At 49.2% G+C, this 68472-nt stretch overlaps 3 protein-coding genes across 4 annotated transcripts; 2 read left to right on the forward strand and 1 right to left on the reverse strand.

The window, feature by feature from the left end:
* The first annotated feature begins 3141 nt into the window (after window positions 1-3141).
* SNRNP200 (small nuclear ribonucleoprotein U5 subunit 200) lies at window positions 3142-36485 on the forward strand. Its single transcript, XM_049856741.1, has 45 exons — window positions 3142-3310; window positions 3799-3962; window positions 5649-5820; window positions 6565-6757; window positions 7229-7284; window positions 9112-9210; window positions 9564-9716; window positions 9849-9948; window positions 10070-10206; window positions 10778-10861; window positions 11079-11252; window positions 11692-11829; window positions 12032-12187; window positions 12825-12995; window positions 15524-15717; window positions 15929-16052; window positions 17254-17403; window positions 17659-17769; window positions 18283-18414; window positions 18674-18862; window positions 19200-19397; window positions 19766-19918; window positions 20031-20111; window positions 20370-20453; window positions 21179-21285; window positions 21571-21689; window positions 21940-22094; window positions 22202-22391; window positions 23029-23202; window positions 24702-24862; window positions 25145-25372; window positions 26112-26303; window positions 26396-26574; window positions 26848-26999; window positions 27880-27988; window positions 29093-29201; window positions 29643-29832; window positions 29928-30092; window positions 30291-30412; window positions 30629-30772; window positions 30870-31046; window positions 31349-31509; window positions 31618-31699; window positions 35855-35947; window positions 36046-36485. The coding sequence occupies exons 1-45, from the start codon at window positions 3266-3268 to the stop codon at window positions 36187-36189; spliced, it is 6411 nt and encodes a 2136-aa protein (XP_049712698.1). The 5' UTR covers window positions 3142-3265; the 3' UTR covers window positions 36190-36485.
* Window positions 36486-38858: 2373 nt separating this feature from the next.
* Window positions 38859-44529, reverse strand: CIAO1 (cytosolic iron-sulfur assembly component 1). Of its 2 annotated transcripts, none has more exons than XM_049857315.1 (7): window positions 44250-44529; window positions 43525-43673; window positions 43262-43373; window positions 43070-43158; window positions 42634-42835; window positions 41881-41968; window positions 38859-40727 (listed from the first exon to the last, which is right to left on the reverse strand). In XM_049857315.1, the coding sequence occupies exons 1-7, from the start codon at window positions 44386-44388 to the stop codon at window positions 40487-40489; spliced, it is 1020 nt and encodes a 339-aa protein (XP_049713272.1). In that variant the 5' UTR covers window positions 44389-44529; the 3' UTR covers window positions 38859-40486. The 2 variants fall into 2 exon arrangements, with proteins under 2 accessions (XP_049713272.1, XP_049713273.1); XM_049857316.1 differs by having other exon boundaries at window positions 43525-43886; window positions 44250-44336.
* A 196-nt stretch (window positions 44530-44725) lies between these two features.
* Window positions 44726-57413, forward strand: TMEM127 (transmembrane protein 127). Its single transcript, XM_049857294.1, has 4 exons — window positions 44726-44872; window positions 45544-45833; window positions 53884-54048; window positions 54766-57413. The coding sequence occupies exons 2-4, from the start codon at window positions 45590-45592 to the stop codon at window positions 55071-55073; spliced, it is 717 nt and encodes a 238-aa protein (XP_049713251.1). The 5' UTR covers window positions 44726-44872; window positions 45544-45589; the 3' UTR covers window positions 55074-57413.
* The last annotated feature ends 11059 nt before the right edge of the window (window positions 57414-68472 follow it).

Consider the following 68472-nt stretch of genomic DNA (forward strand, 5'->3'; position numbering starts at 1 on the left):
AAACTTTTTGTTTCTTTACAGTTTTCCTCCTAAGAGAAATGAATACATTAAAAATATAATCCAACTACCAGCAATGTTTGTAACCAGAAAAGAATCTAAAATCTCTGGTGTGATGATATAGGATTTAAAAAAGAAAAAAAACTTCATACCAGAAATAAAGCCTGAATATTCTCTTTTCTTTAAAAATATAGTTTTTTTCTTTACTTTTCCATGTAAATTTTATAATCAAACATTTAGTTCTAAAGTCTATTTTTAAGTCAGCAATTACAACACTAGAGCATTGCTTTCTTTCCACTTTGTATCCTGTTCTGTGCTATGAATCAACTAATAATTGAAGAAGTCTTAAAAATGAGATGCCACCAGGCGATAGCAAGATTCACGATATACTGACCATAAAATAAACTCCCCAGTAGCGAACTGAAATCTATTTACAGGTTGTATTCTATTACGTTTATGAAATGAGCACGTATAGGAAGCACTTTTGCGAACTGTAAAGCTATTTTTTTAAATTTATTTTGCCTGGAAAGATTGGGATGAGGTGTCAGGGACACACGGGTGTGAAACCTAGTCCTTTTTTTCCAAAACTACTTAGATTTGTGGGGGGAGAATAATAACTGCAAAGAAGTTGGGGGTATGGATGCAGGGATTTCTCTTAAAGATTGATTGGTTTGCAGCAATGTACTATTTTTCTTAACTGAGAATAAAAAAGTGGGGAGGGCAAAGTAACAGCTCTCTATAGACCAATACTTTACACCAGACTGAGAGGTCAGGCCGTCTGTTTCCAAATGGGAATAAGAAACAAGAGAGCTTGGATGGTTTCTTCCCCACTTCCGAATAGGTCCTCTATGCAGAATTTCATTACTTGAAGTATAGTCTATCCTAAAACAGTATTCAAAAACTCAACACAAATAGTTTGAGGATGGTTTCCCTTCTTTAGGAAGATAATCAAAGAGCCAAACTTAAACATGTACATAACATACCTGAACCACAGAGTAACACCTTCCTCCTACTCCTACAACTTTTTTAGGGTATTTGTAATACATGGAAAGGTAAGTAAAGAATGGAGACCTGGTGGTGCAGTGGTTAAGAGCTCGGGTGGCAGTTCGAATCCACCAGCCGCTCCTTGGAAACCCTATGGGGTGGTTCTACTCTGTCCTATATGGTCGCTATGAATCAGAATTGACTTGAGGGCAACAGGTTTTTTTTTTTAAGTTTTTTTTAAAGAATAAAGAAGCTCAGTAACAATATCAGTGAGGGTTTTCCTCTCCTTTGCAAAAACAAAAACAACCCATTGCCATCAAGTCAATTCTGACTCATAGCCACCTTATAGGACACAGTAAAACTGCCTCATGTCTCTCCAGTCTTTTTAATGACCTTTGCTTTTTTCATGTATGGTGCTCTTGATGTCATCCCACAACTCATCTGGTCTTTGGTCATTAGAACTCAATGTGTCAAAGCTGCTCTTGAGATGGTCTCTAAATTCAGGTGGGATATACTCAAAGTTGTACTTTGGCTTTCCTGGGCTTGTTTTAATTTTCTTCAGCTCCAACTTGAACCTGCATAAGAGCAATTGATGGTTTGTTCCACAGCTGGCCCCTGGCTTTGTTCTTACTGATGATGTTGAGCTTCTCCGTTGTTTCTTTCCATAAATGTAGTCGAGAGGTCCACGTGTATAAACCAAAACAAACAAAAACCAAAAAACCAAACCTGGTGCTGATGAGTTGATTCCAACTCACAGAGACCTGTAGGACAGAGTAGAACTGCCCCATGGGGTTTCCAAGGCTGTAAATCTTGACAGAAGCACTTTGCGGGAGAAAGATGTGGCAGTCTGCTTACACACAGGTAACAGCCTTGGAAACCCTACGGGGCAGTTCTACTCTGTTCTGTAGGGTCGCTATGAATCAGAATCAACGCGATGGCAACAGGCTGGTTTTATACCTAGAAGTGGGGTTGCTGGATCATACGACAGCTCTATTCTTACTTTTTTGAGAAAGCGCCATACTGTTCTACATTTCTCAGTCTCAGCAGCAACAGATAAGGGTTTCAGTGTCCCCACATCCTTGACGACATTTGTTACCTGTTTTTTTTTTTTAATCAATGCCACTTTTGGGGGAGGAGAGGGATAAGAGGGTTTCTCATTGCAGTTTTCATTTGCATCTCTAACAGCTAAGGACAGCCCTCGTGGCCCAGTGGTTAAGAGCTCGGCTGCTAACCAAAAGGGTCGGCAGTTCAAATCCACCAGCCGCTCCTTGGAAGCCCTATGGGGCAGTTCTACTCTGCCCTATAGGGTCGCAATGAGTTGTAACTGACTCGTCAGCACCTGACAACAATGACTAATGCTTGTGAACATCTTTTCATATGTTTGTTGGCCGCGTGGATGTCCTATCTGGTGAAGATTCTGTTCACGTTCTTTGCCCATTTTGTGACTGGGTTGCCTTTTTGCTGTTGAGCTGTTGCAGTTTTCTATAGATTTTAGAGATTAGACCCTTTTTGGAAGTCATTTCCAAAGATTTTTTTTCCCAGTCTTTAGGTTGTCTATTTACTGTTTCAATAAAGTCTTTTGATGAGGGTAAGTTTTTTTTTTTTCTTAACCTTACGAGGGCCCATTTATCTATTTTCTTCCTGCATTTGTTGTATGTGTTATCCTATTCTTATACAGGTCCCACAGTTTTCTCCCTGTATTGTCTTGCAGGAATTTTAGGGTGTTAAGATTAACATTTAGGTCTTTGATCCATTCTGAGTTAAATACAGCTGCGGAACCCAAAGGAAAGTAGCCATTACACAGACTAACTCCCGCTCGCTGGGTGCTTCGGGTTCCTCAGGCGGAGAAGGGGGTGATCAGTCTCCTAGAGTGCCTACCTCACAGGGCGAGAGTCAGAGGAAGAAGCGGGTGGAGAAGGGTCTAGGTCAGCACAGCGGGCTGGACAGGTGTACGTTCCGTTACGACCTGAGGGCCGCAGGTAGGGGGTGGGGAAGTAGAGTCACTGAGTCCGCCGCGCCAGAAGGCCGACGGAAGGGACGCAGGAACCAGAGTGCAGGGGTCGCGGGATCCGGGGAACCGGAGACTCAGAGGCGCCAGCCCCGCCCACCTCTCGGAGACGTGCCCTCCCCACACTCTCTGCGCGCGACCCGGAAGCGGAAGTGAGCTCCCGTCTTCCTCTCCGGGCGTCCCTCTTGCGTCTTCCGGCCTGTGGCAACGGGAGCGGCGGTTCGCGGCGTGTGGTGCGGCGGCGCGGAGCCCTGAGGGCCCGGCTGAGCTGCAGTCATGGCGGATGTGACCGCCCGCAGCCTGCAGTACGAGTACAAAGCGGTGCGTGAGGGCTAGGGGAAGACTCCGGGCGAGGGAGCCGGGTGGGGAGCGAGAGGCCGAGGAAGGCCGGCGCGCGAGCCGCGAAGGTGGAGGGAGGTTGAATCGGGCGCAAGTGGGGCTGCACGGCCTGTGGGCGCCCGCTGGGCCTGGCGGGCGGGACGGCCGGGGCCTCCTCGGAGGGCTTCCCCGGGCCCCTGAGCGCCGGCCGGGCCCTGCGGACACTCGCCGCCCAGGCCGGCCGTCGCGCGCTGTGTGGGCGGCGGGGGGTCAGGTCGCTCGACGGGCCGAGCCCAGAGCCGAACTCGGCCCTTGATCCGCCGCAGTCTCGCGCGGTGCCGTCGCTTCTGAAGGAAACTGTTTATTTACTCCGTCTGGGGACTGTTAGCACTTGGTGGCCTCGGCCCGTCCTGAGGTATTACCAGCTCTTGTCCCCGTAATTAGCAGCTGGCCCTGTTCACGTCAGAGCTCCGACAATGTGATCTTTCCAGAACTCGAATCTCGTCCTCCAAGCTGACCGCTCGCTCATTGACCGCACCCGCCGCGATGAACCCACAGGAGAGGTGCTGTCTCTGGTTGGGAAGCTGGAGGGCACCCGGATGGGGGATAAAGCTCAGCGGACCAAGCCGCAGATGCAGGAGGAGAGAAGAGCCAAGTGAGTACCAAGGGAAAGCTTTTTTCTTCACATTTAGAGCCCGTGTTTTCTTTAGCATTTGAGTTTCAAGTATATTTTGCAGAAATGCTTGGTGCAAGGTGACACCTCGGTGGTTATTAAATTATCTTAGTGAAGGTAAACACAGAACGCAAGAGCTAAAGGGTCTTTGGCCTAGGTGAGTACATTTGCAGTGGAAAATAACTCTTTGTTACTTTTTTTTAGTAATCTCTTTCTGGTCCACATACAGATCTTTTCTTATGGGGTATTTTCAAGTTTCCTTGTCTCAGTAACTTTTCTTCTTCCATTATTAACTTTTCACCTCAATTTCTTTCTTCTGCTTTTGCCTACTCCCAGCTATTTTGTTGTTACAACTAACATTTAGTGGTCATATTACTAAAGGTGCTTTGTTTCCTTTTAGTTTTCTTTACTTTTTGAGGTATTTCAAAACCTAGACAATGATTGAACTTTATCTCACCGTTTTTTTCCGAACATCTCTGTGTTTCCTCCATTCTCTGTGATAAAGTCTCAAAAATTCCTAGGCCCACTTTTGATTAAAGTAGTTATATTTGAAATGAGTGAATAGATTATTAGTTTTCCATTTTGCAGCATATGACCTCTTTTCCAATTTTATTGTACCTTGTTGGGAGTTTGTAAGAATGGCATGGTGGCAGTGTCACCCTTCTTTTTGTCTCACTTTATGATTAGGGAGAGCTTCACCATCAGCATCAGCCAGCTGATCGCTATGAGATGGAGGTCAGACAGCCCTTGATCCTCCAGTCTTTTTACCAGTTCTGACACCGGCCAGCCCTCTCAGGAGCTGTCTGCTGCTCTGCTGAGTTCGATAACTCATTGCAGTGGCTACCGTGTTGTCTGGTGCTGGTCTCCTGGTTCTGCTGCTGCCGTTTCCCTGCTGCAGCACTGTCTCCGACATTGGAGCTCTCTTTCTCTGTCTCCTGGGTCTAGGAGGTTCTCAGCGCAGGGACGCCATGTCCAAAGGATGCACTCTGCTCCCATCTCTTCTTCTTGGTGGTAGTGAAGCCCCGCTCTGTTCTGGGATGAGCTCATTTTAAGCATGGTGGGATGGCAAAACTGATAGTCCCCTCATTAGGGGGCCACGTACCATATGTGCGTGGTTCCACCCCCACGGGTGCCACACACCTTATTTGCATTTTTAGCAAGCTGTCCAGTCCCCTTGGTGGACCACAAGCACTTTCTTTCTGTAGTCACATTCAGTCATTTGGTGGAAGTTATGAGACCATGCTTAGAAAGGCCACATAAAATCAGTCCTCACACCGCAGGAGTCAAGAGCAGTGGATTCCTTTGGAGCTTCCGTTTCTCTGGCTAGGAAAAGGAAATGTCTATGAGAGGTGAAAAACTAGCCAGGATCAGGTTACATAAGATCTTCATACGAAGTGATTCTTTTAAATGAATGAGGAGGCTATCTCATTGTATCGATTAGCGCAGCTGGTGCACCATAGGGCTCCTTTTCTGTCGATGAGTCCCATCAAGAAATGTCTCGTGCTAGGGACTTAAGGTCAAGTGGGAATCATCTGCTGAGGTACAGGTTTCTCTTTTCAGATATAGGTGTGTATCACAAAACTGAAAAAGAGGGGTGTGGGTTTGATTTAGCCTTCGCTTGGCGAGGGAAGCTTCTCTCTGTTGAACATCATATTGTGTGTCCATTAGGCGAAGAAAGCGTGACGAGGACCGGCATGACATCAACAAGATGAAGGGCTATACCCTGTTGTCGGAGGGCATTGACGAGATGGTGGGCATCATCTATAAGCCCAAAACTAAGGAGACCCGGGAGACCTATGAGGTGCTGCTCAGCTTCATCCAGGCTGCGCTCGGGGACCAGGTGAGGCAGCCAGAGCGTGAGGACCGGCATTTGGAAGGGAGAAGGTCACAGCTGGGATCACTGAAGAGCCTTGTCTCTGGATCTGCCTGTATGGGCCACACCAGTTGGCAGAAGGACTAATAACGGCGGCCCACGTTAAGTGACCGTTTTTTTCATGTGGGATGGCGCTTTCCGTGCCTGTTCTCTTTTAGGTCTCACATTCGCTCTGTGAGATAAGGTGCAGTTAATACTCATTTTCCATTTTACGGAAGAGTGACGTGAGGCACAGAATAGTAATTTCCCCAAGTCACAGAGGTTGTATTTGGCAGAGCCAGGATGAACCCAGGTAGTCTGTCTCCAGAAGCTGTGCTGTTAACTGTTACACGTGTGTGATTAAGTTGAGGACCGTGAGTCTCTGGAGGGTCCAGTGAAGTGGATGGTAAAGGAGATGAGGTCAAAGAATTACCAAAACTCTGGTGAGCTGGGGCGGGGGTGACTGCAGAATGCCTTTACCACCTGGAGACCTGGCAGACTGTTGTGGAGGTTGTATCCTTCTGCTTCCTAAGACCAGCTACCTGTGGTTTTTAGAAGCACATAGATGTTTCTTCAGTTAGGTGACTCAAGTGGCATTTTTGGTCAGCGTTAATGACCCTGGTCTGGGCCTGGGATCCTGCAGGTTTTGACGAGGTGCAGCTCTTCACATCCTGCTCGTCAGCGATGGTCTGCGTGTCATCCTTCTACATTGTCTCTGCTTTTTGCCACCAGCCACGCGATATCCTCTGTGGTGCAGCTGATGAAGTTCTAGCTGTCCTGAAGAACGAAAAGCTGCGGGACAAGGAGAGGCGGAAGGAGATTGACCTGCTGCTGGGTCAGACAGATGATACCAGATACCACGTGCTGGTGAACCTGGGCAAGAAGATCACAGACTACGGTGGAGACAAGGAGATCCAGAACATGGGTAACCGAGGTCCCTGTGTCCTTGACCCCCAAATGTGCATCTTACAGCATCGTTCACTAAAACCTTAAGTGTTAGTGAGTTCCCATGACCTTTTTGGTATTTACTGAAGAGCTATGATTGATGGACACCAAAATTCCTAGATTCCAACAGCTGTCTCTTGTGGGTTTTCCTGAGACCCTTGTGTTGTATGGAGTGTGGGAGAAAACTTGGTCAGAACCTGGGGCTTGAGTGACTGAGCAAGTGGAGCAGGGGTGACTCCAAGGTTGGCAGGTTGGAGGAGGCCTCTGCAGCCGCAGCACAGGTGGCAGCTCTGTTGATGACCTGTGTTGACGTGTCTGTGTTCCTGAGTCCGAAGACCACAGACCTAGCCTGATAAGAGTCAAATCAGGCCGTTGAGAAAGTCAGCCCCATGGTGCCTCTTGTTCCACTAGCCGTCCACTGCCCCTTCTTTATCATCCCTCATCGTTTCAGATGACAACATTGACGAGACATACGGTGTGAATGTGCAGTTTGAGTCTGATGAAGAGGTGAGTGATAAATGGACCCAGTGTATTCTCGGTTTTGAAGTTCTCACAGTAGTGGGACGACTTTTGGTGTAAAGACGCTCTCTAGTTTGAGCTACATACATTTTATGGAGTTGTGTGAGCGTTAAACTTAGACGTTAAGTATGATTTTGCCAAAAAACTGTTAGTTATCTTCAGGTTTTGTAAAACAAATTTAAGTTAATAATGTTTTATAACAAACCAGCTGGAACCACAAAAAGAAAGACGAGGTAAAGTCCAGTGAATACCTTCATTGACGGTGTATTCTGTTGTTTTTCTTACGAAATTAGAAGATTGTCGTTTAACTTTTGCATTCTCATCTCACTGCCATAGTAATCTTCTATTTTTTCACTACTGTGTTCTACTCTCAGTTTCAGAAGAATGCGTATTTACCCTGAGTAGATAAGTCACAGTTGAAGCCACCGCCGGGGTTAACGTTTACCAGCTCACCAGAACGTCCTGAATATGTGCAAACGAGCATGAGTCGGGCACTTGAAAAAAAAGTTTTAAGTTGCTTTAGAGTTCTCAGTGAATGGGTTTGGCTCCTAAAAGATAAAATGCCAGCTCTTGAATATTTTATGTAAGGGCAGGAAAAAGGGATAACAAGGGAGAGCAAGAAGGGAGGGCACTGAACCTGAGACCAAGAAGGAGATCTGTGTTTCAGTCCTGTATTTTGGGGAGGTCATTTGGCCCTTTCTGTCAGATGATTTAAGTGGATGACTGCTAACCCCCTTTCTGCACTATGGTTGCGGGCTTTTATAATTTTAAGTAGTAGCAGGCTAAAAGAATGTTTTTCTCACAGGAACTCATTCGTTTAGCAAATATTATTTATTTGCTTATTTATTTATTAAGTACCTGCCTGAAATGTGACGCTGTGCCTAAGTACTGAAAATACAGTATTGTGCATACAGTGTGGTCTCTACATTTCTGCATCAGTTTCAGCTTTCTAAGCATGCTTCTGTGTAGCTCTTCTCTCCTGTTAGCCTAATAGCCTTTTTTTTTTTTAAAGTACCGATTGTGCATATGAGAGGGAGAGGCTGTGATTCCATTGTCCGCCCTCGTGGCCGCCTAAGGAGAGAAGTAGAAGCGAGAGTGGAAGCATCCGATGAATCCATGCCAGGCAGACTTAGAATAGCGAGGCCGTTCTGTTCAATGTACTCTGGAATAAGGCTCACCTTGGTTTCAGTAAGCTCTTGGTTCCTCCCTGTCTTAGTCATCTAGTGCTGCTATAACAGAAATACCACAAATGGATGGCTTTGACAAAGAGAAGTTTATTATTCTCTCATGGTCTAGTAGGCTAGAAGTCTGAATTCAGTGTGTCACCTCCAGGGGAAGGCTTTTTCTCTGGAGGAAAGTCCTTGTAATTAATTTTCCCCTGATCAAGGAGCTTCTCAGTGCAGGGACCCAGGTCCAAAGCATGCACTGTGCTCCTGGTGCTTCTTTTTTGGTGGCTTGAGGTCCCCCCATGTCTGTCTGCTTGTTTTTCTTTTTTTATATCTCAAAAGAGATTGGCTTAAGGCACGATCCAGTTTCGTAGGTCTCATCAACATAACTGCTGCTAAACCATCTCATTAACATCGTAGTAATAGGATTTACAACACGTAGGAAAATCATATCAGATAAGAAAATGATGGAGAATCATACAATACCAGGAATCGTGACCTAGACAAATATGGGGGGACACAGCTCAATCCATGGCAGTCCCCAAAGCCATTGCTGTAACCATGGAGCTAATCTTGGGTGACTCGAGGTTCTGTGGTGATGCCAGGATCAGCTCCTGATTATGGGTTGAGGCTGGGACCATCTCCACAGGAAGGCGATGAAGACGTGTACGGGGAGGTTCGAGAAGAGGCGTCTGACGATGACATGGAAGGGGATGAAGCAGTTGTGCGCTGCACCCTCTCGGCTAACGTAAGTACCTTCTTTCCTGCTGCTGCAAGGCTATGGCATTTCTGGGGACAGGACTCCTTCCCCATGCCCGCGTCCTGTTATACGTTACTTATCGAGCAACCTATTGATAGGGTGAGCCATGATGAACATTTAGTGACGTGATTTTGTTAAGGTTTTTACTGAGTTATCGTTCATTCCCCAGGCGTGTGTCGATGAAATCTTAGTGTAAACTCAGTGTCACAGAGTTTTTCCCGGTAGAAAACTCTGAGAAGAATATCAGCTACGGGATGGAGTGTAGGACTTTGCCTCAGGTGATGAGAAAGCACTTGGGGCAAATGGATCTGGTGAACTGAGTACCCGATTATTTTTTCTAGCTTGTAGCCTCAGGTGAACTGATGAGTTCCAAGAAGAAGGATTTGCACCCTCGGGACATTGATGCATTTTGGCTGCAGCGGCAGCTCAGCCGTTTCTACGATGACGCCATTGTGTCGCAGAAGAAAGCAGATGAAGTGCTGGAGATTCTGAAGGTGTGGCCAAGAAGGACAGGGTTTCTGTGGTTCTGTTCTGCACGTTTCTGTGTTCAGTGATCTTAGAAGACGGGGACAATGAATGAAGCAGATGGCTGCGTCCTTCATGCTGGTGTTGCTTTCTCCCTGCAGACAGCCAGTGATGACCGGGAGTGTGAGAACCAGCTTGTCCTGCTCCTTGGTTTCAACACTTTCGATTTTATCAAAGTGCTGCGGCAGCACAGGATGATGAGTGAGTGGGCCTGCGATGGAGGCTGTGTTGCTTTTACACTTTGGCGCCTGTTTGGCTTTTCCCTCCTCCGTTCTATACCTAGGTTGAGGGTTGGTTCCGTTTTTTCTTTTGATGTTGGCAGTTTTGTACTGTACCCTGCTGGCCAGTGCCCAGAGCGAACCTGAAAAGGAAAGGATCATGGGAAAGATGGAAGCTGATCCAGAGCTGTCCAGGTTCCTCTACCAGCTCCATGAAACTGAGAAGGAGGATCTGATCCGGGTGAGAGCTGGTTGGTTTGTCTGATTTCTGAGCTGGATTGTTTACTTTGACAAAGGGAAACTGGGTAGAAGATTGCAACGTAAGCTCAATTCCTCGTAAAAGAGAGAGTTTAAGGAGTGATGTATTTCTCTGAATTCTTTGGGATTTGTCAGTGGGCACAGATTAGAATGGATGCATTCACGTTGGTTGTGGTTGAGAACCCATCAAGCTGCTGTCCTCACCAGCACTCTGTGGGCCACTCTCTGTTTAAAAAACTGAAATACAGGGAACACAAGTGTTAGTTTAACACAGAACCCACACTCCTGCACCTCTGGGGTAGCTGTCGATGCTGAGTTATAGAGGCTGTACTTCTGACATCTTTATATTGCACGTTGTCGCTTTAGAGAAGCTTGTTTGCTCTGATCATCCTGGTGGTCTCTGTGGCAGGTATCTGAACGTGAAAGGCAGTCTTTCTGTTTTGGGACTTCCTAGGCAGCATCTTGTTAGTCAAGCTTAGCTAAACAGGCACTGAACAGGACAAGAAGCTAGGATGGCAGACAATTATTAGTTCTTTTTATCTCTCCAACTACAGGAGGAAAGGTGCCGGAGAGAGCGTGTGCGTCAGTCCCGAATGGACACAGACCTGGAGACCATGGATCTGGACCAGGGTGGAGAGGTAGTTACCGGGGCTGGCTCCAGGGGTGTCTGTGTGGAGAGGTAGTTACCGGGGCCGGCTCCAGGGCTGTCTGTGTGGAGAGGTAGTTACCGGGGGTGGCTCCAGGGCTGTCTGTGTGAAGAGCTAGTTACCGGGGTTGGCTCCAGGGGTGTGACGCACAGAAAGCTCTTCTGTTGAGTGTCTTCTCTCTCTGTGTCTTTGTCTTTCATATCCTTAGGCACTGGCCCCACGGCAGGTTCTGGATTTGGAGGACCTGGTTTTTACCCAGGGGAGCCACTTCATGGCCAATAAACGCTGTCAGCTCCCTGATGGGTCCTTCCGTCGCCAGCGCAAGGGCTATGAAGAGGTGCATGTGCCTGCTCTGAAGCCCAAGCCTTTTGGTTCAGAAGAAGTGAGTGAATTGCTTTTCTTAGCTTTGCACTCAGTTCACCTCACTTCCAATTTGGATTTCAACCCACTGATCAAAACGTGGCCGTGTCTCATAGACAGATCATTCCAGAACCAGAAGGAGCCCTGGTGGTGTAGTGGCTGCTAACCAAAAGATTGTCCGTTTAAATCCACCAGCCGCTACTTGGAAACTTTATGGGGCCGTTCTCTGTCCTGTAGGTTCGCTATGAGTCGAAATCGACTTGACAGCAATGGGTAGAAGCTGCTTCAGGGTTTTCCCATTATGATCTTGAGCCCGGGGGACATTATTGGTCTTTCTGGACTGGCCTTCCATGGAGAGTTATGCAGGGAGGTTGCCAGGAAATGAAATCCTGACGGCCCTGCAGAAACAATCTGCTCAGGAGTGCTGCCAAGCTGACGTGAGTGGTATTTGTTCCTTTCAGCAACTGCTTCCAGTGGAGAAGCTGCCAAAATATGCCCAGGCCGGATTTGAGGGCTTCAAAACGCTGAATCGGATCCAGAGTAAGCTCTACCGTGCTGCCCTGGAGACAGACGAGAACCTGCTGCTGTGTGCGCCTACCGTAAGCACTGCCCCGGCTGTGTTTTCTTGTGGAATGTGGGCTGTGCTTCTGGTGGCAGGCTAGTTCTCCATCTGCCCACCCCCCCTCAAAACAAAAATCCCACGACGTGCTCTATTTTCTATTGTAGCGAAAAGCTCACGGTAGTTTGGGCAGTGAGCATAACCAGGTAAATGTGGCTTCTTATCCGTGGCCTTTGACTTAGGGTGCAGGAAAGACCAACGTGGCCCTGATGTGTATGCTCCGAGAGATAGGAAAACACATCAACATGGATGGGACCATCAACGTGGACGACTTCAAGATTATCTACGTTGCTCCCATGCGCTCCCTGGTGCAGGAGATGGTGGGCAGCTTTGGCAAGGTGAGGGGGAATGGTGGGTGGCTTTGGGAAGGTGAGGGGGGATGGTGGGCAGCTTTGGGAAGGTGAGGGGTTGGTGGGCAGCTTCGGGAAGGTGAGGGGGGGTTGGTGGGCAGCTTTGGGAAGGTGAAGGAGGAGAACTTTGCTGCTGAAGACGCTGAGTGCAGCTGTCGAAGTACTGAGACAGGCATGGTGCAGCTTTGCTTCTTGTATTAGGGCGTTTCTGGAATACCTTAGGCAGTGATATTTTTTCCCATTCCAAAGTTGGGACTTGGCCCAGGGACAGAGTTTCTGAAGCAGAACTGTCTTGAGCCCGTGTTGCACTTTTACAGGGGTTTGCTGTCTCTTTCATGCTCTCCATAGCAGGATCATTTCCATTATTGAGGGATGGTCCTGGTTACCTGCTGGTTTCCATTTCCCCCCCTTGAGCGCAGAGCTCTCAGATCTCTGCTTGCTTTATTTGCCTGAGTATAAAGCTGGGTTGATTTTAGGAGCATATGCTTATGTAATCTGACTCACTTGATAGTTACTGGAGGGGTTGGTAGCTATTCAATACCCTGGGCTAAAACTTCCCAGACTAAAAGGCAAGGTTATGTGGCCCCCTTCAAGCCCTCTTGCCTGACATACCTTTTATCACCAGCGCTTGGCCACGTATGGCATCACTGTTGCTGAACTGACCGGGGACCACCAGCTGTGCAAGGAAGAGATCAGTGCCACCCAGATCATTGTCTGCACCCCCGAGAAGTGGGACATCATCACTCGAAAGGGCGGAGAGCGCACCTACACCCAGCTGGTGCGGCTGGTCATCCTGGTGAGGGCGCATACAGAGTGAAGACTGGTCCTGGTCGGGGAGGACAAGCTTACGTGGGTGTATAGGCTAGTCCTGGAGGAGGGCACACTTACAGAGTGTGAAGACTGGTCCTGGTCGGGGAGGACAAGCTTACGTGGGTGTATAGGCTAGTCCTGGAGGAGGGCACACTTACAGAGTGTGAAGACTGGTCCTGGTCGGGGAGGACAAGCTTACGTGGGTGTATAGGCTAGTCCTGGAGGAGGGCACACTTACAGAGTGTGTAGACTGGTCCTGGTTGGGGAGGACAAGCTTACGTGGGTGTATAGACTAGTCCTGGAGGAGGGCACACTTACAGAGTGTGTAAACTGGTCCTGGTCGGGGAGGACAAGCTTACGTGGGTGTATAGGCTAGTCCTGGAGGAGGGCACACTTAACAGAGTGTGTAGACTGGTCCTGGTCGGGGAGGACAAGCTTACGTGGGTGTATAGGCTAGTCCTGGAGGAGGGCACACTTACAGAGTGTGTAGACTGGTCCTGGTCGGGGAGGACAAGCTTACGTGGGTGTATAGGCTAGTCCTGGAGGAGGGCACACTTACAGAGTGTGAAGACTGGTCCTGGTCGGGGAGGACAAGCTTACGTGGGTGTATAGGCTAGTCCTGGAGGAGGGCACACTTACAGAGTGTGTAGACTGGTCCTGGTCGGGGAGGACAAGCTTACGTGGGTGTATAGACTAGTCCTGGAGGAGGGCACACTTACAGAGTGTGGAGACTGGTCCTGATCAGGGAGGACAAGCTTACGTGGGTGTATAGACTAGTCCTGGAGGAGGGCACACTTACAGAGTGTGAAGACTGGTCCTGGTCGGGGAGGACAAGCTTACGTGGGTGTATAGGCTAGTCCTGGAGGAGGGCACACTTACAGAGTGTGAAGACTGGTCCTGGTCGGGGAGGACAAGCTTACGTGGGTGTATAGGCTAGTCCTGGAGGAGGGCACACTTACAGAGTGTGTAGACTGGTCCTGGTCGGGGAGGACAAGCTTACGTGGGTGTATAGGCTAGTCCTGGAGGAGGGCACACTTACAGAGTGTGAAGACTGGTCCTGGTCGGGGAGGACAAGCTTACGTGGGTGTATAGGCTAGTCCTGGGGGAGAGCACACTTACAGAGTGTGGAGACTGGTCTTGGTCGGGGAGGACAAGCTTACGTGGGTGTATAGGCTAGTCCTGGAGGAGGGCACACTTACAGAGTGTGAAGACTGGTCCTGGTCGGGGAGGACAAGCTTACGTGGGTGTATAGGCTAGTCCTGGAGGAGGGCACACTTACAGAGTGTGAAGACTGGTCCTGGTCGGGGAGGACAAGCTTACGTGGGTGTATAGGCTAGTCCTGGAGGAGAGCACACTTACAGAGTGTGGAGACCGGTCCTGGAGATGGGCGTGCTAACACTGACTGTTTCTTCAGGGCCTTTCCTTAGTGGGCTTCGTTGTTACCGTTAAATGAAAATCTGTGTAACTGAGAAACTTCACAGTAGGTGCATGGTGTCCGTCAGACTCTTTATATTGTTTTGTCTGAAATGTTTTGAAATCAAAGTGAGCGGAAAGCTAACTGTGTCCTCCGAGAGCATTACAGGGCTTTAGTAGCTTCTGTTCACGGAGTAAAGGAGCCAGGGTTCTGTGTTCTGTAGCTGCAGAAGCACCCAGAAGGGAATGATGGACTGTGCGTCAGAGGACCCTCCACGTTGCTTTCCTGTGCTGTAGAGCAGGGACTGGCACTCGGGCCACCTGTCCTACAAGTAAAGTGGTTTTTTGGGAACGCAGCTGGGCCATTTGTTTGTGTGTTGTCTTGGCTGCTTTTGTGCATTGGAGAGTTGACTATTTTGCAGCTGAGATTGTATGACTCACAGGCATAAAATGTTGACTGTGTGGCTCTTTAAGAAAAAGTTTGCCAACCCTTGGCTTTAGAGTCTTGCTGCTGAAAGCCCGACCTGCAGACCAGCCAGGGCATTGTTGAATGGGAGCTTGTTAGAAATGCAGAATCTCAGGCCCCACCGCACACCTCCTGAAATACCGTCTTCATTTTAACAAAACCTGTCAGTGCTTTTATGCAAGCTAAAATTTAAGAAACACTGGTCTAGACCATGTGAACTTACCATTTGATGCATACTGTTTTTTGTTCTTGGTAAGGATAACTGCCTTGGTAAGGGTCCTTGGTAAAGATAACTTCATGTAAGTATGGCCTGATCAGAAGCTTCCATTTTAGTAAAAAAATTTACTTTTGAGTAGAGTTAGGAGCTCATTTACCTGAAGTATCATATTTTGTTACTGTAAGTTGTTGTGTTTCACTGAACATGGGCAAAAAAGCTTATGGTTATTTCCTTGAGTTTTTCACGATGAATGTTATCTTTAGTCTTTGGGTGTGTAACAAGTCCTGAATTGGAATGCTCTCTTTTCTTTACTAGGTTATATAATGGGGTTATATGCCTACAAAATGGCACTAGTCTCAGGGAAGGGGGCTAGATTCCTGTAGTCCTAGAGTCAGTGTGCTGCCCTTCCTGTTCCTAGGATGAGATCCATCTTCTCCATGACGACAGAGGTCCTGTCTTGGAAGCTTTGGTGGCCAGGGCCATCCGAAACATTGAGATGACTCAAGAAGATGTCCGACTCATTGGTCTTAGTGCCACTCTCCCCAACTACGAAGATGTGGCCACCTTTCTGCGTGTCGATCCTGCCAAGGGCCTCTTCTACTTTGATAACAGGTATAAGAGAAGACTGGGGAAAGTTAAACTAGGGTAACCTTCCTGCTCTCCTCCCCCTTTTCCAAAGAGCTCTATTGATTTGGTTTTAAAAGGGCCTTTGAGTTTTGCTGTGTGAATCTCAGATACATGGGCTTCTGGGGCCATGAGGACTGTTTTACTCTCTTGGTATTCTCTGCCAGAAGCTTCACTTGTTTAATTGTTGGGCTTCTAGCTTCCGCCCAGTGCCTCTGGAGCAGACTTATGTGGGTATCACAGAGAAGAAAGCCATCAAGCGTTTCCAGATCATGAATGAAATAGTCTATGAGAAAATCATGGAGCATGCTGGAAAAAACCAGGTGTGTTCATGGTCCCTCGTGAGTTATGAGGTGTGTTCATGGTCACTTGTGAGTTTTGAGGTGTGTTCATGGTCCCTTGTGAGTTTTGAGGTGTGTTCATGGTCCCTTGTGAGTTTTGAGGTGTGTTCATGGTCCCTTGTGAGTTTTGAGGTGTGTTCATGGTCCCTTGTGAGTTTTGAACTCTGTCCTTATGAATTCTTGATTTACTGACAATCAGGCAAGCTTGACAAAGAAGAAGAAATAACACAAATCCTCAGTTATTGTGAAAGAGATAGGATGTCATTACATGTCTTGTAGACATCAAGAGGATAATAAGGGAATGTTACAAATTTGACAAGTTAGGAGAAATGGACCAATTCCTAGAAAAGCGCAAGCTACTAAAGCTCAGCTAAGATGAAATAGATAACCTAAATAGTCCTATAACTCTTAAAGAAATTGAATTTGTAATTCAAAAGACCCTGAAAAGGAAAGCCCTGGGCCCAGATAATCAGTTTATCTGTCTGCATTACTGAGTTTGTAGGACAGTGTGCTTTTATTTATACGACTGCATACGTAAAATTTTTGGGGTGACTTGCACTAAAAATAACGATGAAAAATAAAAACTAGTGAAAGGACGTTTTACCAAAAGTTAGTCTAATACAGTTTCTTTAATTGAGCGCAGAATTTAACCACGTTAACAAAGAAAAAGCAAGGAAAAGTGATAGTTTATTTCATTTGCCGAAAAGAAGCATATGAGCGTATATGAATAGAAATCTTTCCTTGGCACTGAATACTTGGAGGACTTTTTATTTTCCACAAAGTGGTTACCAGTCTCATGTGAGGACTTATTTCCTAAGTCTTTTCCTAGAGGATTATACTCATTTCATGTAATGTTATAGCTGATATTTTGCAGACAGATTTTTCATATGATTTAGAATTTTAGTAGGTGCTTGAACACAAATTCTTAATTGAGATTCCTGAGTTTGCATCCATACTATATTTAGTTTCGTAGTTCCAGCCAGGACTCTTTAGAGTCTTGCCAGCTCTGTTGCTAGGCTTCTCCTGAGTTTGCTCTCGCTCTTGCAGTTTCTCCTCATTTCAAGACCTTGGCCTCTGGCCGTACCATGGTGCAGCCTCTGCTTCCTGTTGGGTGGTGCTTGGGGCTTGGAGAGTGCCTGTGGAGCCTGTCTCTGGGCTAGAGCAAACTTTGGTTTCTGCTTAGGTACTGGTATTTGTCCACTCCCGGAAAGAGACTGGGAAGACGGCCAGGGCCATCCGGGACATGTGTCTGGAGAAGGACACTCTGGGTCTGTTTCTGAGAGAGGGCTCAGCCTCCACAGAAGTCCTTCGGACTGAAGCTGAACAGTGCAAGGTGAGGAGGGGTAGGCCCAGGTTCTTATTCCCACCAGGTGACTGGCCTGCTGGAGGTCCCAGACGACTCCCCTAGGCCTGTGTTGTGGTGCTGTTGTTTCATGTGGGTAAGATTGATGACGTGGATGTGGTCCCGTGGGATAGGTCAGAAGGTGGGCTCTCATTTTATTTGCTCTGATACGAAGGTATTTACTTATTCCTTGGGAGAGCTCCCACATGAAGGCTCCCCTCCTTAACTTCTATTTCTGTTCCACAGAACCTGGAGCTGAAGGACCTTCTGCCGTATGGCTTTGCCATTCATCATGCTGGCATGACCAGAGTTGACCGAACACTTGTGGAGGATCTTTTTGCTGACAAACACATCCAGGTGAGGGAGGACAAAGCTTTTGGGGGAGCAAGTGGCTCAGGCTTCAGAAGACCTGAAGTGTCAGAGATTGGGCCGTGTGTTTGTCTCTGGCTCGGAAAGGCTGTGGCAGGGACAATAAGCGTAGCTTAACAGTGTAGAAGGGAAGATGAGTGAGTTTAGGAAAAGTGTCTGAGGAGCAAAGCCAGCGCTTTGGTAACAATGGAGCTCCAAACATGGGTTTGTGAGGTCAGGATCCTGTTCGTTCTCAATGTCAGGATAGCCTATATCTTCAATCGCCTTCCAACCTTCAGTTGATTAATATATAGGTCTGCATTTATGACTCATGTACCTCTGGAACCTTGAAATGTTAATTGGTGAATAGATGAAGAACTGTTTATGCTTTATGTTGTATTAACAAGTATTGAGACCTCAGTCCTGCTGGAAGCTCTGAGGCCAGCTGCTTAGAGACGCCAGCGATACTAACCCTCTGATGATGATAGCTGTTTTCCTTCTTACCTGGCTTTGCCTCTGTAGGTTTTAGTTTCCACAGCAACTCTGGCTTGGGGTGTGAATCTCCCTGCACATACAGTCATCATCAAAGGCACCCAGGTGTATAGTCCTGAGAAGGGGCGCTGGACAGAACTGGGAGCTCTGGACATTCTGCAGGTAGAGCCTTTGTGTTCATTCTCAGCGAGGAAAGGTACCTTGTGCGTGGCATGAGAGGATGTGGGAGAGACTAAGCGAAGGGCAGGTTTTACAGTGTAGGCGCCCTGAACCAGACCCAGAAGCTCTGTGGCATAGCCCTTGTACGTGAAATGGAAGGGTGTGGGCAAGACCAAACGAAGGCCGAGTTTTACAGGTAGGGGCCCTGAACCAAACCCAGAGTCTCTGTGGCCTAGGTCTTGGTGTACTGTCTCTGACCTAGATGCTGGGACGTGCCGGAAGACCTCAGTACGACACCAAGGGTGAAGGCATACTCATCACGTCTCATGGAGAGCTCCAGTACTACCTGTCCCTGCTCAATCAGCAGCTCCCTATTGAGAGTCAGATGGTGTCCAAGCTGCCTGACATGCTCAATGCAGAGATCGTGCTGGGGAATGTCCAGAACGCGAAGGTAGGGGCTCCACCCTTGGAGCTTCTTGCCTGTCCTAGGTCAGCTGAGGTACCTGGGGATGGTCCCTGTTGTGCTCTTGGGCAGCAAGCATCCAGGGTCACCTATCCATGCACCTCCATCTTCTTCATTGTAGGCAAACTCTCAGAAGATTCTTGGGTCTGTGGCCCATAGTTTCCCTTGTTACCAAGATCTTACAAAGGACTCTGTCTTTATGATGAAATACCACAAACTCTCAGAAAATGATACAGTATATCTTTGTAGTTGGGAATTGACTTTTAAAGGATCCACAGGAGCTTCTCATCTGAGCATCAGGAGTTCCTCATGTGGTCTCTTGTAGGATGCAGTGAACTGGCTAGGCTACGCCTACCTGTATATCCGAATGCTCCGCTCCCCGACGCTCTATGGCATCTCTCACGATGACCTCAAGGGGGACCCCCTGCTGGACCAGCGCCGCCTGGATCTGGTTCACACAGCTGCCCTAATGCTGGATAAGAACAATCTAGTCAAGTATGACAAGAAAACAGGCAACTTCCAGGTGAGGGGTTGGGAATTTTGAGGCAAAGATCTTGGCAGAAGTTGTAGGTCCAGGAGAAAACTTCTCAGTTAGATTTGAGCACTTCCTGTCTAATTCCCTACTGCTTGAGAGAGTAGAAAGATGGATCATGATTGGATTGAGCCCTTTGGATCTAGGAAGTTCCAAAACGGTACAGTAACACCCGACAGTGCTTCCTCCCACATGGACTTAACGTTCACTGTAGGTCAGTTTATTGTGGCATCTTTCCTCTTCCACATGGGCCACTCACTTTTATTGCTGTGAGCTTATCCCATGGGTACCTTTTGTCCACAGATAGAGGTTGGAGCTTGTTGATGGTTAGCTTTGGACTGAGTCTTCCTTCTCTGTAGGTGACAGAACTGGGTCGGATAGCCAGCCACTACTACATCACCAACGATACAGTGCAGACCTACAACCAGCTGCTGAAGCCCACTCTGAGTGAGATTGAGCTTTTCCGGGTCTTCTCCTTGTCCTCCGAATTCAAGAACATCACTGTGAGAGAGGTGAGCCTCTGAGGTGTGCAAGGATGGGGAGCTGGTATTCCTGCAGAGCAGCTGGACGGTGTTTCCCCTTGGCCACCTGGCTTTTTCTTGACTTCTTTCCTCCTCATGGCAGGAGGAGAAGCTGGAGCTGCAGAAGTTGCTGGAGAGGGTGCCCATCCCTGTAAAGGAGAGCATTGAGGAACCCAGTGCAAAGGTGAGTCCTCTTGGGATGAGGACCAGATAGTTTCCATGATCCCCTAAAAGACAGACCTTCAACTGGGGTTTGTGCTTGGTGACCTCAGTTCTCCCAGTTTTTGCATCCTTATTGTGCGTCTTTTTACAGAGGGTAACAATTATTTAGTATTTGTAAATCAAAAACTATAGAAGATCTTGCCTGGCGTTGGCACCCAGAGCACTTTCTTGTATTGTTAAGTGATTGGCTTCATTCTGAGCTGACCTGGCTTTTTTCCAGATCAACGTCCTCCTCCAGGCTTTCATCTCACAGCTGAAACTGGAGGGCTTTGCGCTGATGGCTGACATGGTGTACGTTACACAGGTGAGGTCCGAGTTGTGCCAGGCTGCGGGAGGGGCCCAAACAACCCCAACTCTTAGTGTTCTACATGCATCTTGACGGAAGTAGGCCTGGCGCTAGTGAGATAGAAGGAATGCTTAGTTTGCGCTAGTTGGTTGCTGAACGCGTGGGAGAGCCACTCTGCTGCCTTAGTTTTGAGTGTATGGGAAAGGATACAGCCTTAAGAGAGAATGCCGGCAAGGCTTCATAGCTCCTCCGACAGGGAGATCCGTAAGGCAGCGCGTGTGTCCCTGCAGAGAAGTGACTTCCTGCTGTGATTACAGGGTTCATAAATAAATCCAGAAATGGTGAAGCTGCTCTTTGACTTTGCCTCTAAAGCTGAGTCACTAGCGCCCTGACTCTTGGGAGAATCCTAAATGCTGATGAACCAAAAGCTTTAAAGTCAGGCAGTGAACGTTAGGTTAAGGCGTATGGTAACCTTGAGCTGTACTTTTCTAACTGTCCTCAGTTAGCAAACGTCAGTTATGAAGAAGAAAAAAAGTAATCATAGCAGGAGTTTTGCTTCTGAGGTGGTAAGGGTGATGGCGTCAGAGCTTGAGGTAATTAAACTATATACGTGTATACCGTATATAGAGTAGTAGCTGCATTGGGCTTCGGGATAATTGAGACTTAAAAAAAAAAAAAAAAATTTTTTTTATTGTGTTTCTGGTGACAATTGAGACTTAACGGGACGCTTTGTGTTTTCCCAGTCGGCTGGTCGATTGATGCGTGCAATCTTTGAAATTGTCCTGAACCGAGGTTGGGCACAGCTTACAGACAAGACCCTGAACCTTTGCAAAATGATCGACAAGCGCATGTGAGCTGGGATCCCTGGGCTGATGCGTGCTGGGAAAGCCCTGGCTCTCTGGCCCTGATGCACAGGATGTGCTGTGAACCTGAGCGGGAGTTGATGGAGGGAGGGAAGGCCATCTGGGTTGGGCTGGCAGGGACAGAGAGTGTTGCCTCTCAAGGCTTGCTGCAGCACCGTTTGGCGTGTCTGTCAGGAAGGACGTATCTTTTGTAGTCACAGCTCATCACTTGAAGGGTGTTTTGTTATGAGCCCTACCAACGGGACTGATGCCTTCGTTTCCTTCCTGGCTAGGTGGCAGTCCATGTGCCCTCTGCGCCAGTTCCGGAAACTACCTGAGGAAGTTGTGAAAAAGATTGAGAAAAAGAACTTCCCCTTTGAGCGCCTGTATGACCTGAACCACAATGAGATCGGTGTGTGGGAGCTGTCAGCCTTTTGTCCTGAGAACCCCGGGGTCTTTAAGCCTTCCTGCTTCCCCGGCTGCTGTGCCTCCTGCCCTGACGTCCTACTGAAGTACCAGGCTATGCCTTGGTTTGGGGTCTTTGAAGTCTTCAGGGTTTTACCGAGAGTGTAATGGGATTGGCTACTTTCTGCAGTGGCCAGTTAGCAGGTTTATCAGGCTGACTGGTCTGCAGCCCTGTGCTCACCCTCAGTTCCTCACAGGTGAGCTTATCCGCATGCCAAAGATGGGGAAGACCATCCACAAATACGTCCACCTCTTTCCCAAGCTGGAGTTGTCGGTGCACTTGCAGCCGATCACGCGCTCCACCCTGAAAGTGGAGCTGACCATCACGCCAGACTTCCAGTGGGATGAGAAAGTAAGGCTTTGTTTGGCAGAGGTTTCAGCGTGGTCCTGAGGAGAGGTGGAGTGGAGGGGCCGCTGCCTCGCTGTCTCACGTCCGTCTCCTTGTGCTTGTGTTGGCAGGTCCACGGCTCATCAGAGGCCTTCTGGATTCTGGTGGAGGATGTGGACAGTGAGGTGATTCTGCACCATGAATACTTTCTACTCAAGGCCAAGTATGCCCAGGACGAGCACCTCATCACCTTCTTCGTGCCTGTCTTTGAACCACTGCCTCCGCAGTACTTCATCCGAGTAGTGTCTGACCGCTGGCTCTGTGAGTGTCTCCTCTCGGGGCCCCAAAAACAGGTCATCCAAGGCAATTGTGAGAATGTCTTGTGCTTTTTTTTTTTTTTAATATAAATTCATGTATTTTTTGTGGAGAGCATACACAGCAAAACATACACCAATTCAGCAGTTTCTACGTGTACTGTTTAGTGACGTTGATTACGTTCTTCAAGTTGTGTAACCATTCTTGTCTTCCTTTTGTGAGTTGTTTCTCCCCTGTTAGCATAAACTCACTGCTCCCTAAGGTTCCTGTCTAATCTTTCTAGTTGATCTTATCCTTTGATTCCAGGTAGGTAGTTCTTAAAAGTATAATACCGAAGGCAGGTGTTTTTTAGTGGTTAAGCTGAAGTTTTGTTTGGTTTTAAGAAGACTTCAGGGAATATTTTTGGTTTAAGGCTTAAAGATTATCTCAGGGCGATAGTTTCAGGGGTTCATCCATGCTCCATGGCTCCAGGAAGTCTAGAGTCTGTGAGAATTAGAATGTCTTGCACTTTGTACTGGGCATAACTTTGTTGGCGGGGAGAGTGGTACCTGTGCCTCTTGGGGTTACCAGTGTTCCTGAAGGGGCTTTGGAGCTCTGTTAGGTGAAGAGTGTAATGCTTACCCCTTCATGTCTCTCCTGGCAGCTTGTGAGACCCAGCTGCCTGTCTCCTTCCGGCACCTGATCCTGCCAGAGAAGTACCCACCTCCAACTGAGCTTTTGGACTTGCAGCCCTTGCCTGTGTCTGCTCTGAGAAACAGCGCCTTTGAGAGCCTTTATCAGGATAAATTTCCCTTCTTCAACCCCATCCAGACCCAAGGTAGGTGTTCCCATTCCTGGGCGGTCCGTTGCCTGTGAGGCTTTTTAAGGTAACCCAGAGACAGGTATGTTCTGTGGCAGTAAGGAAGTAGGCTGCTCAGGTGCTTGGCAGGCCTGAGAGCTCATCACAGCCAGGTGTGTGAGCACAGCAGGATGATTTCCTTTCTCGAAGTCCTCATTACTGATAAATTTATTTGTGCTTTGGATGTCTCACTGAGGGAGGTCCCTAGAGCAAAGTGTTGTCACTGCGTTGTCATTCCTCAGGCTCAGGCGGCTGGATGACTCCCCTGCTGCTCAAATGCTGAGGCCTCCTCCCCCATCTCGTTCTCAGAGCACTCACTGTAGGCGCTCCTTGATTTACTGCTACAAATACTGTTATTTTGTCCTGTTTTATAGGTAAGGAGCCACAATGGCACGGTGGTTAAGCACTCGTCTGCTAACCAAAAGGCAGTTCAAACCCACCAGCCACCCTGTGGGAGAAAGATGTAGCAGTTTGCTTCTTTAAAGGCCGTTGTTAGGTACCGTCGAGTTGGCTCTAACTCACAGCAGTCCTGTGTGCAGCAGAACGAAACACTGCCCTGTCCTGCGCCATCCTTACAATCATTGTTATGCTTGAGGCCATTGTTTCAGCCACTGTGTCCATCTACCTCGTTGAGGGTCTTCCTCTCTTTTGCTGACCCTCTTACTTACCAATCATGATGTCCTTCTCCAGGGACTGATCCCTCCTGATAACATGTCCAAAGTACATGAGACAAAGCCTCACCATCCTCACTTCCAAGACAGATTTTGTTCTTTTGGCAGTCCATGGTACATTTAGCATTCTTTGCCAACACCGCAATTCGAGGGCATCAGTTCTTTTTTTGTTTTTTTTAGAGATTACAGCCTTAGAAACCCTATGGGGGAGTTCTACTCTGTCCTACTGAGTCACCATGAGTTGGAATCGACTTGACGGCAGTGGGTTTGGTTTGGTTTTATAGATGAGGAAGCTGAGGCATAGAGAGGTGCCCCCAGGTGACCCGGCTAAAGGGTGGTAGAACTTGGATTGTAACCCATTCTGATGCCAGGGCTTAGACTCTTCCATTTTAGACTATTTTCTTGGAAAACAGGAGAATGTTGAAGAAACAGAGAAAGGCCAGTGACCTTTTGTTCTGTGTCATAGTCTCTGGGAGCCCTGGCAGAGTAGCAAAGGACACCTGGTTTCCTTCTTTTGTCACCCCGCAAGTCTCCATGGGGCCTGAACTCTTGATCATGGTCTCTTTTCCTTTCCATTTTGTGTGGGAGGGTAGAAAACGAGGAGGGAGAGAGAAGTGGCCAGTGAGGGTGTAGTGCGAGTCTCTCACACCACTCACTGGTCCCCAAGTACTCTTCTCTCTCTTGGAGCCTCTGTCCTGATGAGTGGCTTGCTGCAGCCCTCCCCCACCTCTGATACCCACGTCTTTGTCCTGATGAGTGGCTTGCCCCACCCCCCCCTTTGATACCCACTGCTCCTCTTGCTCTCAGTGTTTAACACAGTGTACAACAGTGATGACAACGTGTTTGTGGGGGCCCCCACGGGCAGTGGAAAGACAATCTGTGCGGAGTTTGCCATCCTGAGGATGCTGCTGCAGAACTCGGAGGGGCGCTGTGTCTACATCACCCCCATGGAGGCGCTGGCAGAGCAGGTGTGTGACGTGGTGTTAACACGTGGGCGTTCCATGAGTGATTCCAGATCAGGGTTTTCTCAGTCCCGAAACTTGCAGGCTCAACCGGGGCAAAGCTGTTTACTTTCCCGTGGTCGTTTCTTCAGTTTGCATCCTGGAGGAGAGATTCCCCGTGCTTAAAGATGGTTGTGGGATCATAAAGCAACGTGTACTTTACAGACCAGTGGATCTCTCTGACTTCTCAGTTTTCCTCCTGACAAATGGCCTGTGGTGCTGTTTTGTCTGCCGTTCCTCCCCTCCCAGGTGTACATGGACTGGTATGAGAAGTTCCAGGACAGGCTCAACAAGAAGGTGGTGCTGCTGACGGGGGAGACCAGCACAGACCTGAAGCTCCTGGGCAAAGGCAACATCGTTCTCAGCACCCCCGAGAAGTGGGACATCCTCTCCCGGCGGTGGAAGCAGCGCAAGAACGTCCAGAACATTAACCTCTTCGTGGTGGATGAAGTTCACCTTATTGGAGGCGAGAATGGGGTATGGACTTGACTTTGCTGTGCAGATGAGGGGCTGGGACTGGCCAAGTGACCTTAGCGTTGGGCCTTACGTTTGGGTCTGAGGCTGACACAGGGGGCTTTCCCAGGAGAATTCTGCCCCTTGCGTTTCTCCAAAGGGACGCTGTGAGATTTTTCTTTAGTGCTTTTAGGAAATAGCATTATTTAGTGAGGATTGGCTGTTCTGGAGTGGGTGGCACCAAAGATAGGGGAGCTGCAGTTTGGAAGGAAGAGCTATGAGATCATTTCTGGGTGTTGGGCCGTTCACTGAGGGGTTACAGGGTAGAGGAGGGAGCCCGTGCCTGCACTGAGGAACCCAGGGCAGAGGAGGAAGCCTGAGCCTATACTGAGGGGACCAGGGCAGAGGAGGGAGCCTGAGCCTGCAGTGAGGGGGCCTGGGCAAGGGAGGGGACCTCTGCCTGCACTGAGGGGGCCAGGGCAGAGGAGGGAGACTGAGCGGCACTGAGGGAACCAGGGCAGAGGAGGGGGCCTGCACTGAGGGGGTCTGTGTCTGCACTGAGGGGCCCAGGGCAGAGCCGGGAGCCTGAGCCTGCACCGAGGTGCCCAGGGCAGAGCAGGGAGTCCGAGCCTGCACCGAGGGGCCCAGGGCAGAGCGGGGAGCCCAAGCCTGCACTGATTGGCACAGGGCAGAGCGGGGAGCCTGAGCCTGCACCAAGGGTCCCAGGGCAGAGCCTGCACTGAGCCCTTCCTCCTCCTCACAGCCTGTCTTAGAAGTCATCTGCTCCCGTATGCGCTACATCTCCTCCCAGATCGAGCGGCCCATTCGCATTGTGGCACTGAGCTCCTCGCTCTCAAATGCTAAGGACGTGGCCCACTGGCTGGGCTGCAGCGCCACCTCCACTTTCAACTTCCATCCTAATGTGCGCCCTGTGCCCCTGGAGCTGCACATCCAGGTAGGACCCACCCTTACTGTTCTCGCACACCTCAAACAGCCAGCCCCACCGGGTCTTGTCACCTTAACCTCTTCTCTTCTTCCCGTGTCCAGGGCTTTAACATCAGCCATACGCAGACTCGCCTGCTGTCCATGGCCAAGCCCGTATACCACGCAATCACCAAGCACTCGCCCAAAAAGCCTGTCATTGTTTTTGTTCCATCTCGCAAGCAGACCCGCCTCACTGCCATTGACATCCTTACCACTTGCGCTGCGGACATCCAGCGGCAGAGGTGGGGGTTGGGCCTGGCTGGGTGCATCCACTGCCTCTCACTGGCCCGACTTGTGGGGTGGATACGGGTCCGGGGGTTAGTGAAATTGGCCCACCCCAGGGTCCTCTTTTTGAGATTTGGGTTCTAACCTTGTTCCAGAAGGAGACTTGTTCTGTTTACGTGAGGGTGGGGTTAGCGCCCGTCTGGGTACCGCAATGGCTGAGGGACTATAATTTGAAGGGTTGTTTGCCAGAAATTGAACAGCCTGAGTGAGTCAGTGCTTGTGCTACCCAGGTTCCTGCACTGCACTGAGAAGGACCTGATCCCATACCTGGAGAAGCTCAGCGACAGCACACTCAAGGAGACACTGCTGAACGGGGTGGGCTATCTGCATGAGGGGCTCAGCCCCATGGAGCGGCGCCTGGTAGAGCAGCTCTTCAGCTCAGGTGAACACACTCGCGGGCTCATGACTGACTGAGGTGGTAGCTGAGGGCTTCACCAATGCTGGGTATTAAACTTTAGAGCGTGGGTAATATTTTTTTTCTGCAGCATAGTAACCATTTTCACAATACTTACATGGTTATTCTTTGTTATCCCATTTGGTCCTTCCCAGAGCCTTGTGACATAGGCGGGACAGGTAACGTCACTCTTTGCTAGGTGAGAAAACAGGCAAAAAGGTGGCACTCTCTTGGAACCTAGTTTTCCAGAGTCCAGGCCCTTGGGCAGCTAGTCCCGGTTTTCTGTGGATACCGGACCTCCGAGGTCGCTAGATCTTAGAGATGCAATAAACTGCAGAGCTCTGAGTCCCCTGGGGAGGTCTGAGCACCATCGTCTCTCATTGACTGGTGGCATTTCATGCTAAGTGTTATTTTGACACCGCTTGGTGGAGCATCAGTGGAGATGTTTCTGCCAGAATCACATACTGTCACTCTCTGGCCATAGAATCTGGTGGGTTTGGGGCGTACCTACTTTATAGAGAGCTCGATTTTGCTGCCATGTGTTGAGCCAGCGCATGACTGAATTGGCATCAGCACAGGGCGAGCTCTTCAGGCAGCAGTCTAAGCCCCAGTTTCTCTGGGCTTTGGATTCTGTTCCAGGGTTACCTCATTTCCTCTGGGATAGTCTCCAGAGCAAGGCAGCAAGGGCACCTGTCTCTCTCTCGTAGGACTGCCTTAGCCCTCTTCGTCACAGTAGACTTCGTTCCCAGGGAGCTTTGCTTTGAGTTCAGAAACAGCGCAAGATAAGCCATTGCCTGTGCAGGAGGCAGTAAATCCTGCTTCACCCAGGGAACTCTGAACTCACTCTCCTTTCCGCTATGCTGCCCAGGGGCTATCCAGGTGGTAGTAGCTTCTCGGAGTCTCTGCTGGGGCATGAATGTAGCTGCCCATCTGGTGATCATCATGGACACCCAGTACTACAATGGCAAGATCCATGCGTGAGTATAGTTGTGGTTCAGCATTAAGGGAAACTTCTGTCCTAAAATAAATGTTTGGTTTGCAAATGTGGGTGTTAAAATATTCTGGAGAAAGTATTCTGTTCTCATATTATGTGGAAGGTTCAGACATGAAGTCTTCAGGGGCATTGTCTGAAGGCATTCTTTTTATGTCCAGTTCGTGCTGCTAGAAATTGTACTGAGGTGGCTGACAATAGGTTCCAGCGAGAGAGTTGTAATTTTCTTGCCGCAATTACAGCAAGAGGTACGCTCCTTTACAAACAGTCGATATGCTGTTAACAGCTAGTCTGACGTCGAAGGATAAAGTGGAAGCTAACTTGTATTTTTCCTGGAGAAAAAACAGTTGGGAGTATAGAGCCGAGACAGTCACTGCTAGGTGTCTGTGAGAGTTTTTAGTCTCAGAACCTGAGGTCACGTTTGCTTTTAGTCATTGTCCTTCCATTGTTCAGCAGGTGGGAGAAACAAAGTTAGAGCCAGAAGGGATTTTTGAGATTCTGTAGTCAGCCTGTTTGTAGATAAGGAAAAGTGACTTGGTCAAGGTCACATGTGCATCTGGTGACAAGAAGTGGAAGGTTGGGGTTTTCTCAGAAAAAGCTTGAATAATTAACTCACAATAAATTTTCTGCCCAAACTCGGATTATTCTGAAATGAGTTTTATTTTATGGGGCAGTTTTAACGTCTTTACGTACTTCTAAGTTTGGATGACTTGATAACTCATGAAATACACAGCTGTTAAGTTTGGAAAAATTAATTTGCATATTTGATCCTTTAATATAGAGGGTTATTTTGTGTTTGGCTCTAAATGGGTTTATAGGAGTTATTTTGTATTTGGCACTAAATGGGTTTATAGCTTTGGCTCAAGGGCCCTGAGCAATCAGTTCACTACCCTTACACTTGAAAACTAAGGCCATGTGTGGGTGAGTGAGTGGAACTAGTTCCTAAGCACAAAAGTTCGTAAAGACAGTTGGGCTGCAGCTTGACGTCTCCCCACGCTTGGCGTTTCCATCTTTCTTTGCCTTCTGAGGGAGTCAGACCTCCTGAGTGTGGTCTCTGGTGACACACCTGTTCCTTCTCCCTTGTCACCAGGTACGTGGATTACCCTATCTACGACGTGCTTCAGATGGTGGGGCACGCCAACCGCCCTCTGCAGGATGATGAGGGACGCTGCGTCATCATGTGTCAGGGCTCCAAAAAGGTGAGTCCTGGGTGCGTGTATTTTCTTAGGTACTGGGTTTTAAATTCTGTACTGTTTCTCTTGATGGGTGTCTTTTTAACAGGCTTTCTGTTAATTTCTACAGCTTTTGTTTTCTGCATTGCTTTCGTAATAAGCACTTTAGCCACACAGAGTTTTTCAGCCTGTTGCTGCGGAGTCCATGTGTTTAGGTCTCCTCCTCTGCTGGTTCCTTTGGTCCACACGCACAGCTCTCCCTGCATGGCTTGGTGTAGCCGGTCCCACTGCACGTTACAGCCAGTGATGCTGCTTCCTTAACTGTGTGGCTTCCTCTATTTTGTGACTAGCCGTGTGTGTCACACCGGGGCCATCCTCTGTTGATTGCTCGTGGCTCTTCTTTGTGGCCATTCATTGTGACCATTTATTGTCGTCCACTCTTCGTTACCTCTGCCTCCCTGCCTGCAGGATTTCTTCAAAAAGTTCCTGTATGAGCCATTGCCAGTGGAGTCTCACCTGGACCACTGTATGCATGACCACTTCAATGCTGAGATTGTCACCAAGACCATTGAGAACAAGCAGGACGCTGTGGACTACCTCACCTGGACCTTCTTGTACCGCCGCATGACTCAGAACCCCAATTACTACAACCTGCAGGGTGAGGGCACCGTGGGGCACACAAGCCCTTCGTGATTCTCATGGCCGCTGCTGGGCACCTCTCTCAGAGTCCCCGCTCATCTCTCACCCCCACAGGCATCTCCCATCGTCACTTGTCTGACCACTTGTCAGAGCTGGTGGAGCAGACCCTGAGCGACCTGGAGCAGTCCAAGTGCATCAGCATCGAGGACGAGATGGACGTTGCGCCTCTGAACCTGGGCATGATCGCTGCCTACTATTACATCAACTATACTACCATTGGTGAGGGGCCGTGGGGGCTTGAGTGTGTACCTGGGAGCCCATGCTAAGGGAGGGGTCTGCAGGGGTCTGGAGCTCACAGAGACGAGAGGTGACAGGGCTAGTCGTGCTCTGTGTGCTTGTCAGAGGGATGGTAGAGCAGGGTAGCCCAGGCAGCTAACCATCTGCTCCGGCTCCCTTTTCCTCCTCTTCCTCTCTTAGAGCTTTTCAGCATGTCCCTGAACGCCAAGACCAAGGTGCGAGGGCTCATTGAGATCATCTCTAATGCAGCAGAATACGAGAACATTCCCATCCGGCACCATGAAGACAACCTCCTGCGCCAGGTGAGCGTCCTTGGGCTTGAAACTTGGTTTATGTTCCAAGAGCGTGTGGTGTTCCTGTCACCGCAGGAGAAACCCCGGCATGCGCATGCACGCCCGCACACACACACCTGGGTATCGAAGGGTCAGGTCCCTGGGCCAGGTGGTGCTTTTGGCCTGAGAGCCGGTCTCAGGCAGGGTCACCTGTTCCTCACCAGCGATTTTTTGTCCATTCTCCAGTTGGCTCAGAAGGTCCCCCACAAGCTGAACAACCCAAAGTTCAACGACCCGCACGTCAAGACCAACCTGCTTCTGCAGGCTCACCTGTCCCGCATGCAGCTGAGTGCTGAGTTGCAGTCAGACACAGAGGAAATTCTCAGTAAGGTACAGTGTGGGCACAGGTGTGGGTTGCAGGGTCAGTGGTGGCCTAGGAAGTAGCTCCTCCAAGCCAGCCTGCTCTTGTACTCCTGTTCCTGTCCAGGCAATCCGGCTCATCCAGGCTTGCGTGGATGTCCTCTCCAGCAATGGGTGGCTCAGCCCTGCCCTGGCAGCTATGGAGCTGGCACAGATGGTAACCCAGGCCATGTGGTCCAAGGACTCTTACCTGAAGCAGCTGCCACACTTCACCTCAGAGCACATCAAACGCTGCACAGACAAGGTCAGCAGGTCTGGACCTGGGTGCCGGGCGAATAGGCCAGAGAGCTGAGGCCCGGGGTCCTGGACTTAGGCTGGGTCGGGGGAGGTGGGTCACAGTAGAGAAACACTTGGCTCTGGTTCCTCCAAAGGTGTTGGATGTTGAGATGCTGAAAGAGCCTGCTAGCCGTGGGCCATATTCTTTCTGAAGCTGTGTCTTGTTTAGATGATTCCATGGTAGAAGTAAAAACAGCAGATGTTTGGCTAGTTTCTGTTTGCCATTAGGCTGTGTTCTCTCTCTCTCTGACCTCTGACTTTGCACTGCAGGGCGTGGAGAGTGTTTTCGACATTATGGAGATGGAGGATGAAGAGCGCAACGCGTTGCTTCAGTTGTCTGACAGCCAGATGGCTGACGTGGCCCGCTTCTGTAACCGCTACCCTAATATCGAATTGTCTTATGAGGTGGTGGAGAAGGACAGCATCCGCAGGTGAGTCAGGGCCAGGTGCTCCGCCCAGGGTCCCTGCCGGGCACAGCGGGACATGTGCTCTCTGACCCCCTGCCCTGTATCTGATGTGCTGCGTCCTTCTCCCTGCAGCGGTGGGCCAGTGGTGGTGCTGGTGCAGCTGGAGCGAGAGGAGGAGGTCACAGGCCCTGTTATCGCACCTCTGTTTCCACAGGTACGTCCTGGTGGCTGGCTTCACCAGAGGTTTGCTGGAGTCCAGGATACCAGGCTACATTGTCACTAGGGGAGAGAACTTTACTAGTGAAGTTACAAGGCTAAGAATTAATTCTGGGGTCGTATTTTTTTTCCTGCTCAACTTGAGTTTAGTTTAAAACCATTTAGATGGCTGGACGTTGTCAGAGTCAGTTGAGCATTACTGTCCATCCCTATGACTCTGAAGGTGCATTTGTCTCTGACCCTAAATCGCCCCGGGATGCTGGGCTTTCCTGGTTGGTGTTTTCTTCTGTCTCTTTTCTTAGGGCCACTGGCTCTGCTTCTAGTTGCTGGTTCTTTACCACCAGACCTCTTTATGTGTGACGTTTGAAGTTGAGAGGAGAAACCAGACCAGCTGTAATGCTTAATTTTGTAACCTAGTTGTTCAGTAGGCTGGGGAAAGAGTGCTTTAAACTGTCGTAGTTTGGTTTTGTGACAGTGGAGTGACCAACAGATAGGGTTTCTTTCTTCTTTTTTTAAATAATTAAATGTGCGTATATGTATGTATATACGCGCATACGTGTGTGTATGTGTATCTTGTTCTTGAGCGTATACATAGCAAAAACGTAGACTAAGTTTCCACATGTACCTTTCAGTGACATTGACGACATTCTTTGAGTTGTGCAGGTGTTCTTACTCTCATTTTCTGAGTTGTTTCTCCTCCATTAGCATAAACTCACTGCCCCCAGAGTCCCTATATAATCTTTCAAATTGCTCTTTTTTTTTTTTTTTTTAAAGATAAACTATTGTTTGGTTTTAAGAAGACTTTAGGAGATATTTTTGGTTTAAGGTTTAAAGATTATCTTAGGCCAATAGTTTTCGGGGTTCATCTGGCCTCTGTAGCCAGAAAAGTCCAGATTCCATGAGAATTTGAAATTCTGTTCTACATTTTCCTCCTTTTCATCAGGATTCTCCTACAGGGTCTTTGATCACAGCATTCAGTCATGGTAGCCAGCAGATAGGGCTTTTTTAATTTTTATTGTGCTTTAAGTGAAAGTTTACAGATCAAGTCGGACTCTCATACAAAAATTTATAAACACCTTGCTGTATACTCCTAATGGCTTTCCCCCTAATGAGACAGCACAGTCCTTCCCTCCACACACTCTTTTTGTGTCCATTTGGCCAGCTTCTGACGCCCTCTACCCTTTCTTCTCCCCTTCAGGCAGGAGATGCCAGCATAGTCTCATGTGTCTACTTGATCCAAGAAGCTCATCCTTCACCAGTATCATTTTCTATCCCATAGTCCAGTCCAATCCCTGTCTGAAGAGTTGGCTTTGGGAATGGTTCCTGTCTTGGGCTAACAGAAGGTCTGGGGACCATGACCTCTGGGGTCCTTCTAGTCTCAGTCAGACCATTAAGCCTGGTTTTTTTGCAAGAATTTGGGGTTTGCATCCCACTGCTCCCCTGCTCCCTGAGGGGTTCTCTGTTGTGTTCCCTGTCAGGGAAATCATCGGTTGTAGCTGGGCACTATCTAGTTCTTCTGGTTTCAGGCTGATGTAGTCTCTGGTTTATGTGGCCCTTTCTGTCTCTTGGGCTCATAATTACATTGTGTCTTTGGCGTTCTTCATTCTCCTTTGCTCCAGGTGGGTTGAGACCAATTGATGCATCTTAGATGGCCGCTTGCTAGTGTTTAAGACCCCAGACGCCACTCTCCAAAGTGGGATGCAGAATGTTTTCTTAATAGGTTGTATTATGCCAATTGACTTAGATGTCCCCTGAAACCATGGTCCCCAGACCCCCGCCCCTGCTATGTTGGCCTTCAAAGCATTCAGTTTATTCAGGGAACTTCTTTGCTTTTGGTTTAGTCCAGTTGTGCTGACCTCCCCTGTATTGTGTGTTGTCTTTCCCTTCACCTAAAATAGTTCTCATCTACTATCTAATTAGTAAAAACCCCCTTCTCCCTCCCTCCCCTCCTTGTAATCATCAAAGGATATTTTCTTCTCTGTTTAAACTATTTCTCGAGTTCTTACAATAGTGGTCCTATATAATATTTGTCCTTTTGCAACTGACTAATTTCACTCAGCGTAATGCCTTCCAGGTTCCTCCATGTTATGAAATGTTTCACAGATTCTTCACTGTTCTTTATCGATGTGTAATATTCCATTGTGTGAATATACCATAATGTATTTATCCATTCATCCGTCGATGGGCACCTTGGTTGCTTCTATCTTTTTGCTATTGTAAACAGTGCTGCAGTGAACATGGGTGTGCATATATCTGTTTGTGTAAAGGCTCTTATTTCTCTAGGATATATTCCAAGGAGTGGGATTGCTGGATCGTATGGTAGTTGTATTTCTAGCTTTTTAAGGAAGCGCCAAATCAATTTTCAAAGTGGTTGTACCATTTGGCATTCCCACCAGCAGTGTAGAAGTGTTCCAATCTCTCCACAGCCTCTCCAACATTTATTATTTTGTGTTTTTTGGATTAATGCCAGCCTTGTTGGAGTGAGATGGAATCCTGTTGTAGTTTTGATCTGCATTTCTCTAATGCCTAATGATGGTGAGCATTTCTTCATGTATCTGTTACCTACTTGAATGTCTTCTATAGTGAAGTGTCCGTTCATGTCCTTTGTCCATTTTTTAATTGGGTTGTCTTTTTGTAGTTGAGTTTTTGCAGTATCATGTAGATTTTAGAGATCAGGCGCTGATTGGAAATGTCATAGCTAAAAACTTTTTCCCAGTCTGAAGGTAGTCTTTTTACTCTTTTGGTGAAGTGTTTGGATGAGTATAGGTGTTTGATTTTTAGGAGCTCCCAGTTATCTAGTTTTTCTTCTGCATTGTTAGTAATGTTTTATATACTGTTATGCCGTGTATTAGGGCTCCTAACGTTGTCCCTATTTTTTCTTTGATGATCTTTATCGTTTTAGATTTTATATTTAGGTCTTTGATCCATTTTGAGTTCGTTCTTGTGCATGGTCTGAGGTATGAGTCTTGTTTCATTTTTTTGCAGGTGGATATCCAGTTATGCCAGCACCGTTTGTTAAAAAGATGTCTTTTCCCCATTTACCTGACTTTGGGCCTTTGTTAAATATCAGCTGCTCATGTGTGGCTGGATTTATGTCTGGATTCTCAATTCTGTTCCATTGGTCTGTGTATCTATTGCTGTACCAGTACCAGGCTGTTTTGACTACTGTGGCAGTATAATAGGTTCTAAAGTCAGGTAGAGTGAGGCCTCCCACTTTGTTCTTCCTTTTCAGTAATGCTTTACTTATCCGGGGCCTCTTTCCCTTCCATATGAAGTTGGTGATTTGTTTCTCCATCTCATTAAAAAATGTTGTTTGAATTTGGATTGGAAGTGCATTGTATCCATATATAGATGGCATTTGGTAAAACAGATACTTCTACAATGTTGAGTCTTCTATCCATGAGCAAGGTGTGTTTTTCCACTTATGTAGGTCTCTTGGTTTCTTGCAGTAGTGTCTTGTAGTTTTCTTTGTACAGGCCTTGTATGTCTCTGGTTTGATGTATTCCTAAGTACTTTATCCTCTTGGGGGCTGCTGTGAGATAGGGCTTCTTGATAGAAGCAAGGCATACTTAACGTCTTCCACAGGTCCTGTTTGGGATCCTTTCTGCTGGCAGCTCATCTCCATGTTAAGATGCTTTTCTCATCAGGCATATGTGCCTTCTTCTTAAGAAAGGGTCTCTGAGGAACTCAAAGCTTCCAGGCCCAAAAGACTAGGTCTCTATATGGTGGAATCTTACCTTCAGTGGCAAGCACCAAGTGGAAGAAAGTAAGTACTTTGGGATGTGGAAATGAGCCAGAACCCACAAATGAGTCCATCTACTTAAAAATTGAGTCCGTTTGAGACACCTTTTGACGGTTTCAAAGTCTTAGTTACTATAAAACCAAAAGAACCAAACCCCTTGCCATCAAGTTGATTCCAGCTCCTTGAGACCCTATAGGACAGAGTAGAACTGCCCCACAGGGTTTCCAAGGAGCAGCTATTGGATTTGAACTGCCTACCTTTTGGTTAGCAGCCATAGCTCTTTACTATATCTAAGTATATTTTGGAAAGCTTTCTATCTGGCTTTTGTTTTCCTACTTTTGTAACTGTTGTCTTAGTTCTCTGTGGTCCTTAAGTTTTGAGTGCTGAAATTCTTGGCTTTGGTCCCTGCAGAAACGCGAAGAGGGCTGGTGGGTGGTGATTGGAGATGCCAAGTCCAATAGCCTCATCTCCATCAAGAGGCTGACCCTACAGCAGAAGGCCAAGGTGAGCGTCCACCAGCCAGTGTTTGTTCTGAAAGCAGGGACGGGTCGGGAACTCTTCCTGTGTCCATGCTCATCCTGATGTCTACCTGCCCTTTCCAGGTGAAGCTGGACTTTGTGGCCCCAGCCACTGGTGCCCACAACTACACTCTGTACTTCATGAGTGACGCCTACATGGGCTGTGACCAGGAATACAAATTCAGTGTGGATGTGAAAGAAGCTGAGACCGACAGTGACTCCGATTGAGTCGTAAGGCATTCGCTCGTGCACAGAGAGCAGAGCTGCCCCTGGGTCAGGCACATGTGCAGTCGTGTGGGGTCTTGCCATGGAGACCAGGTGTGTCAGAGGCCTGCCAGTCAGGGCCGGGCGGCCCCAGCCCTCTGCTCTTTCCCCTTTGTCTGTCTTATAGCCTAGACTTGGGTTCCAGTGTTTGCAGGCGTCATGTTGCTGATCCATCGTAAACCCGTGTACAGCATTTATAGGCACGTTCTTTGTAGTTCTTTTTGAGTCCCACATTCTAATAAAATAACTTGGAGAAACCATTTTCTTCTGTCTTTGCAATGATTCCAAATTGTTTCCTTTCTTAGTTGGATGGCGTGTTTGCTTTTGTAGCTGGCGACCTTTATAATTGGTACTTCTAGAGGACAGACCTGTTCTTCATTGGGCCGTCACCCGTAGCCATTTCAGCCCACCTGGAGGAGGGAGTGTTGTGTTGCAGCTTCTCTTCAGGCCTGGGATGCTGGTCCTCCACCTCAGTATGTTACCCAGATAACCAGCACGGCTGCAGGAACCAATGTGAACCTCGGTGGACAGAGCCATGTCGCCACTAGAGGGCAGCACCAGGAGGGGGATTAAAATGCACAGGGGGCTATGACCCACTCTTGGTAAATGAACGTCGTAATCCAGATACACGAATTTCCTCAGATTCTTGCCTTCTGTTGTTTTTGTAGGAATATAAAACCATAAAAAACCAAACCCACTGCCATCGAGTCGATTCTGACTCATAGCGACCCTATAGGACAGAGTAGAACTGAGTTTCCAGGGAGTGCCTGGCAGATTCAAACTGCTGACCTCTTGGGTAGCAGCCGTAGCACTTAACCACTACACCACCAGGGTTTCCTTGTAGGAATGCACGTGCATTAAATTGAAAGATTATTCTGAAGGATGTTTTCCCCAGGTCAGTAATTTTCAAATTACTTGGTCTTAGGCCCTTTTACACTGCAGGTGGTTAGGGCCCCCAGAGTTTTATTCTCTAGGTTACGTCCATTGATATAAATAGTATATATTGAAAGTTTAAAAAATCCATCTTAAAACACTAATTCCATATGTTAGCATTTTTTTTTTTTAAATGAAAAATGACTTTTCTAAAATAGCAACAAGCGTGGCATTTTACGCTTTGCAAATGTCTTTAATGTCTGGCCTAACTGAAGACAGTAAGATAGCTGCTTCTGTAGTCAATCCATTGTTTGAGTTGAAGTACAATGAAGAAAAACTAGTTTAACGTAAATACGTAGTTGGAAAAGGGAGTTTTTTTTTTTTTCAATAATACAAGCCAGTATATTCAAAATGTCATTTCAGCATGCAAGCAATATAAAAATTAGTATAAACAAAATTATTTGAGATATTTTACATACTTTTTTTGTACTAAATCTACAGAAGCCTGTGTGCATATTATACTGAAAACAGTTTTCTATTTACATGCTAAAAATTTTTTTATTGTGCTTAGAGTGAAAGTTTATAATTCAAGTCAGTTTCTCATGCAAAAACTTATACACACATTGTTATGGGACCCTAGCTGCTCTCCCTACAAGGTGACAGTGCACTCCTGTCCACTCAGTATTTCCTGTGCCCATTCAACCAGTTCTATCTCCCCTGCCTTCTCATCTCCCCTCCAGACAGGAGCTGCCCACATAGTCTCATGTGTCTACTTGAGCCAAGAAGCACACTCACCAGGATCATTTTCTGTCTTGTAGTCCAGTCTAATCTTTGTCTGAAGAAGTGACTTCTAGAATGGTTTTAATTTTGGGCCATGACCTCTGGGGTCTCTCCAGTCTCTGTCAGATAATTAAGTCTGGTCTTTTTTACTAGAATTTGAGGTCTGTATCCCACTTTTCTCCTGCTCCATCAGGGATTCTCTGTTGTGTTCCCTCCTTGTCAGGGCAGTCGTTGGTGGTAGCCGGGCACCATCTAGTTCTTCCAGTTTCTGGCTGTTAGAGTCTGGTTTATGTGGCCCTTCTTTCAGGCAGGAGCTTTTTAATAGCCTCTTTAGGTAATCGTGGCTATTCTTTGATACTACACCAAGACTCTACAAGTGGTAGTTTGTTAAAGGCTAGATGAAACGTTCTGTTGTATATAGGGTCGCTGTGAGTCAAACCAACTCGACGGCACCTCACAATTTGCTGTCCTGTCCACACTTGGAATGGATCTCTTACCATAAATGACCCTAACATGCATTGATCATCTGGGAAATGCTGGTTCAGAGTCAAGCGTATCTTCCAAAGGTCGAATCTAATTGTACAATGTAAAAAAAAAAATCACATTTTTTAATGTTACCACCAATTCCATCAGAAAAGGCTTTAAATCCTGGGAAGCTATCAAGGTCACAGTGGCGATACAAGTTTTTAAAACTATTTTTTGCTTGAATGCTTTATCATTGGCAATACTGTTGTTTCCATTGAAGTGAAAGGCTTATTCAGTTATTTTCAAGAAAATGCCGGATAGTCAAGTCCAAATACCAGAATTTGCTAGGTCTTAAGTAAAATGGTATGTCACGAAGAACACAGCTAAGCTTGCAACGCAATCGCACAATTGCGTTTTCTCGTTGACAACTACTATACCTCAGTGTATAGAAGTGTTTTATGTATGCTTCCTCTATCAGTGTCCCAGGCCTTTATAACAAAATACCACAAACTAGGCAGCTTACAAGAGTATAAATTTATTGCCTCCGTTCTGAAAGCTAGAAGTCCAAACCAAAATGCCGACTAGGCTATTTTCTCTCCAAAGTCTCTAGATCAATCCTTGTCCCTCTCAGCACAGGTAGCCCAGGTGTCCTTGGCTTGTGGCTGCAGCAAAACTCTGGTCACACAGCTGTCTTCCTTTTATAAGGACACCACAGCATGGATTCAGACCCACCTACTCCGTATGACCTCATGTTAACTGGTAACATCTTCAAAGGCTCTATTTCCAAAGTCACATTCACAGCTACCAGGGGGGTTAGGATTTCAACCTCTTTTGGGGGAATACAATTCAATCTTAAATTCCCATTTTGTCACAGAATGCAAGTGTTCTCAAGGGTCGAGATTTTTAAAAAGTTTTTACTGGTTCTATCAAAGTCATTTTTAAGCAAGACTGGCAGTATTATGAGTTGGAATTGACAACAGCAAGTTTGGTTTGGCAATATTTTTACTGCGTGTGGCAGTGAAGACTACGCGTCTCACGGTTTCCAACCACTGCCGTGATTCGTGCCAGATTCCCCCTCAAAGCCTCGGGCTCCCAGGGCTCTGCAGACTACCTTTTCAGGACTACTGCTCTAGATGTCGCCCTCAGCTGTCTTGAAAATGAAAGATCATTTCTATAATGTAAAAAATTAGTTAAGACTGTAGCTTTAGAGACAGCCCTACAGTGAAGACCAATTTGGAAGTGACTGTCAGAAGACTATCTGACAAAAACTGAATAACTGATTGCCTACGGCAGTGTTTCTCAACCTTCAACTCAACTGCCATGAGTCAGAACCGACTGGACAGCAACTAACAACAGGGAGCTGTGTTAGACATCTTTTTCTAATTGCCCCATACCCCATGAAACTTACACATGACAGGTACATGATGTACACAGTGGACCTTTAAATAACTACAAACCATTGTATTTTCAAATTTTTGCCCTTGACCCAAGAACCAATTTTATCCCTGTTAAGAATTTCCCTCTTGGGGTTCCTGTCTTCCCCTATTTATTTTTCCGCATTCCCGTTGGTATCACAGTGTAACAGCTCAGAAGGTAGATGAGCTTCTAAGGGAAAGTGGAGGTGTCCCTTACTCTAAACAAACCTGTATTAGAAAAAAATCCTTTCAATATTGACTGTCTTATATGCAAGGCTTTGCCCAGAAATTGGGAAGGCAGAACCTATTTCAGAAAAGGATTCACCATGGAATTCCTTTGAATTGTGAAGATCCTTAAATATAAAATAGGATTTGGGACTCAGGTGAATTATTTATATAAACTTTACAATTTCAGACAATATTCTCTCCCGCGTATATACAGTATACTCGCCCCCCCGCCCACCAAATTGAACACTGTATTTTCTCCCTATGCCCTAGAGCAAGCAAAACCTGGGGTGTAACAAAGGTGTTAATCATCCGTAACTCTTTACTGACGACCCCGAATCCAAGGAGGGAAGAATGAATGGCTGCATAGCTCCACACTTCTACCAAAGCCTGAACGGAAGAGCTGTTAAATCAAGGTTAAAGGTGACCCTCCAAGTCCTCTCAGGGGCTGAGAAACTCCTGTGTCTTCTGGGGAGCCATGATTTGCCCAAAGCAGAGACGGCTCAGAGGGCTTCAGGTCGCTGGTACTTCCAGAAGGCCACCTCCCCGTCATCACTGCAGGAGGCCAGAAGCCCTAGCTCCTTGGGGTTCCAGGCCACACAGTTGACATCCTGGGAGTGGGCCTGAGGCAAGTGGGCTGTCAGAGAGAAGGTGGGCTGCTGCGGATCAGAGCCGGGGTCTTCCTCAAACACTCGGATGGCATCGTCCCCACAAGCTGTAGCCAGGGCCCCTGTCAGCTGACACCTGGGAGAAACACGGCCATCAGCAGGTGTGCAAGTGGCTCCTCCCCCCCAAAACCTGTTGCATTGATCCTGACGACCCTACAGGACAGAGAGGAACTGCCCCATGGGGTTTCCAGGGAGTGGCTAGTGGATTCAGACTGCAAACATTTTGGTTAGCAGCTGAGCTCTAACCACTGTACCACCAGGGCTCCCTTCCCTCCCCAACTCTAGCAAATTAGCTAGGAGAGATTTGTTCTACAGTCCCTGGACCACTCTCTTCCACATCTTCGGGTCTCTGCTAGAAATCTCTTATTGAAGTGCCCCCTTACTCTAATATACGGCCACAAACGTCATTCTCCAAGTTTTCAAGTGCTTCCTTCTAATAATTTTCCCCAGTATAACCTAAGACGGCAGTGGCAGTGGCGGGTTTTTATAACCTAAAAAGCCACAGACAGTTCTGAATCGTGCTTTGCTCACTAGGTGTAAGCAGCTCTCTACACCATGAAGTATTCTTAACTCTTTTTTTTTTTTAACAGCTATATTATAGGTCAGAGTTTTACCATAATTTAAGTCCATTTTTTTTTAAAACATATAGGTTATTTCCAAATGTTTGCTAATACAAAGCTTGGACGCACACCAGTCTTCATCATCATCCAGGATTATTTCCTCGGGATGGATTCTCAGAGCCAGAACTGCTCCCTGACCTACTCTCGTGTAAGTGGTGTGGCTTTTCCAGACACCATGAGGAGGAAGTCAGTGTTACCAAAGGATAAGAACCCACTGACAGGTAATTCTGGATGGAACAGTGCTGTGTGAACTCCAAGGGCTGGTGCTGACCACACAGCCTGGAATCTCCACAGAGGTAGAGACCTGAGCCTTTAAGTCTGCTCCTTGCTCCTCTGAGTCCCAGGCCAGCCAGCTTGAAGCCGGTATGGTGAAGAGCTGGGCCTGAGCCGAGAAAAGAAGGCAGCTACCTTCAATTCCAAGCACTGCCAAATAGGCAGAGGACAGCACAGGCTCTTCTCCAAAATCCTTGAGGGTGAGGGTGGGGCGTCTTGCCAAGCCACATGGTAAATGGTCCTGGAGTGAACTAGGCAGGGAGAGCTCACCAAGCCACATGGTAAATGGTCCTGGAGTGGATGGGGCTGGGGGGGTGGGGGCGGTGGGAGTCTCACCAAGCAATGTCGTAAATGGTCCTGGAGTGGAAGCCCGACAGGGTGCAGACACACTTCCAGCTGAGGTCTGAGCTGCTGCACGCTACCCCTGCAGGACAAACTTCTCCTGAGCCTACAGAGTGTCTGTGTCCTGGCGCCTCGAGGGAGTAACTGCCTCACTGAGAAGGAGACCCTCCCTCCTTCTTCTCCGCCATCAGTTATGACTCAGTTATGGGTTCCATCCCACTGTCCCCATTCTCACTGATTGACCTCACACACAGAGCCAAGACTGGTCTTTCTAACACAGAATCCTGAGAATGAAACATCCTTGTTCTTTAAAAAACTTTCTGCCGTGCACTACGTCTGACTAGTCAGTCTGCTTTGAAGGCCGCCCACCAGGTTGCCCAGCCTACGTTATTCCTCCCCAAACCCCTTACACCCTACGCTCTATCTAAACATCACCATCTCTGGGCAACGTCCTGCCTCCGATGCCTTAACTCATGCTCTTTTCACCCAGAATTCTCTCCCTTGCCCCTTCTCCTCAGGTTAAATTCCCACACACCCTTACAAGTTTAAATGAAGAGGCCCCTATTCCACAGAGCTTTCCTGACTCAGCACTCTCTCCGGGGCCTCTTGTGGCACATCTCACTCCTATCCAGTATACTACAGTTCACACATGGTATCTTAGCTTCTAATTTTTTTTATCTTAGCTTCTAATAGACTGAGCTCCTTGACAGAAGGCAAGTCTCCTTCAGCTCTCCCACGGATCCTCACCTTGCTCATTGCCTGGTAGATACTGCTGCCAGATGCGCACGGTCCGGTCATCGCTGCAGGAGGCCAGGCGCTGCCCGCTGGGGTCAAAGGCCAGGCTCCACACAGTGGATTCATGGCCCTCGAGGGTGGCACAGCATACCCAGTCATCTTCCTCCTCCCGATAGAGCTTCACTGTGTCATCGTAGCTGGCAGAGGCCAACAGCTGGGTGGGGGGGGATACAGCATGGGTCTGGACAGCCCAGAAGTGGCTGCAGTTCCAACGTCCCTACTGGCCAGGACAGGACAGCCCTAAGGATCTATTTTTACAAAAGGACTAACTTTTGTGGGTCAGATGACGATCCCTAGAAAAGCAAGGTTGGGGCGAAGAGCAGAGGGAGGCTGGGCACAAACCCTGGCCCCAGATAATTTCCTATCAGACACCCAGCCTGACTCCTACCTCCTGGCTTGGGTGCCAGACCACATGCTTGACATCTTGTGTGTGGGAGCTGAGGACACTGACACACTCATACTCATCCTCTTCGTCAACTGTGGGGGAAAGAAGTACACTCAAGAGCCAACCCTACCAGGGACACAAAGGCGGGTATCTGACAGCTGGCTCCCAACTCCACCTGGTGGGACCTGGGCTCACCTTCCCAGACCCATACACTTTTATCTCGGCTGCAGGTGGCCAGAAGGTTGCCAGATGGAGCCCAGGCCACTGACTTGACCTCATTTTCATGGCCCTCAAGAGTAGTTACACACTGTAAAAAATGCAGAAAGAAAACCAATGGTAGCAAAGACTCCTAAGTCCTTCTCATGGGCACAGCCCAATTGGCCCAGGTTAGCTCAGGCACCCGAACCAGCCCTGGGGGGCAAACAGGCAACAATTCTGATCCCATCCCGCCTCATTACCTCAAAGCCATCCTGGTTCCTTTTCCAAATGCAAGTGGTAGCATCGAAGCTGGCAGACGCCAGGTAATTCCCACAGGGAGACCAGGCTACCTTCCGCACGGTGCGCTGGTGGCCATCAGAAAGGACAGACTTGCAGACCCAGCTGTCACCTGAGGCAGGGAACAGGCCAGGCCTGGAGCTGGGTGCACAAGAAGGTGCTGAAGCACTATCCACACCATCTGATGTGGAGGCTAGCATGGAACCAGGCGGGTGTAGCAAACAACTTGCTTTTAGAGACACGTTACACGTAGGGTCGCTAAGAGCCAGGACAGTCTCCACGGCACCGAACAACTACTGACTCTATTTCCCCTGAAGGCATCTTTCTGAAACAAACCTGGCAAATCATCTTTCTGATTTAAAACTGTCCGTGGCTCCCAAATGCCCTCGGAATAAAACGTAAACTTCACCATCGGGACCCTAATTGCTCTTCGGGGTGCTGCGCTGCCACCCCTCCGTCCCTATTTGCCTGCTTCCCCGACACTTCCAGCCGGTCTCCTCCTCGCCTTTTCGCTTCGAGGACCTGCCGCCGCCTCTGCCTGGAACGCGCACCTCCCTCCCTCCCCTCGGCCTGTGCCCGCGCTCAGGGTCTGCCTCTCCGGTAGCTGCGCACTCCCGGGCCCGGCACCCTCACGACGCGCGCGCAGGGCTCCCGGGGCGAGGGGTCGCGCAGCCGTGCCAGGCCTCACCCTCGGTGCCCCAGATGCGGACCCTCCGGTCGCCCCCGCACGAGGCCAGCAGGGTCCCCGCCGGGTTCCAGGCCAGGTACCAGCAGCGGGAGTCCGGGTGCGCCGGGACACGGCCCAGCAGCACCAGGGAGTCCTTCATGGCGTCCGGAGCAGAGCGGGGAGCAGGTGGGTAGCAGTGGGCAGAACCAGTCACGCCAAACGCGGACCCCGCGGCGCAAGGCCCCACGACACCCGCCCCAGCCTCCCGCGGCCGCAGCGTCCGGCCGCTTCCGCCCGGGGCCCCTGGTAGTCCTGGGAACTGAAGTGCCCGCCGCTGCGGCCGCGCTGCCCTCTGGGAGTTGTAGTCGTCGGCCCTCTGGCGGAAAGCGGCGAAGAACTCCGCTGAACTACCAGTCCCGTGAGGTCTTGCGCAGGGAGCCGGCGGAGCGCCGGGCGTATGACGTGTACGGGGAGCCGGGCGGGGAGCCGGGGTGGGGGCGGAGGAGAAGGAAGCCGGAAGTGGGTCGGCCCCGGGTCGGTCCGGGCGTTGCGGGATCAGGGCCTGGGATCTGTCGGCCCCGGGCAGCTGAGGAGCCCTTGACCCGGCGGAGCGGCGCCATCCCGGCCCTGAGGCCTGCCGACCGGTGAGGAACGGGGCCGGCGGGGGCAGGGTCCTCTCGGCGCAGGTCGCACCTCGGGAGCGCATCTCCCAGTCCCCGATCTCTGCGGCCCGGCGGGGCCTCCGCACCTCGGAACCCCCCGGCCTAGAACCGGGGTTCGGGTCTCCTCACCGGCAGCCGATCCTCGGCCCTCGGCCCCTCCTCCCTGTCTGTCCGGACCCCACCGGCCTCCTCCCCAGCAGCCCCATCTCGGGGACCCGCTCCCCGCCCCCCGAGTCCCTCGGCTCCCGTCCCCGCCCCCTGAGTCCTCTTGTCCCCGCACCCCGAGTCCCTCAGCCTCCCCATCGCCACCCGAGTCCTCTTGTCCCCGCACCCCGAGTCCCTCGGCTCCCGTCCGCACCCCGAGTCCTCCCGTCCCCGCACCCCGAGTCCCTCGGCTCCCGTCCGCACCCGGAGTCCTCCCGTCCCCGCACCCCGAGTCCCTCGGCTCCCGTCCGCACCCCGAGTCCTCCCGTCCCCGCACCCCGAGTCCCTCGGCTCCCGTCCGCACCCCCCCGAGTCCTCTTGTCCCCACACCCCGAGTCCCTCGGCTCCCGTCCGCACCCCGAGTCCCTCGGCCTCCCCATCGCCCCCCGAGTCCTCCCGTCCCCGCCCCCCGACGTCGGCTGACGGCCCTGCACCGTCTCCCGCGACAGGCAGACACCGAGCAGCAACCCGGAGCGGCGGCGGGCGGCCCCGGGCATGTACGCCCCCGGAGGCGCAGGGCTGCCCGGCGGGCGGCGGCGGCGGAGCCCGGGAGGCAGCGCTCTGCCCAAGCAGCCGGAGCGGAGCCTGGCCTCGGCCCTGCCGGGCGCCCTGTCCATCACGGCGCTGTGCACCGCCCTCGCCGAGCCCGCCTGGCTGCACATCCACGGCGGCACCTGTTCCCGCCAGGAGCTGGGGGTCTCCGACGTGCTGGGCTACGTGCACCCCGACCTCCTGAAAGGTGAGGGCGCTGCGTGCCGGGGAGCAAGCGGGGACAGCGGGGCGGGCGCTGGGCCTGGGGTTCGTGCTCATCAGGTTACTCTGTTTGGGGTCCGGCCTTTCGCTAATTCTAAGGTTATTCGCCAAGCACCCACTCTTGGCGCCATGCTAATCCGGACCGCTGCTGTTTTAGGATTCTGCCAGAGGAAGGGCGCTGTACACGGAGAAAAGATAAAGGTGCTAGGCGTCCCGATTAGCTGCCGCCTTCTACGGAACCTGCGGGATACAGGAAGGCTTCTTTGGAGCAGGCGGATCAACGGAGAGAGCAGGAGGCTTTTAATATGACAAAAACTTAGAAGATATTTTAGAGTTTTGAGTGCATTTTTATTAGAGAACAAGAGAGTCTGGCATTTAACTAGCAGTCAGCTACATTGCCTCTCTCCCTAAGACAGTTGGAATTTGGCTGGTAGAACCATTACAAGTGTGCGTGAGGTAAGTCATGCCTCCTGGGAGGTAGGCAGAGGAAAGGAAAAAGGGGCTGTTCTCTTTCCTGGACACAGGGGAAGGTCAGGGCCTACATCCTTCCCCATGGATAGGTTCTTCCTGCTTGTGGCTGTTCCTTGGCCATTGCTGTCTGGACACTATAGGTGCTGGCTAACAGGAGGGGTGGTCGCTCCTTGGCCACTGCTGTCTGGACACTCTAGGTGCTGGCTAACTGGAGAGGTCGCCGCTCCTTGGCCACTGCTGTCTGGACACTCTAGGTGCCGGCTAACGGGAGAGGTGTCCGCTTCTTGGACACTTCTGTCTGGACACTCTAGGTGCCGGCTAACGGGAGAGGTGGCCGCTCCTTGGTCACTGCTGTCTGGATACTCTAGATGCCAGCTAACGGGAGAGTCGGGAGTGGTGCTCTCACAGAAGAAGGTGAGGAGCCAGAAGGCCTGTGATTGCTTCTCCTTTCTCTTTTCTCGAACCTGTTGGTTTTTTGGTACCCAGTCGGCCTTTGGACAGGTTCCTGGCTGGCGCAAACGGTTTTCACTTGACTCTTAACCTAGAGGTTGGAACGCACCCAGCAACGTCACAGAAGAAAGGCCTAGCAGTCTGTTTCTATAAAGATTATAGCCGATAAAACCCTATGGAGTAGTTCTATTCTGTAACACGCACGCAACCATGAGTTGGAATGCATTCGACAGCAGTGGGTTTGGGTTTTTTTTGAGGGGTTGGGCCTTTGGATACATGATACCCTGTACTGACCCTAAGGGTATAGAAATCTAGGGTATGCCCCATCTCAGGAGGGAGCAGGGCTGAGGAGCACAGAGAGGATGCTTCCAGAGTGGGAACAGACCCTGTCAGGTGACGGGGAGCAGGGAGGGCTGGCAGGTGGTGGAGCACTGCTGTATATTTCTCAGCCCTGTGTTTGAGTGCCGGGCACTGCTGAGCACTCTCTATGCCTGTTTTTGGCTTATCCTAAGCAACGTCTTTGTTTAGTAAGTACTGACTCGATGGCAATGGGTTTTTTTGGTTTGGTTATCATCCCAAGGAATCCTGGTGGTGCAGTGGTTAAGCACTCAGCTGATGACCAAAAGGTTGGAGGTTCAAACTCACTAGCTGCTCCGTAAGAGAAAGAGGTGGCAGTCTGCTTCCATAAAGATTACAGCCTTAGAAACCCTGTGGGACAATTCTACTCTGTCCTAGAGGATCGCCGTGAGTCGAAATGGCAGTGGGTTTGGTTTGATCTGATCGTCACCCCCACTTCGCACAGGACCCTGGCTTAGGGAGATTAGGTAACTTACCTAAGGGCCCACGACTAAGTGGCGTCAGACTCCAAAGCCCATACGCTTTCCACCACACTTCAGGGCCTCACAGGTTTCTCTGTCCTTCAGCCAGAGCTGCCCAAGGCTTATCATTCCCTCATTCTAGTCCCCCAGCTGTTACTCTTGGGGCCTTGTGGGCTTTAGCAAACGCAGGCCAGCTCAAAAGATTCCGTCCTGAGTTCTTCTGCTCCCTTGGGCCCAGGTCCAGAGATATCCTTGGACCTCTAGGGGCCCAAAGCTGGGGGAGCCTCAGTAATCATGCCTTCTGAGCCCAGACCCCTTTCTGCCTGTCACGTGTGGCTAGCAGAGGGCAGCACTGCCAGCAGCCTCAGGAGGCATATGTGGAGAATGAGGAAGTTTGGGATGTGGAGTCAGGTGAATGGTAATTGGCAACAAGCTACCAGATGATCAGGTGGCTTCCAGGGAGGGCCCGTGTGCCTGAAGGTGGTGACTGATGCAGCCAGCACTTCCAGGTCCAGCAGGCCTGTCTCCCAAGGCAGCTCATCTAGGACCATTGGCAACTGTGGTGGTGGCCTGGCCAGGCAGTAAAGGGCCCTGGTGGACTCCTGTGTCAAGCCTGTCTGGAAGCTGAACAAGTCTCAGTGGGAGAGGTTAAGTCAGAGGACCAGCGGGTGCTGGGAGGGATTGGGGCAGGTGGACATTCCCTGCGTTCATCAGGAAGTGCCTCTAGCTCACAGGGACTGTGGTGAGGAGAGAGGGAGAAGAGATGAGATGGGGGGGCTGGGGCGCGGTGGAACTAGTGGGAAGCCACCTCAGCCTTCCTGGCTCAGCGTGGTTGGGTTGGGTGGAGTTAGAGCAGTGGACAGGAGGCAGGAAGAGCCCAGGGCCTTCAAAACAGACCTGGCCCAGGGGTGACTCACCAGTGACCTCGGGCAAAGTCAGTTCCTGGGGATCCTATTACAGCAGCCACTGCCTTCCCTGATGACTGGAGGGGACAGTCACACAGTGTTTACCAAAATAAACTGGCCGGAGCACGTTGGGAGGGTCGGAGGTGCTGCAGATGACCCCACTGGTTTGAATTTCAAATCTGGCCCCTGCCCCACCTGCCATTTCTCTCTCACAAAGAAAATAATAACATGTAAGGTTTGGGTTTTTGGTTTTTTTGCTCTGTCTGGTAATCTCTTCAAGGGAACAGACATCCATTGCCCGCCTGGCATACTGCTGTCTGGGAGGGGAGGAGAGAGAGACGTTGAGATACTGTGGACAGGAGAGCCGGGCTCTGAGTGTGTCTAGGACAGCTCGGCCTGTCCCTTCCGTGTGCTGTGAGATCCCCCACGATGTGCTGTAGAGCAGGCTCCCAGGGTATCAGCTAGCATCACCCCAGGGGAAGTTTACATTTGACGTCTCCATTTGACCTGATAGTTTACTCACAGCTTTGGAGTGGAGAAAGGCCGCTGCCATCGAGTGGATCCAGCTCATAGGGACCCTGTAGGACAGAGTGGAACTGCCCCACAGAGTTTCCAAGGCTGTGTAATCTTTACGAAAATGGGCTGTCACATCTTCCTCCCATGGAGCGGCTGGTGGGTTCGAATTGCAGACCTTTTGGTTAGCAATCGAGCGCTTTAACCAGTGTACCACCAGGGCTCCGGAGGAAGGCTGTCAGGTTGGAACAAGCCTCCTCTACCACGTTCTCACCCTGGTGGGGCAGCTGCGTAGTCTGGTTTGAGCGGGCTCCCCTGGCCCGTGTTGGCAGACGTGTGGCTGAGGAAGTCTCGGTCTAAGAAAGGCAGGAATGCCAGAAGTGGTGCTGCTGGGGCCAGCTGAAAGCGGCCCTGGTCTCAGCGCAGAGCTGACAGTCTGCTCCCTCGCTGTGGGCCCTCCACTGCTCCTCCTCGAGCTCCCTGTAGTTGATGGAAGGTGAGGGAACGGGCCGAGGGAAGCTGAGTAACCTGCTCAGGGTTACACACAGTCCCTGGTAGGCCTCGTGCCTTCTGCTGGCGGCCCACCCTGCTCCCCAGGGCCAGGCTCTGACAGCGCAGAAGCCCCTTTGCAAGCCTCTGGTACTGTCGTCCCAGTAGGAGCACTTTTAACTGCTTAACGACCCGGACCTTCTCCCTGAAAGAGATTGCCTGCTTCCAGCTGTCCCCTTAGTGAGCTCGTGGCTCCCCGGACCTTCTCCCTGAAAGAGATTCCCTGCTTCCAGCTGTCCCCTTAGTGAGCTCGTGGCTCCGACAGCATTCCTGAGCTTTGGACCCCTCATTCTAATTTGATTCTCCCCGTTGGCTAACTCTGCGCTGGGCGGTTCCGAGCAGCCCGGGGCAGGACAGTCTGGCTGTGCACTGTGTGGCCTGGAGGAGGTGGCCTAACCTCTAGAGGCTCCGCCCCCTGGCCGGGGCTGTGCCCAGAGGCCCCTGAGGGTAGCGAAGGCGAAGTCAGCATCTGACTGACCTGCAGGCAAAGGCCGCCCCAGGAGGAGGTGCTGGACGCTGCTCGCAGGTTTGCCTGTGGGGAGGGGCGGTCGGGCAGCTAGAAGGGGAGGAATGTCCTCTCGGGTTTTTTCACCATGTGCATGTCTCCTTTATTGATTGTGAGACATAACGCACATGCCAAAACGCAAACCAGTTGCAGGTGAGCGGATTTCGACTCCTGGCGACCCCGTACGTGTCAGAGTAGAGCTGTGCCCTAGAGTTTCCCTGTCTGTGGTCCTTTGGAAGCAGACCACCAGGCCTTTCTTCCAAGGTGCTTCTGGGTGGTTTCAAACTGCAAACCTTTTGGTTAGTAACCGTCTGTACCGCCAGGGACTCCATAACACGCACAGAAGTGAGCGTAACACACATACGCATCAAACGAGCATCCTGGTGCTAACACCTAACCTCAGAAACAGAATGCCGCCAGGATTTTTAAGACAAAAGGCCAAACCAGCTGCTATCGATTCCTCATGTAGTGCTTTTTCAGTTAAAACTAGTTGTTAAATTAAAGCTTAGTGAGTTTTTCAGAAACACGATTAAAGCGGCCCTCGGTGATGCTTGTTGCCGCAGGCAGGACGGCACGTGACCTAAGCCCTGAGCTCTGTCTCTGCCGGGTTATTCTTGGAGGCACTAGAAGAAGGTTTGCACTCCCGCCCTGCCCTGCCACGTGGACCTCAAGGAGCACTATCTCAGAGAACTTTTCAACAATATTCCAAAGACCCTGTCTCCTGGAGCTTTTGTTTCAACGAGGCTTGGTGGGTTTCTAGACTCTTTACCAGCCCACGACATTTTCTCAGGCCGTGCAGGGCTGGATTTAAGGGAAGACTGGCCGTGGTCGCTGGCAGGGCTAATTTACAGACAAGCCTCTTGGCAGTAGGCGATCCTCTAGGCTGGACGCGTGGGCAGATGGTCTGCAGATGGGAGCGTGACAGATGGCTCTAAGGGCAGCTTGGTGTGTGACCTGAAGCTGGACCAAGGCACAGGTGTCTTGTCTGGGCCCCACCAGCGTCTCCTGGTGAAGTCTGACTGTGAAGCAGGGTGTGTTCGGTGTCAGAGGTCTGGGGCCTCTTGTATCTGGGCTGGTTCTCCAATGTGGGAGGCTGGCTTCTGATGGTTTGACTCTGCTTTGTTGGGTTCAGGTCCCTTCCCCAGGCTGCTTTCCTCAGCCCACCTCACTCTGAGGTCCTAGACCAGCGTTTCTGGAGTGTAGGGCTTGGGCCACCTGTTTGGGAGTTCTCTGGGCTGTTTTTAAAATCTGGATTCCTGGGCCTGCTCCAGACCGGTAGCTCAGAATTTCTAGGGGCTTGGGCTTGTGCTTACAGCCAGCACCCCAGATGAATCTGATGCTCACAAGGGCCCATAACCACCACCTATAGCCTTTCAGCCTGAGATCAAGATTTGGGTAAGGGGCCTAAGGCCTGAGTCTTGCCAGTCCTCTCTGAATTGGCACAAATCATTTGGTGACCCACGGCCTAAATGAGGAAGAGACTGTCAATGACTGGAATAAGGAGGAAATTAAGGCCCGTTTCCTACTTGTATTAAGGCTTAGAAAACGTCACAGTCTGGTTTCTTTTTGGATCAGCCTTTATTCTCTCTGTGTACCTCTGGCAGCCATGCAACTTTGCGTTGCTATCGAAGGATTGACAATGTTTGCCTAGTTGAAATGTAAAAAAAAAAATCATATTGGTATTAAAGTGTTGGAAGGAAATAGGGTTCTCGGTGCCTGGTGCACGTCCTCCTTCCATCATGATGCTGGGAACTCTGTGAACACCGGGTCTCCTGTTTCCACATCTTCCTTTTCTTTGGTTTACCCCATCATTTTGGTAGAGTGTGCACCCCTCAGTGGCTTTGCCCTCATCTTGGAAGTTACTTGGTGCTGTCCATTTCTGAGCTTTTTGAGCTTCTGTAGTGTGAATCTGGTTGCCTCTTAGTTTTTACCACTGCTGGCCTGCACTTCAGTTATCGGGTGTGCTGAGTCAGTCCAACTTCCCCCTTTGCTTTTCCAGTTCCCAGAATTTTGTTTTGCCCTTCCTCTCCTTGCATGGGTTTATGCCTTTAAAAAAAAAAAAAAAAACAAACTGTGGTTTTACAATAAAAGTTAAAAAATAAATAAATAAATAAAAGATGAAAAAGCCCAGGTGTTGGGTTGAGAGGAGGGATATGCATAAGATAATGTTGGAGAGAGTAGAACTGCCCCAGACTGATGACATTTTGGTTAGCAGCTGCTCTCTTAACCACTGTTGTCTCCAGGGCTCCATTTGTCTCTAGCGCCTTTAAAAAATGGGCTGGTATTGCATATCCAGTGCTTAACCTTACAGCCTAATGGTTCTCAACAGTGGTCCTTGAGATAGCAGCGTCAGCGTTTTCTGGGACATCTAAATTCATGGGTCCACCTCAGACCTACTGAATCAGAAACTCCCGGGGAAGAAACCGGAAACTGTTTTAACAAGCCCTGCAGGAGATTATAAGAAGCCCTGGTGGAGCAGTGGTGTAGCACTTGGCTGCTAACCAAATGGTGGTTGATTTGAACCCACCAGCTGTTCAACAGGAGAACGATGTGGTCGTCTGCTTCTGTGAAGATGACCACCTTGGAAACCCTGTGGGGAAGTTCTGCACTGTCTGATAGTATCACTATGAGTTGGAATTGACTCGATAGTAACCTTTTTTTTTTTCCTTTTATTTTTGTTACTGAAAGATTATATGCACACTTTAGTATACGAACCAAGGCTATAGTGTACTATTGCTTCGTGTACACCTGCAGCTCTTTGAAGAATTATACATTGTGCATTATTATATCTTTACGCACTTGCCAAATACAGTCGGTAGAGTTGTTTTTATAAATTAAAAAAAAATTCTGTGGTTTTAGTAGGGTTCGGGGAGGGAGCAAAAATAAATGTGGAAGTGCAGTCTACCATCTTTTGTGATTAGTTTAGTACTCCTTTGTAGTTACACATTTCTGTAAATTGCTCCTACTTCTTAGAACAAAAAGGGAATGAATGAGTGACTTGGTCAGGGTTCTTTAGAGACACAGACCAGTAAGGAGAGAACGTGTGTCTTAGGAGACGCCCACCGACATTATGGAAGGGGATCTGCTTCTCTTAAGGCCAACTGCTGTCGTCACATGTAAAAACTTCATAGCAACATCTAGACTCCAGTTTGACCAAAGAACTAGACTCTATAAGCCTAGCCAAATTGTGACATAAAATCCACTGTCCCGTGACTGAATGGAGACTCAACAGTAACCGACCTTGGGGCTTAGCCTTTCTGTTTGTCTTAGCTCCGAAGTCAATGGGCTTTTCCTCCCAGTCCAAAGCTTGCTTGAGCAGAATGAGTTAGGATGCCTGGTTAATTTTCAGGGTCTTTAAAAAGGGCTAGGAGAGCGTGGCAGCCACAAAGTAGACTCCTACACCTCAGTGAACCTTGTTGGAAAGAGAAGAGGGCTTGAGGTGTGTGGGACCAGTGGCCCAGGGCTCCTGGCTGCTGATGGGGAGGTTGTCCCACCTCCTCTGAAGGCCAGCTGGGAGCAGGAGCTAAGACAGCCTCCTCCAGTGCTCCCCGGGTAGTTGGTGACCTGGAAGGTTTGGTTCTCCCTGCACAGACTTCTGCATGAATCCCCAGAGCAGAAGCTAAGACAGCCTCCTCCAGTGCTCCCCGGGGAGTTGGTGACCCGGAAGGTTTGGTTCTCCCTGCACAGATTTCTGTATGAATCCCCAGAGCAGGAGCTAAGACAGCTTCCTCCAGTGCTCCCCAGATACCCGGGGCTGTGGAGGAGGGGGGACAAACCCCTTCCTGGGTAGTTGGTGGCCCTGAAGTTGTGGTTCTCCCCCTACAGACTTCTGCATGAATCCCCAGACAGTGCTGCTTCTGCGAGTCATTGCAGCCTTCTGCTTCCTGGGGATCCTGTGCAGCCTGTCTGCCTTCCTTCTGGATGTCTTTGGGCCCAAGCACCCAGCCCTGAAGATCACCCGTCGCTATGCCTTTGCCCACATCCTCACAGGTAACTCACGGCTGCCCACAGTGGGGAAGGAACTGGTGTAGGGCGGGCGCATGCTGCATGGAGTTGCAGGTGGGCACTGGGGTTTCTATGAGCAGACACTGTTCCAGGTGCTTACTTCAGCTCTAGCTTTTCACGGCATCTGGGTGCATTGGCAGCTCGCTTCAGTGAGCACATGTCCACTCGCCAGGACCCCAAACCCACTCAGCCCAGCTGTAGAGAGGTAATATTGTTAGAATACCATAAGGAATTCATGGCTGTCTAAAAACTGGATTTCAAGCTCAAGTGGGTGCATGGGCCCTACAGCCAGCAGGAAAGAGTCAAGGCGTTTCCCTGCGTGTCCCAGAGCGCACTGCCTCAGCAGGTTCTCCCCCCTCCCCCCCGCACCCCTCTGTGCTCTGCAGACCTGCCTATCTGGGCCTGCTGGTCTGTCTGACTGGTAGTGGTGTCAACTCCAGCTTCCAAACTGCTGCAATATCTGTTCCTCTCAAGTCCACAGCAGCATCCAGCAGCCTCAGTAATTCAGTATCCCAATTGTAAATTCCTAAGAGAGAATCTGACCCAGGTGGGGTAAGGCATCTGTCCCCAATCCCAGGTGTCCTACAAGACAGGTCCACCTCGTGGTCTGGGGCCAGGGAGGTTCTCTAAGAAGGGGAGTTGGGGAGAGAGCTGTGAGGGGCTCCTTGAGCGTCCTGGCATCAGGTGTCCTCCGTCCCCCAGTCCTGCAGTGTGCCACCGTCATCGGCTTTTCCTACTGGGCTTCTGAGCTCATCCTGGCCCAGCAGCAGCAGCACAAGAAGTACCACGGCTCCCAGGTCTACGTCACCTTTGCTGTTAGCTTCTACCTGGTGGCGGGGGCTGGTGGAGCCTCAATCCTGGCCACGGCAGCCAACCTCCTGCGCCACTACCCTACAGAGGAAGAGGAGCAGGCACTGGAGCTGCTGTCTGAGATGGAGGAGAACGAGCCCTACCCAGCAGAGTATGAGGTCATCAACCAGTTCCAGCCGCCCCCGGCCTACACGCCCTAATGCCAGCTGCTGGGGTTCTTCTCAGCTCCTCCCCCAACTGCAGCTCCGTTCACTCCCAGAGTTGTTCCTTTTCCCCAGCAGACCTCACTGGTAGCACCCCGAGCGTCTTCTCCCAGCCTTACCCAGGAGAGACTCTGCCTTTGGGTTGTTCATCTACCCCTGCTCCTGAAGCCGGGGTGCATGGATTTGGTGGGATGCACTATTCCCCACTTGCACCTTCCTCTCCCTCACGTTCAGTAATCATTACCAACTAGGGATGGTCATACAGCTTTCTCCCTTCATGGATCGTATCTTTGGGACTGGAACCCCTGCGGGACCACTGACAGTGCACAGTCCCAGATAGACGTGTCAGCGGGGTGCGAGGGAAAGGGGGTTGTGCACTGCAGGCTGGCTTCAGAAGGGTTAGTGTGTCTTCCACAGCCGTAGTTCTGGGCTGACCACCCTTTTCCTTCTCGGGGTGCCCCAGTACCAGGCCACCCACTCTGCGGAGTTCTCTGCACTTTAGTCTTTGGACTTGCTGTCACGTGTGTTCTTGTTTTATGGGGAGAACGAATTGCTATTGGTAAGCGGGGCAGTTGGTGTCCCCACCCTGCCCTTGCTTTGTGTGGCTGGAGCCCCAGCAAGGAGAGCAGGATGTGGCATGAGACTGAGGCCCTCTGGTGCCTACCACGGATCAGAGTGAAGGTGATAAAATCTTCCCAGCCCTTTCACCCTTTAAAATGGGGATGGTTTTAAAAGGAAAAAACAAAACCAAGCGGCAGCATTACTCTCTTTTTAAAATAGGGACAAGGCTGTTGTCATTTTCCAGAAACTTCTCCCGTTCCTTTTGGCTCTGCAATAGTTTGGGCCTGAGTTCCTCCCAAGCCCATGAGAGTTCCTCCTGAGCCTCCCCTAGCAGAATGCAGCCCTCTTCCCCTGCCCCTCCCTCCCCAGTGCCTGCAGTGCCCTGGGGCTTCCCTATGGAATCTAGAGCCCCGTTGCCCCCCCTAGGGGCTGAGGACTGTGTGGCCTGGCTGGCTGGCCAGCATGGTGCTCCTCAGGACCATGGCACTGAGATGTAACCTGGCTTCAGTTGAGGAACAGGGGCCACAGTGTGGCGGGGAAAACCACCACTCTCCACACGGGAACCACACCACTGGGACCCAATCGCCTGAGGCTTCAGAGCTGCCTGGTCAGACTAGCAGACCTGGCTGTGTGCTCAGGCTCAGCACGTCACCCAGACTGTAACCTGGGGCTACAGCTTGCTGCATGCCCCCTCCCCTTCTCGAATGTACTCTGGTCTTGCCACGTGCTACCAGCTCTTTCTTGCCCAGCCGTCACTCTGGTGACCCACATGTGGCTCGGAGTCTGACCAGATTGTCCACCCTGAGATCTGGGACATGAAAAGGGTGAAACTTGAGAGTCTTTCTGTGTGAGTTCAGAGGGCCAGACTGCCCTCGGTCAATTACTGGCTTTGGAATCTGTGTCCAGTGCTGAGCTGAGAAGGGGACAGATCCCAGCCACTCCCCACCCCTGAGGCCATGAGACAGTGAGACTGGAGAATGGATGCCACTGTCGAGCTGTGCTGGAAAGGGGCTGTCTTGTCATTCCAGTGTCCCTATCTGTCTTCAGCCAGACTGACAGCAGGCATCCGGACAGACAGGCTGGGAGGGTGGTGAAGGCATGGCCTCACACGAGTGAGCGGCTACCCAGAGTTCACTGCTATGGTGCCAGCACGTCCCAAGTGACTCTCACACTCCAAGACTTTCTCCTCAGCAAGAAAGACCGCTGTGTAACCCCAGAGCACAAAGCAAGGAGTATATTACGCTTGTCTTCTCTTAAGTATCCAGTTTGTCATCGGCAGGTTTCTGAGATGTGGCCAGCTCCCTCTGACCATGGGTGTCTGAGCAGGCAGGCCAGGAGACTGGGCGCTGAACCCGCATGCCAAAGTGACCGGTCATCTCATGAGGACTTGGACATGACCCTGTGGGCCGTTCCACGTGATTCGGAACCCACTTTTTATTACCTTCCTGTGCCTCTGGGCTTTCTCTTTCTCCATATCATCCTGACTTGGATAGTTTGTCATATAAATTCCCCTGGTTGTGTTTTGTTTTTTTTTTTCTAGAAAATAATTAAAAAACAAAAAAACAAACTACAAATAAGAATGTAAATGTCAATGGCTCACTGTCATTTTTCTGTCACGGTTTTCCTGATTTGGTTTATTCTCTTTTCAGAGAGAGCAGGAGAAATTGATGAGGATTGTAACTAATAAAAAGTTACTGCCTTTCCCCTAGAGAACAGGGGAATTGACGAGGCTTGTGCTTAATAAAAAGAAAGGAAGGATTTGCACGTGTCTCCTCCGTACACAGCCGTCACCTGCCTGAGCCCACTCATCCTGACAGCCTCAGAGTCCACAGCCAGGGCCCACAGTTAGGAACTGTCCATGGACAACTGCTGCCCAAGTCCTTGACTTCAGACCCTAGCACTTCTCTCTGCAGCCCTGCTTAGCTGCAGAGGCAAGAGCTGCTCCTGAGTGCCAGGCATCACAGGAAGACAGACACCTCTTTGGGGCCAGCCCTTGCAGAAGAAACTGCACTTCCTTTTGAAACCACAGGGAATGGTACTTACTGGGAGGGGCATGTGAGGGGGAGGTTTCCTGTGTGACTTCCAGAAAAGCTCCACAGGGTCAATGCCAGGCCCGGGGCATTCTTGCGTTCTCTACACTCATTCACACATTCAGCCCACACACTGAGCCCCAAATGTGTGTCAGGGTAAAGGCTTAGGGCTCCCTTTGGGGAGCAGCCCACTTAGGTGTTGTTTTTTTTCTTTTATTCCTGGAAAGAGTACACATCTTGAGAGCTGGGGGTGTGTTCTCATTTCAGACATTTATAGAGGTCACCTTGGGCTATGTAGAAAGAACTTTTGGGCTTTATGAGAGAAGTATGCCTGGCGAGGGGGGCCCGTCTCCAAGGATGTCCTGTGCCTAGTTGAGATGAGAGCTCACACTTGGCTCCATGAACAGGCAGGATGAGGTAAGTGGTCTGCTGGACATCTGGGGCAAGTGCTGTGGGTGCCAGGAGGGGAGGCTGCTTTTCACCTGAGTGATCTGAAAGGCTTTATGAGGTGGGCGTGGAGGTGGCAGGGAAATAGCAAGAGGAGAAACACAGCTGGTGGTGGGTGAGGAGCGCCCACCTAAGGCATTGGTCCTCACAGGAGTAGTAGGGAGCTCTGGAAGGATTTTGAGAAGGGAAGGGAGGGTCCCAGCTTTATTCAGTGATGATGGTTGATGTCAAGAATGGTCTGAAAAAGCGTCAGCCTAGAGGGGTTCAAGGAACCAAGGTAATTCAGCAGCTCACACGACAGGGTACGGGCTCTAAAGGGCAACAAGGAGAGGATCTTGGGGAATAGATGAGGTAGTTTCTTCTGGGTGGAGGGCGGTTTTCTTAAGATAACTGGAGAAGCTTTTCAGCTGATATCTAACCACAGATGTCAACACTAAGCCGCTGCGCTAATGGGACACAGGTTATGTGGGAAGACACATAGGAACTAATAAACGTGGTGATCCTTGTTTTCGAATAACCTAGAATCTGTTCCTCCCCTTGCAGGGTTTTTTGGTTGGTTCGTTTGGTGGGGGGAGTGATGTTTTAATGAGGCAGGAGTGCATGGAAGAAAGAAGACACCTCTTGGAATGGATCCACTTGAAGTGAAGGTACCCAGTTAGGGACACCGGTTTGAGAATTAAGACATCAGTTCCTCACTAAGCTGTCGGGGAAGTGCTAGGCTTTGTTGCTGGGGGCGGAAGTGAGGGTACAGATAAAGATTTCACTGGCTTCTTAGAACTGAAGAATATATGTTGGACTGGCTTGCCCACTCAGGTGAGTGGGAAAAAAAAGCAGTGAGTGGTGAGAGGCTTCATAAGATATTTAAGGAGAGAGACCCCTCAGCTCAACCATGTGTTGAAGGAGTTTGGTAATGAAAGAAGTTTCAAGGAGACAGCTATGGTTCCAAACCTTGTTTAAGGGACTGTCCAGGTCTCTCAGATTGGGGCCTTGAGGCCCCTGCAGCAAGCCCTGTTTGGAAGGTTCCTTGTCCTTCCTGTCTCTTTAGCAAAAATGCCAAGTAGCTCTGTAAAGGACCTTCTCAATGGTGAGGTCTGGTGTAGCCCAGATCCCACCCCTTGATGTCACCTTCCTCTAGAGGTTCTCTCACCTAGGTTTCTACTGCTGCCAACAGGAGTGTTTCCTTCTGGAATAACCTCAGGGTGTGTGTAGGTTTTGTTTTAATAAGGGGAATGGCATCCCTTATTCATTTCTTTCCCACCCATTTGCCTCAGCACCCTTGTGCTCTAAACAGGTGAGGGAAGTTTGCACAGGTATATACATACATACACTATTTGTATTATGTTGACAAGGCTTATATCTTTCTTATTTTTTACATTATGAGTTAATTAGGGGCAAAGGGTCATGCTTTTTATGCAACATTCACTCACCAAATATACTGAACACTGTGCTCTGTGGAGGATGTAAAGACATTACCAGATAAGGTCCTTGTCCTAAGTGCCTTCCAGTCCAGCCACCAGGAAAAAGGAAACCTGACAAGGCTGAATCTGGCAATGCCAGAAGGGGCACCCTTCTAAGGCTGTAATGGCCAAGGAAGGGTTAATGAAGGAGGAGAGACTTGATCTGGGCCTTCTTGCAAAATAGGTAAACGCTGGTGGGAGAATGATGTAATCAGTGGTGTGAAGGCAGGAAAGAGAGGGTATGGGTTTGGGGAGACACCAAGTTGGTGTCTTGAGCAGTGATGATACCCACTGGAAGGGAGTGGCAAGTGATAATGAGGATGGACCCATCCCATGAGGGCTGGAATGCCACCATTATTGTCAGAACACAGCGTGGCAAGGTGCAGAACTCAAGTTATTATGAGGATGGACCCAGCTCACGAGGGCTAGAATGCCACAGTTATTGTCAAAACACAGCACGGCAAGGTGCAGAACTCAAGCTGTCTTAATTAAATGGGATTTATTGGTTTTCATTACTGAGAAGTTCACAGTAGTCCAGGAACTTGGCTGCATCCAGGAACTCCAACGGTGGTACGATTTCTCTATTTCCGCTTGGCTTGCCCTCTCAGGCTCTCTCTCCCCAGAAGTGGTGAAGATGGCCACCAGCAGCCCCAGGCTCACAGAATCTCTTTATTTAAGGTGCTGCCCAGCTTAGATCCTGCCCCTTTCCCTGAACTGTGGCCGAGGACTTGGAGCTTCATCCTGTGGCCCAGGACTAGGATGGGACATTGCCGTTGAAGATTTCAGAGATGATACCACTGATGGAGTCCCTGGGTGGCACACATGGTTAAGCATTAGACTACTAGCCAAAGGGTGGCGATTCAAACCCACCCAGAGGCGCCTCAGAGGACAAGCCTGGTGACCTGCTTCTTAAGGGTCACAGCCTTGAAAACCCTCTGGAGCAGTTCTGCCCTGCACGCCTGGGGTCACCATGAATTGGAATTGATTCAATGGCAACTAACAACAATCACACAACCACTGATGGCGGTTGGGATATGTAAGCGTGAGGGCAGGCCTGCACCAAGCAGAGATCCTCGTTGGAAGGAGACTACACGATGGAGCTAAGTCCTCCATGAATTCTGCACCCCCCGCCCCCGCACCTCGTTTGCCGTGATAGTAAGTCATGAGGCCACTGACCAGCTCTGCTTCTTTGCAGAAGTTCTGTGTATCCTGTCTTTGAACAGAGCTGGACCCTGAAATCAGACTCATCCACTCTCAAGGAGTAAGCAAAAACTGAGCCTTGAATACACTGGCCTTGATGGGAGGCATTGTTTCTCCTGCTTCTCTCCTGCCTGTGTCCCCTCCTGCTCCGTCCCAGTGCCCATCCAGGTTCTGTCATTCCTGACCTTTTCCACTCTGAGCTCAACACTTCACTTGAGTAATGTTTGCATACATCCTAGCTGCTCGTCCCCTGATTCCAGTCCCACCCCCATATCTCCAACCTGAAGTCAACCCCATAGGGTGGGAAGGGAGTGGGCAGCAGCGGACAAGCAGAAGGCAGTGAGGCTGATGCCAGGTACTATCATTCAGGTACATTTTTAAACACTTATAAAATTAACCATTTTAACTATTTTAAAGTGTTCAGTGGCATTAATTACCTTAACCAAGCTGTACCACTTTTGCCCCTATCTACGTCCAAAAGTTTTTCATCACCCCCAACAGAAACTCTGTAGGTACTACACACTGCCCTCTTCCCCCCAGCCCCTTGGTAACCTATGATCTACTTCCTGTCTCTATGAATTTGCCTATTACAGATATTTCATATAAGTGGATTCCTACAATATTTGTCCTTCTGTGTCTGGTTTATTTCACTCAGCATAATGTGTTCAAGATTCATCCACATTGTAGCATGGATCAGAGCTCCATTCCTTTTTATGGCTGTATAATATTCTATGGTGTGTGTATACCACATCTTCTTTATCCAGTCATCTGTTGATGGATGCTTGGGTTTTTCCACCTTTTGGCTATTGTGAATAATGCTGCTATGAACACTGGTGTACAGGTGTCTGTCTTCCATTCCTTTAAGTATATACCTAGGAGTGGATTTGCTGGATCATATGGTAATTATGTTTAACTTTGAGGAACCTCCAAACTGTTTTCCATAGCAGCTGCACATTTGGGCGTAATTTTGCATTGATTCATCAGAACTCCTAAAATTTCTTCTGTGAAACAAATATCTTAACACATGTTCAGTATCAATCAAATATTATCTCTATGGTGAGTTCTTCCCCAACCTTGGAACTCTCTGCTTCAGAAAGATGTTAAGAAATTGGAAAGGGTCCAGGTGAGCATTCCAGGCAGATGAGAGGGTTGGGAGGTTGGTTCTTAGAGAAAAGTAAACAGCTCTAGAAAAAGGAATGGAATGACAGTCTTACTAGCCACTAACTCGATGTTTGACCTTGAAAAGGCACTTCTCTCTGGGGCTCGGTTTCCTCCTCTGTTGTACATGAGGGGCTGAACGGGATGTCTTTAAAGTTTCCGAACTCCCCTGACTCCCTGAGAAGAGTGCACCCTCCGCATCCACCAGGATGGGTCAAGAAGGAATTAATCTATTTTAAGAAGCGTTTGAAAAACATTTTGTTTTGAAAAATATTTTATACCTACAGAAAATGAAATAGGACAACAAATTCCCATATACTTTTTAGCCAGATTCATCAAATGTTAACTTTTTTGCCACCTTGTTTTTTTTTATAATTTTTGTTGTGCTTTAAGTGAAAGTTATCGAGTCAGTCTCTCCCACAAAAACCCATATACACCTTGCTACACACTCCCAGTTACTCTCCCCCTAATGAGACAGCCCGCTCTCTCCCTCTACTCTCTCTTTTCATGTCCATTTCACCAGCTTCTAACCCCCTCCACCCTCTCATCTCCCCTCCAGGCAGGAGATGCCAACATAGTCTCAAGTGTCCACCTGATCCAAGAAGCTCACTCCTTACCAGCATCCCTCTCCAACCCGTTGTCCAATCCAATCCATGTCTGAAGAGTTGGCTTCAGGAGTGGTTCCTGTCCTGGGGCAACAGAAGGTCTGGGGGCCACGACCACTAGGGTCCTTCTAGTCTCAGTCAGACCATTAAGTCTGGTCCTATGAGAATTTGGGGTCTGCACCCCACTGCTCTCCTGCTTCCTGAGGGTTTCTCCGTCGTTGTGTTCCCTGTCAGGGCAGTCATCGGCTGTAGCCAGGCACCATCTAGTTCTTCTGGTCTCAGGATGATGTCTCTGGTTCATGTGGCACTTTCTGTCTCTTGGGCTCGTAATTGCCTTGTGTCCTTGCCACCTTTATTTTTATTGATATAATTCACACACCTTAAAACCCATCTTGTAAAGTGTACAAATCAGTGGTTTTAGGATATTCACAACCATCACCACTATCTAGTTCCAGAACATCTTCATCACCCCAGAAAGAAACCCGTTCACATCAGTGTCACCCCCCGTTCCCACCTCCACCAGGCCCTGGCAACCACTCATCTGTTTCTCTCTCTGTGGATATGCCTATTCTGGAGATTTTGTATAAATGGAATATACGGCCTTTTGTGCCTGGCTTCTTTTGCTTAGTGTGATGTTTTCAAGGCTCATCCATGTTGTAGCATGTATCAATATTCCCTTTATAGCTGAATAATGCTCCATTGAATGGATATGCCACGTTTTGTTTATCCACTCCTCAGTTGATAGACATTTGGGTTGTTTCCACTTTTTGGCTATTAGGAATAATGCTGCTAATTAACATTCATGTACGAGTTTTTGTGTGGACATGTTTTCATCTCTCTTGTGTGATGTAGGAGTGGAATTGCTGGACCTTATGGTAACTAATGATTTGAAGAACTACCAGCCTGTGTTCCAAAGTGGCTGCCCTGTTTTACATTCCTGCCCGTAGCGTACGAAGGTTTCAATTTCTCCACATTCTTGCCAACACTTATTATTTATCCTTCTTTTTTGTTCTAGCCATCCTAGTGAGGGTGAAGTGGTATCTCACTGTGGTTGCAATCTGTGTTTCACTATAATTATTCATGTGCATATTTTGTGTGAATATATGTTTCACTGGAATTGCTGAGTCATGTATGTTTAACATATATGTAAGCATATGCTTACATTATTAAGAAACTGCCCAATTATTTTATTTCCCACACTTTGCTGCATTCCTAAGAGTTTCAGTTGCTCTGCATCCTCATCAGCACTTGGTATTGTTGGTATTCTTTATTTTAGCCATTGTAATAGAAGTATCTCATGCTGGTTTTAATTTGCTAGTGATGTTAAGTAACTTTTCATGTGTTTATTGCCATCCATATGTCTTCGTTCATGAAGCATATGTTCAAATATTTTGCCCATTTTTTAATTGTGTTGCTGAATTTTTGTATTCTGGATACAAGTCCTTTATCAGTTATGTGACTGTAAGTATTTTCTTCCAATCTGTACCTTAAATTTTCATTCTCTTAAGTCATTCACAGAGCAAAAGTTTTTAATTTTGGTGAAGTCCAATTTATTGGTTTTGTCTTTATGAGTCAAGCTTTTGGTGCTGTAGCTAAGAACTCTTTGCCTACCCCAAGATCACAAAGATTTCTTATGTATTCTCTTAAAACTTTTATGGTTTTATGTTTTACATTTAAGTCTAAGTTCCATTCTGTGTTAATTTTTGTGTAAGGTGTGAAATATAGGTGAAAGTTAATTTTTTTTACACATAGATGTTCAGTTGTCCATTTGAACATGTTGTTAGGTACATGGAGTTGGTTCGACTCATAGCAACCTTGTGTACAACAGAAGCAAACACTGCCTGGTGCTGTGCTATTCCCACAATCATTGTTATGTCTGAGCCCATTGTTGCAGCCACTGTGTCAATCCATCCCGTTGAGGGTCTTCCTCTTTTTTGCTGACCCTCTACCAAGCATGACATCCTCCTCCAGGGACTGGTCTTCCTGATAACATGTCCAAATTATTCCTTCTGATTTGACCAACTTGGGATTGATTCCATCCCCGAATGAGAGTTGTGGCCAGAAGGAGTCAATGCCCTGATTGGCTAAGAATGGGGTCACTTGTCCACCCCTGATGATGGGAATAGAACTACATGGATGAGAGGAAGGAGGGGTGGTACCATGAAAGGGAAATCAAAGTACTTTCACTAAAAGAAGGGAGAATGGTTTCTGAGCAGCTGACATAACAAATGTCTCCCAGTTACGGCGAGGACACTGGGCTCTTGAAGCCGCCCCTGATACCCTAAGCTTTTCCTTGTCTTGCAGAGTTGGGCTCCCCTCCTTGGTGCTCCTGATAGAGCCTTGTCTTCAACTTCTACAAGCACTTCCATCATATTGGGTTGTCATTGTTTGTTTTCATGTCTGTCTCCTCAAATTATCCTCTTCATTCATCTTTGTATGCCCAGCTGATCTCCAGAGTGTCTTCTCTGAGCTAGTAAAAAAAAAAAAAGGAAATAAAGTAGCTATCAAAATAATGAAAAACCATACTAGATATATACCAAAAAAAAAAAAAAAAAATGCAGTGGAAATTCCATGAAGGGAAGGATTAAGTGGATCAGGAAGCTATTCCACAGTCTCTGAGAGCTCTGAGAAATAAAAGGAGTAGCACACAGAGGCCAAAGTATCCCCTTTATTATTGATAGAGAGGCTGGCTCGGAAGACATGGCTTTAGGTCTGTTAGCTAAGTGGGCTGCTGATAGAAATCCCATGAGGCAGACTAACAAACGCAGTTATGGCAGCACTAGACGAGGCCTCCCTTGTCACCCTGCAGGGGTAGACTGGAGAGGGCGAGTGTGTAGTGCCCCCAGCACTGTCCAGGTAGAGAGAACCCAGGATCTAATGCCCAATACCAGTTACCTGGACAGGGATACTCTGTTGTGTTCGATGACAGAGCCTGTTTCAGACTGTTGGGTTCTCTGGGAAGCAGACTTTGAGATGGAGTTCAACATGCAGGAAGCATACTGGGGGTGCTCTAAGGTTTAACACCCATGGGGAAGGGAAGGAAGCAGAATTGGTCAGAGTGAGAGAGTTGGGCTGAAAGTAGTCTCAGCAAAAGCCTCAGCTGACCCCACAGAGAGTTCTGAAGCTGGGATGGCTGTTAGAGCTTTCTGGAAGTGGGGTGAGGTGGCCAGGTCTTTATATCCCAGCTTCAGTCAGTCATTGGATGCATGCTACCCCAGAGAAGGGTGTATGACCTTCAGTGGGGAAGTTCTCTTCAGCTGAGGACAATCCCTGAAGGGGGCTGTTAACCAGCAATAGCCTCAGGTCGCTGTGAGTTGGAATTGACTCAATGGCAAGGGATTTGGGTTAAATTAGGGGCAGAATTTCTTCAGTCATGAAGTGGGATCTGGCTGGTGTATCACGGTGTCTGCTACCCCGTGTGCCACTCAGATCCACGTCTTGGATAAGTTCTGGGAACAGCTCTTCTATTTCTGGGGGAAACTGATGGTGGGATGAACCAAAACCTCCACCACTGTAGCTGGTCTTGAGGTCTCAACTGACACTCATCATCTACCTCCTCTGCTATCTACTTTATGTTCTCCTCACGCCCAGCAAGCACCTCTGCTGAGCCCCTGGTTACAATGCCTTTTCAGGTCGTGGCTGCTGCACTTGTCTATTTACCATCATAATTTGGCAAGGGCCTATGAAGGGACACCCAGCTTGAACTGCTGGGTGCCAACCATTCCTTTTCACTCCCCTTGTATAACTGCAGCCCTGCCTTTTCCTGATGATCAGGGTCAGTTACCCTTGCCAGGATGGTGACACTTGTTTCTTGCCTGCTGATCCCTTGGCACAATGAGATCAAAGTTCCTGGGTGGTAGCTGTGAAGTTTAATGGGTCTTTGGATGTATCCAATGATGGAAGCACTTCCTCTTTGGGAACCAGCACTTTAAAACTCTCAAAGCTCAGAGCTGTGGTGACAGAAATACCTCCAGGGGACCACTGGGAGTGATCATAAGTGGAGCCACTCCTACTTCCACCCTTTGGTCCAGGACCTATGTATTCTTTCTGTTGGGACACAGCACCACATTGGTTGTTGATACACTGTGTAGTGTGTCCTGGGAGGTGGAACCCCATCCTTGTTGTTGTCTGGTGCTTTCGAGTTGATGCTGACACACAGCTACCCTACATACAACAGAACGAAACACTGCCCGGCCCTGTGCCATCCTCACAATGGTTGTTACGCTTAAGCCAATTGTTGTAGCCACTGTGTCAGTCCATCTCATTGAGGGTCTTCCTCTTTTTCACTGACCCTCTACCAAGCATAAAGTCCTTCTCCAGGGACTGGTCCCTCCTGATAATATGTGCAAAATATGTGAGACCAAGTCTCACTTGTGCCAGTTGTTGCAGGAAATGCCCATCGCTCGGTGCTGGTTGGGAAAAGATCTAAGTCTTTCCATCCTTGCTTCTAAGGGGCATTCTGGCTGTGCTTCTTACAAGACAAATTTGTTTGTGCTTCTGGCAGTCCAAGGTATGTCTATTCAGTATTCTTTTCTAACACCATAATTCAAAGGCATCAATTTATCTTCCTTATTCACTGACCAGCTTTCGCATGTAGCCCCGTCCTTACTTGGTATCATCTCTGTGCTAGCACTTCAATTATGCCTTCAACAGGCCATTCCCTCAAACAGTGATGCTGCCTGAAGCCCTGTGGGCAGAAAAGGCAAATGATACCCAGAATGTGTCAATTAGTTAAAATAATTGCTGCCATTTCCAGGGTGGGAGGACTCTAATGTAGTCAATTTGCCATCAAGTGGCTGGTGGTTCTCTTTGAGGGATGGTGCCATTTTGGGCGCTCAGTGTTCACTCCACTCCGGCAGCCTCCACATTCAGCAGTGGCAGGAGCTACATCAGCCTTGGTGAGTGGGAGCCCGTGCTGCTGCATCCAGGTGCTGCCCCCAGAGCTACTCCATTCATATGCCCACAGTGCCAGTATTGGGGTGGCCAATAGCATATGGCTGACATTGAGTTATTCTGCTTGGTTGTTTAGTGCCTCTCTCATGGTAGACGCTCTCTGGTGGGGATTAACATATGATACAAAGATTTTCACACTTCTTGTCCTCTCACATAGTTCCATCCACATCTCTATCCCAGACCACCTTGTCCTTGATCTGCTAATCTTTCTAATCCTCTGGTCAACCAGCCAAGCCAATTCTAGTGCTCAAAGGGCCATGTATGTTCTAATCCTGGGCTATATTTCTTTCCACACAAAGTGATCAGGTGCATAACCAAGAGAATTTATCCAATGGGAGGATTTCTCTCACCAGTCTTTTAAGAGCATCCCTGGATGGGGCTAGAGTACAGCTGTACTTCACTTTTGGCTTGTACCTACATACCAATTTGATCCATCTGTGAATCAAGCTTTGCCTTTTTTCCTCCTTCGTCAGCTGGTCATAAGGGTCCCACCTTCCATCAGCCATAGGTGTGAGCTGAGGGAGAAGCATTGGTGCCAACAAAAAGCAGATGACATGGGTGTCTAGGTCACCTGTTTGTATAGCTTACTTGTACTCTCTGCCCTGCTCATGCCCAGTTCTGGATGTACCACTTTCATCTTACTATGGATTGTTGCTAGGTCCACTCCACTTTATGTCTTGGTGGGTCCGACAGGTACCCCACCCAGTGCCATCGAGTCACAGGTAGAACTTAATTTATAACGGTTCTAGATACATGGTCATTTGATGTCCCTTGGTCAAGTCTTAGTGCTCAAATTGGGAGAATTTATAAATTTAGGAACTGTGGATCAGACATATTTATGTAAAAGAAAAGCAAAGAGGATTGGGATAGGATTTGGGATAAGTGAGGAATAAAGCAGGTAAGTAAAAATAAACAAGAGACCACACAGCTCTGGAGATGCAGAGTAATTAATTACCGAGATTTTTGCGTTGAGTCCTCCAAGAAG

This window comes from Elephas maximus, chromosome 17, assembly GCF_024166365.1.
Source record: "Elephas maximus indicus isolate mEleMax1 chromosome 17, mEleMax1 primary haplotype, whole genome shotgun sequence".
Classification (NCBI taxonomy): domain Eukaryota; kingdom Metazoa; phylum Chordata; class Mammalia; order Proboscidea; family Elephantidae; genus Elephas; species Elephas maximus.

What these genes read in the sequence shown, in the direction of transcription:
- TMEM127 (XM_049857294.1), top strand. Translation starts at nt 45,590, where the DNA reads ATGTACGCCCCCGGAGGCGCAGGGCTGCCCGGCGGGCGGCGGCGGCGG. An exon ending in GCACCCCGACCTCCTGAAAG is followed by an intron (nt 45,834 to 53,883) that starts GTGAGGGCGCTG and finishes CTCCCCCTACAG; the next exon opens with ACTTCTGCATGAATCCCCAG. An exon ending in CTTTGCCCACATCCTCACAG is followed by an intron (nt 54,049 to 54,765) that starts GTAACTCACGGC and finishes TCCGTCCCCCAG; the next exon opens with TCCTGCAGTGTGCCACCGTC.
- CIAO1 (XM_049857315.1), bottom strand. Translation starts at nt 44,388, where the DNA reads ATGAAGGACTCCCTGGTGCTGCTGGGCCGTGTCCCGGCGCACCCGGAC. An exon ending in AAGTGTATGGGTCTGGGAAG is followed by an intron (nt 43,159 to 43,261) that starts GTGAGCCCAGGT and finishes TTTCCCCCACAG; the next exon opens with TTGACGAAGAGGATGAGTAT. An exon ending in TCTACCAGGCAATGAGCAAG is followed by an intron (nt 41,969 to 42,633) that starts GTGAGGATCCGT and finishes TTTGTCCTGCAG; the next exon opens with GGGTAGCGTGCAGCAGCTCA.
- SNRNP200 (XM_049856741.1), top strand. Translation starts at nt 3,266, where the DNA reads ATGGCGGATGTGACCGCCCGCAGCCTGCAGTACGAGTACAAAGCG. An exon ending in GCTGCACCCTCTCGGCTAAC is followed by an intron (nt 9,211 to 9,563) that starts GTAAGTACCTTC and finishes TATTTTTTCTAG; the next exon opens with CTTGTAGCCTCAGGTGAACT. An exon ending in AAGTGCTGGAGATTCTGAAG is followed by an intron (nt 9,717 to 9,848) that starts GTGTGGCCAAGA and finishes TTCTCCCTGCAG; the next exon opens with ACAGCCAGTGATGACCGGGA.